Genomic DNA, 68,559 nt, shown 5'->3' with positions numbered 1-68,559 from the left:
TCAAAGGTCCTATTAATAAACGGTTAAGGAATGTGTATTTATGACGACGATTTGTGAGACTGGTAAACTTATGATACGTACGATGGTCTTTCGTTCTACACGGTGCAGTTCAAGGTCCTGTACCCATCCGTCGGTAAACTGTACCTGGGCTTGTTGCAGTGACCTGAAGTTACTAAACTTCATGAGTGTATGCACTCACTCCAAGAAGCGTATAATTATAAATATGCATATAAATATGCTAAGATGAGATAGCTGACTTCATCTAACTAGCAAATGTTGTCCAGGCTACGTTGGTGATACAGTTTTTTTTTAATGTGTATATTTTTGTCATGCGATTTTAAAGCTGGTCCTACAACCGCATCCAAGAATAACATGCAGCTTATCTCAGAACTGTCGGTGAAAATTATTCTTGGAGCTAGGTTTAATTGAGCTGCATTTTATAGAGGTGCAATTTCACAATTTGTGTATATTTTCTAAGTTCACTATTTTGTCATGTGTTGAGAAAAACACAGATTTTAAAATTACATGGTCTAATATTTACATTTAGCATATAACTGCAACATTATTTTTTCGTTGTTTTTTTTTTTAAAGACTCGAAAGGACTTGAAATTCAAAGTTTCAGACTTGTGACTTGACTCGGACTTTTACACCAGTGACTTGAGACTCGACTCTGACTTGCCTGACATTACTTGAGACTTGACTTGAGACTTGAGGATAAAGACTTGAGACTTACTTGAGACTTGCAAAACAATGACTTGGTCCCACCTCTGGTGATATGGTTTACAGCTCTTTAATACAGAAATGGAACAGAAATTATTCACTGTCTACTTTAGCAGAAGGTTTTTAGCTGAAGATAGTTTAACCAGCTGTTTTGCCAACACCTTCATTTTTATCATTTAGCATCATTTTAGAATATAATACATTACTGTAGATCAGGGGTCCCCAATCCCAGTCCGTGAGGGCCGGTGTCCCTGCAGGTTTCAGATCTCACCCTGGGTCAACACACCTGAATCACATGATTAGTTTGTTACCAGGCCTCTGGAGAACTTCAAGACGTGTTGAGAAGGTAATTTATCCATTTAAATCAGCTGTGGTGGATCAAGGACACATCTAAAACCTGCAGGAAACCAGCCCTCGCGGACTGGGATTGGGGACCCCTGCTGTAGCTCAAACAGCATATGAAGCATTTAAATTCAGACCAACCTTATAACCGTATAACACCGATGGGGAACAATGTGTTCTGCAGAATACTCTTGATACTTTAAGAGCAATTTGCCAATAATACAGATTCATGTGTAGTAAGGTGGTTTCATTGCTACTTTTATTAAAGGAGTGCTTCTAAAAATTGAGGTGGTCATCTCCGCTTGCATTTCTGTAAAAGCCACAGCATGCCACCTTGGATGAGAATATGCATTCTTAACATTTTGCTGTCACAGTTTAGCTGTTTTCATTTCCACTGACACATCAGCTCCTAAGACCACAATACTACTACCAAAGTACTACAAGGATCCGGAAAAAAGGACAGAGGGGGGATATAAAATATACCAAATGTTTCTTGAATTGTTAGCACAAGTGTATATGTTTATGTATCTAGTCGAGTTTATATGCAGTAGTGCTCACTTGTTTTCTTTCATTTTATTACTTAACTGTATTTCATGTAAGTCATTGATATTAAATATTGATTTTACAGAGGGGTGGTAAGAGTTTGGTTTGAGATTTTCCTGTTAATATTTGGATATTTTTCTTGCATTAACAATTTTTTGATTAGAAAAGCAGAATAAAATGTGCAAATTAGCTTCATTTATAGTTTGTTATACTCCTTCCCTCTAATACAAATATTTCATTTCTAACTCTGAGTGTAAGTGCATAATTTAATAATAAGTGTTTCTGCTCACAAATGTCCACGAGCACAGACATGCACGCAAAAACTGCGTGACTCCTCGCTGGCTGTAACTCACCGCGCGTGTTCACCTGGAACGTCCTCTAAGAAGACGTGTGACCATTCTGATAGCCGTCTGTGTCTGCAGGTGAATGAGTGAAGCTACATAAACAGTTAAATTAGCATAGCTTACCAGCCGTAAACCCGACAACAACACAGTGGGTGAGGGTCGGAGGGGGGGTCGCTTGACATTCTAACTTTAAAGGAAGGATTTTAACAGTATTTGCTGTGGGTTAAAGCAGTGGACCAGCAGGCTACATGTTTGAATCCAAACAAGTTTCACTCAATCCCAACAACTGAGGATCGCCATTGTATAGCGGTCGCTAGGGTAACGTCACGTCGCCGTCATATCGGATGTGGGCGGGGCTTAGCGCTAGAATCCCTTTGATCCTTTCATGTCTTGTGTGACATCACCTTGGTAAAAGTCTATAAATAGAACCATTTGCACAGGGTTAGTCACAAGGTAAGTTTAGTAAGAGGGAGTAAGAGGCATTAATGTCTGAGACACAAACTCAGCAACTTACACAAAATTCAGAATCAAGTCCAGATTGTAAAAAAGTTATATCATTTGAAAATATGAATTCTGCCATTGAAACAACCGATGCGATTCAAAGCTGCGCCACTGAAGACGACTCTGAATGTAGTGTCGTCCCTGGCGTAAACATTTTACGGAGCGACGAGGGGAAATCGAAGCACTGTGTGTGCTACCCTCAGTCATGCAACCAGCAACAGAATCCGGGGGATCCAGAGTCAGTTGATCTCCAGGAACCTCCGGTGTCAGAAGAACAGCTGCTCGTTAAAGAGCTAATAAATGCTGTTATTACACGTGCCTCCAAAGAGGCAAAGGTGTCGCCATCGGAAATGATTCAGCAGCGCCTCTTCACAGCTCTGTGGGCACAAGTTGAGCAAAAGCCTCTCAAAATCACACACAGGGGGATTAAAAAACTTGAAAAGGTGATTTTTAAAGACATCACAAAGCGGCTGGACATTAGCCCTGATCTCGTGATCATTGCGCTAGCCGTAGGTCAGCCGTACCTAGAGGTGATCATTTCCATATTTGAAGATCACCTCTTCCGTAAAAACCTGCTGGCAAGGTTCTTCTCGTGGTGCGTTAGAGCCGAGGATGACGAGGACGAACAAACTAAAGCCATGTCTGAAACACGTTTAGAAGAATTTAGAAGTAATATATTTCGGATACTGGAGAAAAAATCATCATCTGGCATTAGTGTCAGCGATTATGATGATGATGAAGAAGAACATGTGAGCGCACTCATTGATGCTGTGCTCACACGAGCTGCAAATAAATCGCACTACAGACCTTCTAAAAAACTCCACAGGTATCTGTTAAAACACGTGTTGTCTGACAACAGGATCAAAGATCTGCATATACATGAAAAAAAACTGAAAGATCTGGACAGGGCCATTTACCAAGAGCTACGTCAGAAAACATTCTGTAAAGAAAAACATTTACTGATGTTACTGAACGACGAGGACCCAGTGTTGAGAAAACTGACGGTCGATATCATTAAAAATCACCTGATCGACACTATGCAGAATCCAGCCCTGTGTGATGCTGAAGAGGCTGAAAATTACAGGTTATCTGTAGAAGCCTGTATCAAGAAGGTGGTGACACGTGTCAATAAAAATGCCAGTTCACCTTCCTCTACTGAAAAAGTTGATGCCATCACCCAACGGCTGTTCATAAAACTCTGGCCTAGACTTAAAAAAATCAAAGTTGATAATGTGATGTTCATCAGTGATATGGTTTACAGCTCTTTAATACACAAATGGAAAGAGCCAGATGTCATACTGACATTCATGGAATTAGACCATGAATATGCAGATGATATAATTGTAAAGGTTTTCAAGGAGCATGCCATCACTGTATTGGAAAGTGAACATTTCATGACAAGCTTCTTTCTCTGTGCGGGTCATGCTGTATGGATCGCAGGCAGAAAATACTTGGTTACTGTTATGTAAGACCCTAAAAGTAGATTCTGTTCATCTGGACGTAGCATTTTCAGTTTCAATTTATTTAACATCTAATCGAGTCATTTTAAAAACCCTTGACCGGTCGAGGCAGATGGCCGTTCCTCACTGAGCCTGGTTCTGCCGGAGTTTTCTCCCTGTTAAAAGGAAGTTTTTACTCCCCACCGTCGCCCAGTGCTTGCTCAGAGGGAATTGTCAAATTATTGGGGTTTTGTTTTGTGCCATCTAATACACAACTTATCGTACTGGGCACTCTAAATTTATTTTTAATCAATAAAAAGATCCAAAAAAGATTATATTGTGAATTCTGCGTGTTTTCATTGTCACACAAATGTATACATTTTCAGCTTAGACTGAACGTGTTTGTTTGTCATTCCTTTCAAATCAAAGATTTTAGTAGCAACTATTGTATTAAAACATTGCACAGGCGTTTTACTCTGATTACACAAACCTTATGTAGGAGTAGGTCACAGATAAGAGGTACTAATTTGTAAATTTGACCTCTGACCTCACAGAGATCAAATGTGACAGGATATTTGTGCTGTAATTTTCAGACTGTAAGGATTATTTGTATGTAAACTATAATTTCATATTAAGAATCCACATCAACACATTCTCACTCTCAAAGTGTAAAATGTTACACTATAGGTGACAAATCGTCAGTATGTTACGCTTTTGGCCACCCAACATGTCCCTGTGTTACTTGTTCGGAAAAATGAGGAAACATGAGAACCATTTCGAATCAATCTACACGTGTATGTTTATTTTACTGTAATTGCTTTGGAAAACACTATCTAACACGATTAGGTTATGATACGGGTTAGGATTAAGGTTAGGGTTATGGCTGGAATACACAGCTGGAACGTGTATTACACCGGGAGCGTCATTCTATTGGATGTCATCCACAATCCGGCGCGTATCAAATAGATGCGGAAGGTTACCTTTCACGTGTCTATGGGACACCTCGGAGCGCGACTAATGGTCGGTATGTTACACGTCGGGAATGAGAACGGGCTGTCCACATATATTGGTATGTCATCTACTAAATTTTGCCAATACAAACAATGGCAGTAATGAATTAATTCATCAATATAATAATTAATATATATAAATATAAAAACACATTTACAAAAAAAAATTATTCACTGTCTACTTTAGCAGAAGGTTTCTAGCTGAAGATAGTTTAACCAGCTGTTTTGCCAACACCTTCATTTTTATCATTTAGCATCATTTTAGAATATAATACATTACTGTAGATCAGGGGTCCCCAATCCCAGTCCGCGAGGGCCGGTGTCCCTGCAGGTTTCAGATCTCACCCTGGGTCAACACACCTGAATCACATGATTAGTTTGTTACCAGGCCTCTGGAGAACTTCAAGACGTGTTGAGAAGGTAATTTATCCATTTAAATCAGCTGTGGTGGATCAAGGACACATCTAAAACCTGCAGGAAACCAGCCCTCGCGGACTGGGATTGGGGACCCCTGCTGTAGCTCAAACAGCATATGAAGCATTTAAATTCAGACCAACCTTATAACCGTATAACACCGATGGGGAACAATGTGTTCTGCAGAATACTCTTGATACTTTAAGAGCAATTTGCCAATAATACAGATTCATGTGTAGTAAGGTGGTTTCATTGCTACTTTTATTAAAGGAGTGCTTCTAAAAATTGAGGTGGTCATCTCCGCTTGCATTTCTGTAAAAGCCACAGCATGCCACCTTGGATGAGAATATGCATTCTTAACATTTTGCTGTCACAGTTTAGCTGTTTTCATTTCCACTGACACATCAGCTCCTAAGACCACAATACTACTACCAAAGTACTACAAGGATCCGGAAAAAAGGACAGAGGGGGGATATAAAATATACCAAATGTTTCTTGAATTGTTAGCACAAGTGTATATGTGTATGTATCTAGTCGAGTTTATATGCAGTAGTGCTCACTTGTTTTCTTTCATTTTATTACTTAACTGTATTTCATGTAAGTCATTGATATTAAATATTGATTTTACAGAGGGGTGGTAAGAGTTTGGTTTGAGATTTTCCTGTTAATATTTGGATATTTTTCTTGCATTAACAATTTTTTGATTAGAAAAGCAGAATAAAATGTGCAAATTAGCTTCATTTATAGTTTGTTATACTCCTTCCCTCTAATACAAATATTTCATTTCTAACTCTGAGTGTAAGTGCATAATTTAATGATAAGTGTTTCTGCTCACAAATGTCCACGAGCACAGACATGCACGCAAAAACTGCGTGACTCCTCGCTGGCTGTAACTCACCGCGCGTGTTCACCTGGAACGTCCTCTAAGAAGACGTGTGACCATTCTGATAGCCGTCTGTGTCTGCAGGTGAATGAGTGAAGCTACATAAACAGTTAAATTAGCATAGCTTACCAGCCGTAAACCCGACAACAACACAGTGGGTGAGGGTCGGAGGGGGGGGGTCGCTTGACATTCTAACTTTAAAGGAAGGATTTTAACAGTATTAGTGTAACACACTTAGAGACAGTGTGCGCACCGCGGATGACGTCAGTGCGCACACTGTGTCTGAGGAGGATGTGCGGAAGTGCTTCAGGAAGGTGAACGCACGCAAAGCTACTGGTCCGGACGGGATTCCCGGCCGCGTCCTCAAGTCATGCGCGGCTCAGCTGGCTGGAGTGTTCACGCACATCTTCAACCTTTCCCTCTCTCTGTCTGTAGTCCCAGCCTGCTTCAAAATGGCCACCATCGTCCCTGTACCCAAATCCTCCACCATCTCCTCATTGAACGACTGGCGACCTGTAGCCCTGACCCCCATCGTAAGCAAATGCTTCGAGAAGCTGGTCAGGGACTTCATCTGCTCTGCACTACCCGACTCACTGGACCCTCTACAGTTTGCATACCGCCACAACAGGTCCACTGATGATGCCATAGCCCTGACACTACACACTGCCCTGTCACACCTGGAGAAGAGAGACACGTATGTGAGGATGCTGTTTGTAGATTACAGCTCAGCATTCAATACCATCGTTCCCTCGAAGCTGGACAGGAAACTGCAGGATCTAGGACTGAGCAGCTCCCTCTGCAGCTGGATCCTTAGCTTCCTGTCTGACAGACGCCAGGTGGTCAGACTGGGCAGCATCACCTCATCCCCCATCACACTGAACACTGGTGCTCCACAGGGGTGTGTACTGAGCCCTCTCCTGTACTCACTCTACACCTACGACTGCACAGCCACTAACAGCTCCAACATCATTGTGAAGTTTGTGGACGACACTACAGCGGTGGGTCTTATCACCAACGGTGATGAGACGGCTTACAGGGAGGAGGTCAGCGCCCTGACCCACTGGTGTCAAGACAACCATCTCACCCTCAACGTCGCAAAGACAAAGGAGTTGATAGTGGACTTCCGGAGGTGCAGAGAAGTACACACCCCCATCACCATCAACGGCGCTGCTGTGGAGAGAGTGAGCAGCTTCCGGTTCCTTGGAGTACATCTGGCTGAGGATCTTACGTGGTCAGTACACACAAACAAAACAGTGAAGAAGGCGCAGCAGCGCCTCTTCTTTCTCAGGAGACTGAAAAGATTCGGCATGAGCCCCCGCATCCTCAGGACCTTCTATCACTGTGCCATTGAGAGCATCCTCACTGGATGCATCACCACCTGGTATGGCAACAGCACCGCCTACAACTGCAAAGCTCTCCAGCGAGTAGTGCGGTGCTCTGAACGGATAATTGGAGGTGAGCTTCCCGGGGAGGATCATCAAGGACTCCAGTCACCCCAGCCATAAACTGTTCAGACTGCTTCCATCAGGAAGGAGGTTCTGCAGCATCCGGTCCCGTACCAGCAGACTGAGAGACAGCTTTTTCCATCAGGCCATCAGACTGCTGAACACGTCATAGACACCTCAGCTTCACTACTGGAACTTCAACATTATGCACTCCACACTGTATATAAATGCCACTTGTTTTGCACATATTCAACTCTGTATATTTTATATATTTTATTATTATTATTATTATTATTTTTTTTTTTATTTTTATTTTTTTATTTTTTTACTATTTAATTTGTAAAAATGTGTATACACACACACACACACACACACACACACACACACACACACACACACGCGTAGGAAAATATTTAGTATACACATCCAGAAATGCATACACTATTATATATTGTACATATATTTATTAGTTTCAGGTTGGCCATTCTTGTATTTTGCTCGTTTGTGTTGTTGTGTTTGCACATCTCTGTTGCTTGTGGGGCTCGCACACAAGAATTTCACTCGCATGTGCTGTGCCAGTGTGCCTGCACATGTGATGTGACAATAAAAGTGATTTGATTTGATGATCATTTCCATATTTGAAGATCACCTCTTCCCTAAAAAAAAGAAATCTACTGCCAAGGTTCTTCTCGTGGTGCGTTAGAGCCGAGGATGATGAAGACGCAGAAGCTAAAGCAATTTCTGAAACACGTTTAGAAGAATTTAAAAGTAATATATTTCCAATACTGGAGAAAAAAATCATCATCTGGCATTAGTGTCAGCGCACTCATTCACTGTAAAAAATCAAACTTGCTTACAGTCATTTCTTTCACAATTCAACAATAAAAGCTGAGTTGCCCCATAAACTCAAATACATTAAGGGTTTCAACTAATCCTTTAACGTTTTGGAGCAAAAGTTGGTCTCACATGAACTTTATTGCTGGCAAAATGAATGAATTCAAGTTTTACATGAGTTGAAGCTGTTGGCGCCTTTCTGTGCCTGAGCACGCATGCGCATGTCATATTTTTGGATACTACGGGGTCTACGATGCACTTTTGCAAGGACTGAAAGCCACCTGGCCGTCTGCCTTAATGCGAACACGAGGCTTTTTACGCCAGGAGCTGGATGCAGCTAAGGTGTTCATCTCAACTTTCTGAAGGCAAGTACTGTTTCTTTTAATGTGCATTTATATGTGTTTACTACCTCATTTAAGATCCCCCCTAGACTGTTTTACTCAATCGTGCTGCTTGAATGCCCTCGTGAGCAACTTTAATGTTTTCCATCATGAAATAGTGCTTTAAAGTTTTCGTATAAAAATCGCCATGTCACAAAATAATGTAAATCCGACAAGCATCCCTTCCAAACAGGCGCGTTCATGTCTGACAAGCCTCCACGACACCCCCTACGTGTATTTCATGTAGGGGGTGTTCGCCATACCACCGAACGAAAGAAACCCGACAAAATAAGCTAGCTCGCTCATGGCAAACCCCCCACCGCTTTTTAAAATAAATAAATAATTTCGGGGGCCCCCGCTGCCATGTTGTTTAATTTGTTCAAATCATATTTAGCCAAAAAAATGTGGTTTAGTTTCTGTGTGAACGGGGTGGTGGAGTCCTCCACCGAGAACACTCACGTTAACTTTATCGAGTGGGGGAAAAAAAGTTAGCTTGTTTATATTATGCTAACATAGCTGTGTCGCTAGCGGTCACGTAGCACATCATTATATACCAGCTAGCCCAACTTCAGTAACCCTACAAACGTCACTGCTGTTTAGTTTCCTGTCTTCATTTATGCTGGAAGTGATAACAGCTGTAGGGTTTAATTTGTTTCCAAAACCCCGCAGTCAGGACATGCTATATTGTATTTAGGCTACGTTCACACCGCAGGTCTTAATGCTCAATTCCGATGTTTTGATCAAATCCAATTTTTTTGTCTGCTTGTTCACACTACAAATAAAATGCGACAGCAAACGTGCTCTAGTGTGAACGCTCGATGCGGCCCGCATGCGCAAAAGAAGATGTCATACACAACGCGCTCTGTTTAGACCCAAAGCAAACAATATTGTTTGACTGATGGCCCTTAATAGAAAGACTTCGGACTTTACGTTTCCCAAATTTTGCTTTAAGTTATTTTGTTATTTACATAATAATGTAGATAACCTAATAATGATCCTTATTGCTGTTTTAGAGAGTAGCGGTGCTTCAAAGGATAGTTGCAGATTTCTGTCAGAATCTGCAGATTATATAGTACAAATAAAATGTTCACGTTGTCTTCCCAACAGTTTCACTAACATCTACACGGGATGGCCAGGAAGCGTTCGCGATGTCTTCTCGGGCGCTTCCCCGGCGCTGATAATTGGCGTCTGTCTTGTGTCAGTGACGTAAAAGACGGATTTAATGCGACATGACCGTTCAAACAGCAGTCGCTTTCTAAAACATCAGATATGTATCGGATTCAGTACCACATACGAAAGTGACCCAGATCGGATTTGAAAATATCGGATTTGTGCCGTTCACACTGTCATACCATGATCGGATATGGGTGGCATAGGGTCAAAAAAATCGGATTTGATGCGCTTTGCCTGCAGTGTGAACGTAGCCTTAGATAGAAGCTAGCGAGCTAACTCCCTGCTAACTTCTAACTCCGTTAAATGTCATAAATTTCGTTTTCATGGGTGCCTGGATGCTAAACTCAATTGTTACACCTGGTAGAACAGAACGCTGATCATTTTATTAAAGATGAAAGACTTTAGACAGTTTTTCAACTCTCAGTAATGCCATAGTGATCGTTTGACATGTGAACCTGCAGCGGAGTTTAGGTCCAGACACGACTAGTGACGTCAGACTGAACAACCGGATTGAACGAGGAGGACCCAGAATCCAGCCCTGTGTGAAGCTGAAGAGGCTGAAAATTACAGGTTATCTGTGGAAGCCTGCATCAAGAAGGTGGTGACACTTGTCATTAAAAATGCCAGTTCACCTTCCTCTACGGAAAAAGTTGATGCCATCACCCAACGGCTGTTCATAAAACTCTGGCCTAGACTTAAAAAGATCAAAGTTGATAATGTGATATGGTTTATAGCTCCTTAATACAGAAATGGAAAGAGCCAGATGTCATACATATTCATGGAATTAGACCATGAATATGCAGATGATGTAATTGTAAAGGTTTTCAAGGAGCATGCCATCACTGTATTGGAAAGTGAACATTTCATCACAAGCTTCTTTCTTCATGCTGTATGGATCGCAGGCAGAAAATACTTGGTTACTGTTGTGTAAGTCCCTAAAAGTAAATTTTGTTTATCTGGACGCAGGATTTTCAGTTTCAATTTATTTAAGTAATTATAATAAAGGTCAATCAAATGGACCAATATGGCAAGGCCATGATGATCCACTTGGTAAAATAAATCCGTTTGGCATCTTTCTTGGCCTTAAGACAACAATTCTGATGGCTAAAGATCCAAACGGGACACAAGAAAAAAACAAAAACAAAACACGTGTTGTCTGACAACAGTATCAAAGATTTGCATATACATAAAAAAAACCTGAAAGATCTGGACCGGGCCATTTACAAAGAGCTACGTCAGAAAACATTCTGTAAAGAAAAACATTTACTGATGTTACTGAACAACGAGGACCCAGTGTTGAGAAAACTGACGGTCGATATCATTAAAAATCACCTGATCGACACTATGCAGAATCCAGCCCTGTGTGATGCTGAAGAGGCTGAAAATTACAGGTTATCTGTGGAAGCCTGTATCAAGAAGGTGGTGACACGTGTCAATAAAAATGCCAGTTCACCTTCCTCTACTGAAAAAGTTGATGCCATCACCCAACGGCTGTTCATAAAACTCTGGCCTAGACTTAAAAAGATCAAAGTTGATAATGTGATATTCATCAGTGATTGTCAGGGTCCCTGAGCAGTTATGAATTATATTATTATTATTATTATTGTATGTATATTTGGTGTTGCTGTCCTTCTCCCTGTTTGCGTGTGTGTATATGTGTTTCAGTGGGCGCCTTCAGGCCTGGTGGGTGTGGCCCTGCTGATGGTCTGGCCACACCCGAAGCCACACACCTGCTGCTGGTCAGGCCTCGTCGGGGGTGCTACTTAGGAGAGTCTTGGAGCTCCCACCGACGCGGGATCATTGCGTGAGTCTCCACGTTAGTCATCCATTTGAACTGAGTTAGTGTATGTATGCCCGCGGTTATGTGTCCTGACGGCTGCGTCTATTGTGTCCCCAGGAGAAGTGTGGAGCGCCAGACAGCAGCCAGCACGAGGAGTGCTGAGACACGGGAGCGGAGAGCACTGAGACACGGACTGGTCACGGAGAGACACGACACGGGAGTCAGGGGAAACCACGGGGATTTATTGTTGTTATTTCCACACACTGTAAATAAACGTACTGCTTGTACATAGAGCACCGCGCCTGGGTCCTCCTTCCCCACACCCCCCACGGTTTGCCATGCCAAACCGTGACAGTGATATGGTTTACAGCTCTTTAATACAGAAATGGAACAGAAATTATTCACTGTCTACTTTAGCAGAAGGTTTCTAGCTGAAGATAGTTTAACCAGCTGTTTTGCCAACACCTTCATTTTTATCATTTAGCATCATTTTAGAATATAATACATTACTGTAGATCAGGGGTCCCCAATCCCAGTCCGTGAGGGCCGGTGTCCCTGCAGGTTTCAGATCTCACCCTGGGTCAACACACCTGAATCACATGATTAGTTTGTTACCAGGCCTCTGGAGAACTTCAAGACGTGTTGAGAAGGTAATTTATCCATTTAAATCAGCTGTGGTGGATCAAGGACACATCTAAAACCTGCAGGAAACCAGCCCTCGCGGACTGGGATTGGGGACCCCTGCTGTAGCTCAAACAGCATATGAAGCATTTAAATTCAGACCAACCTTATAACCGTATAACACCGATGGGGAACAATGTGTTCTGCAGAATACTCTTGATACTTTAAGAGCAATTTGCCAATAATACAGATTCATGTGTAGTAAGGTGGTTTCATTGCTACTTTTATTAAAGGAGTGCTTCTAAAAATTGAGGTGGTCATCTCCGCTTGCATTTCTGTAAAAGCCACAGCATGCCACCTTGGATGAGAATATGCATTCTTAACATTTTGCTGTCACAGTTTAGCTGTTTTCATTTCCACTGACACATCAGCTCCTAAGACCACAATACTACTACCAAAGTACTACAAGGATCCGGAAAAAAGGACAGAGGGGGGATATAAAATATACCAAATGTTTCTTGAATTGTTAGCACAAGTGTATATGTGTATGTATCTAGTCGAGTTTATATGCAGTAGTGCTCACTTGTTTTCTTTCATTTTATTACTTAACTGTATTTCATGTAAGTCATTGATATTAAATATTGATTTTACAGAGGGGTGGTAAGAGTTTGGTTTGAGATTTTCCTGTTAATATTTGGATATTTTTCTTGCATTAACAATTTTTTGATTAGAAAAGCAGAATAAAATGTGCAAATTAGCTTCATTTATAGTTTGTTATACTCCTTCCCTCTAATACAAATATTTCATTTCTAACTCTGAGTGTAAGTGCATAATTTAATGATAAGTGTTTCTGCTCACAAATGTCCACGAGCACAGACATGCACGCAAAAACTGCGTGACTCCTCGCTGGCTGTAACTCACCGCGCGTGTTCACCTGGAACGTCCTCTAAGAAGACGTGTGACCATTCTGATAGCCGTCTGTGTCTGCAGGTGAATGAGTGAAGCTACATAAACAGTTAAATTAGCATAGCTTACCAGCCGTAAACCCGACAACAACACAGTGGGTGAGGGTCGGAGGGGGGGTCGCTTGACATTCTAACTTTAAAGGAAGGATTTTAACAGTATTTGCTGTGGGTTAAAGCAGTGGACCAGCAGGCTACATGTTTGAATCCAAACAAGTTTCACTCAATCCCAACAACTGAGGATCGCCATTGTATAGCGGTCGCTAGGGTAACGTCACGTCGCCGTCATATCGGATGTGGGCGGGGCTTAGCGCTAGAATCCCTTTGATCCTTTCATGTCTTGTGTGACATCACCTTGGTAAAAGTCTATAAATAGAACCATTTGCACAGGGTTAGTCACAAGGTAAGTTTAGTAAGAGGGAGTAAGAGGCATTAATGTCTGAGACACAAACTCAGCAACTTACACAAAATTCAGAATCAAGTCCAGATTGTAAAAAAGTTATATCATTTGAAAATATGAATTCTGCCATTGAAACAACCGATGCGATTCAAAGCTGCGCCACTGAAGACGACTCTGAATGTAGTGTCGTCCCTGGCGTAAACATTTTACGGAGCGACGAGGGGAAATCGAAGCACTGTGTGTGCTGCCCTCAGTCATGCAACCAGCAACAGAATCCGGGGGATCCCGAGTCAGTTGATCTCCAGGAACCTCCGGTGTCAGAAGAACAGCTGCTCGTTAAAGAGCTAATAAATGCTGTTATTACACGTGCCTCCAAAGAGGCAAAGGTGTCGCCATCGGAAATGATTCAGCAGCGCCTCTTCACAGCTCTGTGGGCACAAGTTGAGCAAAAGCCTCTCAAAATCACACACAGGGGGATTAAAAAACTTGAAAAGGTGATTTTTAAAGACATAACAAAGCGGCTTGACATTAGCCCTGATCTCGTGATCATTGCGCTAGCCGTAGGTCAGCCGTACCTAGAGGTGATCATTTCCATATTTGAAGATCACCTCTTCCGTAAAAAAAGCCTACTGGCAAGGTTCTTCTCGTGGTGCGTTAGAGCCGAGGATGACGAGGACGAACAAACTAAAGCCATGTCTGAAACACGTTTAGAAGAATTTAAAAGTAATATATTTCGGATACTGGAGAAAAAATCATCATCTGGCATTAGTGTCAGCGATTATGATGATGATGAAGAAGAACATGTGAGCGCACTCATTGATGCTGTGCTCACACGAGCTGCAAATAAATCGCACTACAGACCTTCTAAAAAACTCCACAGGTATCTGTTAAAACACGTGTTGTCTGACAACAGGATCAAAGATCTGCATATACATGAAAAAAAACTGAAAGATCTGGACAGGGCCATTTACAAAGAGCTACGTCAGAAAACATTCTGTAAAGAAAAACATTTACTGATGTTACTGAACGACGAGGACCCAGTGTTGAGAAAACTGACGGTCGATATCATTAAAAATCACCTGATCGACACTATGCAGAATCCAGCCCTGTGTGATGCTGAAGAGGCTGAAAATTACAGGTTATCTGTGGAAGCCTGCATCAAGAAGGTGGTGACACGTGTCAATAAAAATGCCAGTTCACCTTCCTCTACTGAAAAAGTTGATGCCATCACCCAACGGCTGTTCATAAAACTCTGGCCTAGACTTAAAAAGATCAAAGTTGATAATGTGATGTTCATCAGTGATATGGTTTACAGCTCTTTAATACAGAAATGGAAAGAGCCAGATGTCATACTGACATTCATGGAATTAGACCATGAATATGCAGATGATATAATTATAAAGGTTTTCAAGGAGCATGCCATCACTGTATTGGAAAGTGAACATTTCATGACAAGCTTCTTTCTCTGTGCGGGTCATGCTGTATGGATCGCAGGCAGAAAATACTTGGTTACTGTTATGTAAGACCCTAAAAGTAGATTCTGTTCATCTGGACGTAGCATTTTCAGTTTCAATTTATTTAACATCTAATCGAGTCATTTTAAAAACCCTTGACCGGTCGAGGCAGATGGCCGTTCCTCACTGAGCCTGGTTCTGCCGGAGTTTTCTCCCTGTTAAAAGGAAGTTTTTACTCCCCACCGTCGCCTAGTGCTTGCTCAGAGGGAATTGTCAAATTATTGGGGTTTTGTTTTGTGCCATCTAATACACAACTTATCGTATTGGGCACTCTAAATGTATTTTTAATCAATAAAAAGATCCAAAAAAGATTATATTGTGAATTCTGCGTGTTTTCATTGTCACACAAATGTATACATTTTCAGCTTAGACTGAACGTGTTTGTTTGTCATTCCTTTCAAATCAAAGATTTTAGTAGCAACTATTGTATTAAAACATTGCACAGGCGTTTTACTCTGATTACACAAACCTTATGTAGGAGTAGGTCACAGATAAGAGGTACTAATTTGTAAATTTGACCTCTGACCTCACAGAGATCAAATGTGACAGGATATTTGTGCTGTAATTTTCAGACTGTAAGGATTATTTGTATGTAAACTATAATTTCATATTAAGAATCCACATCAACACATTCTCACTCTCAAAGTGTAAAATGTTACACTATAGGTGACAAATCGTCAGTATGTTACGCTTTTGGCCACCCAACATGTCCCTGTGTTACTTGTTCGGAAAAATGAGGAAACATGAGAACCATTTCGAATCAATCTACACGTGTATGTTTATTTTACTGTAATTGCTTTGGAAAACACTATCTAACACGATTAGGTTATGATACGGGTTAGGATTAAGGTTAGGGTTATGGCTGGAATACACAGCTGGAACGTGTATTACACCGGGAGCGTCATTCTATTGGATGTCATCCACAATCCGGCGCGTATCAAATAGATGCGGAAGGTTACCTTTCACGTGTCTATGGGACACCTCGGAGCGCGACTAATGGTCGGTATGTTACACGTCGGGAATGAGAACGGGCTGTCCACATATATTGGTATGTCATCTACTAAATTTTGCCAATACAAACAATGGCAGTAATGAATTAATTCATCAATATAATAATTAATATATATAAATATAAAAACACATTTACAAAAAAAAATTATTCACTGTCTACTTTAGCAGAAGGTTTCTAGCTGAAGATAGTTTAACCAGCTGTTTTGCCAACACCTTCATTTTTATCATTTAGCATCATTTTAGAATATAATACATTACTGTAGATCAGGGGTCCCCAATCCCAGTCCGCGAGGGCCGGTGTCCCTGCAGGTTTCAGATCTTACCCTGGGTCAACACACCTGAATCACATGATTAGTTTGTTACCAGGCCTCTGGAGAACTTCAAGACGTGTTGAGAAGGTAATTTATCCATTTAAATCAGCTGTGGTGGATCAAGGACACATCTAAAACCTGCAAGAAACCAGCCCTCGCGGACTGGGATTGGGGACCCCTGCTGTAGCTCAAACAGCATATGAAGCATTTAAATTCAGACCAACCTTATAACCGTATAACACCGATGGGGAACAATGTGTTCTGCAGAATACTCTTGATACTTTAAGAGCAATTTGCCAATAATACAGATTTATGTGTAGTAAGGTGGTTTCATTGCTACTTTTATTAAAGGAGTGCTTCTAAAAATTGAGGTTGGCTGGTCGCCTCTGTTTCTGTAAAAGTCACAGCATGCCACCTTGGGTAAGAATATGTATTCTTAACATAAACATATACAAGCATGAATCTAAATGAAGCTTATGCGTAAGTTCAATAAGGAAGAGCTGTAATCAGTCATCCGCCTGCTTTCCTGGGTGTTCGAGCTGCTTGTCTTCATCACTTCCACTTTCCCACGCTTGCAAACTCAATCATTACTCTACTCCAGTCTTTTTCTTGCCCACCGTCTGTGAGCCAATCAGCCGCTATTCTGTCTACTGTAAATCTCACTGCTTTTCTATCATTCCCCCCTTCATCTTCATTACCACCATCTAGACTCTGAGGTTCCTAATTCCTATCATTGTTGGTCTCCAGCCTGCTATGATGGGTCAACTGAGTTTAATCATCAAACAGCATAATAATAGTCAAATTGTTTATCTCAATACATCGTGTTCATTACTTCCATAAGGAAAATCGTGAAAAGCTGTTTTCTTATCTGCTGTTTCTGAGTTCAGATACTAAGTTTAACTCTCGTGGATACCTTGTGATAAATGTTTTCACCGAGCAGGCTTAGTTTGTTTCTGAATTTGCTGTCACAGTTTAGTTGTTTTCATTTCCACTGACACATCGGCTCCTAAGATCATAATACTACTACCAAAGTACTACAAGGATCCGGAAAAAAGGACAAAGGGAACAGAGTGATATAAAATATAGGAAATGTTTCTTGAATTGTTAGCACAAGTGTATATGTGTACTTATCTAGTCAGGTTTATATGCAATAGTGCTCACTTATTTTCTCATCATTTTATTAACTGTATTTTTCATGTAAGTCATTGATATTAAATATTGATTTTTACAGAGGGGTGGTAAGAGTAAGAGTTTGGTTTCAGTTTTTTCTGTTAATATTTGGATATTTTTCTTGCATTAACAATTTTTTTGATGAGAAAAGCAGAATAAAATGTGCAAATTAGCTTCATTTATAGTTTGGTATACTCCTTTCCTCTAATACAAAGATTTAATTTCTAACTCTGAGTGTAAGTGCATAATTTCACCTGCTGGTGAAAGCGAATGCCGTCCCAGCAGGAGGCCAGCTACAATGCATGATAATTAGCCTTCTGTTGTGATCTGGTTTCTGTCTTGGACTCCCTGGACTGTGACCTCTGACCTCAGACTACAATCGCTCTCAGCTGGAGGCCAAACAGCCTGTCAGTCTGCCTCCTTCCAGTACTGCCCGTCCCCCCGACGGGAGCAGCAGCCGAAGAGCACACCGAAGAGCACTGCAGGGGAGACGGACTGAAACAAATGATGGAATGATTAACAGAAACAAGAAGAAAGAAAACTGATTCTGATATAAAGTAAGACGTGATGCGAGTGCCTGCTGACAGAGCTGTGGTGCTGCAGTAACTGATGGGTGACACAGCTGCTGCTTAAATTACAGAAAGTCAGTGAGAAATATAACTGAGGGTCCTTTTTATGGAAATAGTGGTGAAATTTCATAGTTAGCACAGAGGCTCAGACTCCTCTGTTCACAATACCCACAGCACTGTAGCAGAGGAGCATCACTACTGAGGTGACTGTGGGGTTTTCTCTCAAAGCTGCAAACATGTTTGAGAAAAAAAACTTTGTTATGTTCATATTGCCATTGTTTCCTTTAAATTTTAATATTTTACTGTCTAAAAAATAATTTTTAATATTATTCAGTGTTTACTTTAGTCAAAGCCAGTCTAGATGTTGTTTCCGGTCTTTATCTTAACTAAGCAAAGCCAACAGGCTGTTGTCCACCTAAAGGCAAATCTCACTGTGCTAACCCACCGACCAACATCTGGGAAGCAGATGATAAACAAAAGAAAAAAACCATCTGAATTGCTGTAAATTACACAGTTCAGGGAAACACAAAATTACAAAGCCTGTAAACTAAAGACATTTTTTTTTATTCCAGTTCCTTCCACAGTGGGACTTTCCCTGAGTGCCAGTTTCCAAAATGATCAGCCCAGCCTTAAATGCATGTTTATGTTTGTATGTAAACAATCTTCAGGGAAACATTTAATTATAAAGTCATTCAGGTTTCACCTTCATCCCGTCCAGTTCTGCTGGGAACTCAGCAAACCAGGAGGGTTTTCTGGAAAATCAAAGCTGCAGTTCTGACTTCAGACAGCAGGGGGAGCCAAAGTTTTACTAAAGAAACCAGGAGTGAAACACTGGGAGAGGCAGTTTTTAATGGTTGGAAAGTGGTAGCTACACAAACAGGTGAGAGAAAACAGCTCTTTAGGCTATATGTTTCTTTTAGTGACTGTATACTTAAACATAATGATGCTTTATTTGAGTCAAAATGTGAGTCATGGTGGAAAACCTTTGGGTTAAAGCCCAGAAAAGTGGAAACTAAACATTTCACGTCACTTTAATATACCTGGTTTTTAGATCTACTTCATATTTATATTTTGTCTTACAATCAATTTAAAAAAAAAGCAATAAAACTACATTTTTTTCTTACTGGATGCTTTTTCATACACCGTTCTTCTTTATCAAATTGGAAACTGTCAAACTAGGGTTGATCATCTTTTAGTAATTTAAGTCTCTTTTTTCAAAAGTCAGGAAGTACTAGTCTTTGACTCTTTAGTGTCAGGTCTGAGTTTTTTAGCCTCAATTACGGTAAATCCAATATTTATGGTTTTATAGGTAAAAAGTTTTTTTAAGGGACTCGAATAATATTATTTTCTAACTTTGCACTGGACAAAGAAATGTTCAGCCTTAGCTTTGGCATTGTATTCAAAAACTGCGCTGTTATCAACATCTTTCTGTTTGAATCTCAAGAACTAAAGCCTGAAAGTGATCTGAAAGTAAGAAAGTGAATTCTGACCTTTTACTTGAACCCACACTGCTGCCGCAGAGCAAAGTGCACCCAAAATTTGTGAGGTGGCACAAACGTTACTGATTCAAATCATGAGAAGGCACAGCAGAAAGATAAGCCCACACCGGGCTATGAGAGAGATTTGCCAGTCGGGTGAGTAATTAGAACTTCCATGTCGGCAGGAGTGAAAACATGAGGTGGGCGGATCACCGAGGTGTCATTTGGGACACGATTAGCATCATAATTATTAAAACTCAGGGCAGTCATGACTAATGCTGGCCATGTGCACTGCTGCTGCACTCATACTGAAATTTAATGGAAAAAAACATAAATGAAAAGCAATAAACAGGATGTTTGACTCATTCCTGTCATTTCACCAGAATCCTAATTTAACATCTTGTCTTTGTTTTAAAGACCTTTCTGCACCTGAACTCACAAAAACACTGGTTTTAATCAGTGTTGCAGGCCTACAGCGAACAGAAGCGGGAATGTTTATCCATGGATGGCTTTCTTTCATAAAATGTGCAGAGACTTAGACGAGTACAAAGCACTTAACTTGCTGTTGACATCGGTTGAGTCACGAAGCGTTCAGAGGCTGCAGGTTGCTGAAAACAAAACGATCTGACTCAGTAATAGTTTGGCACACGTCAGCAAGTGAGTAAAAGCTGGCAAGCGGCTTCAAATTCTCCTCTTTTAACAGCCAATCAGGATGTCGCTAATGATTATATTCGTTATCTGTTCATTAATTATCTAGAAAATGTTAAAAGACCTGACTGTGAAGACGAATCAGACATTTTCTGTTATTCCAGCCGCTACATGTTCAAGTTTAACATCTGTTCAGAACAGCAGAGAAACATTTACAGACCAGCTTTGAGCCCAGCAGAAACCTCCAGGGATGAAAAACAAAGCCCACGTGAAGCGCCTGACTGCAGTTCCTTTAATGGCCACCTGAGGCTCGTTACAAAAGTGAGTCAATCCAGGTAAACAGCAGAAGTAAACATGCTTACAGCTGACACAAGGGGAGGACTTGTTCTCTTTGAATAGTTTCTACCTCTGTAACATTTGCGCAGTTAGATTTTTTTAACTAGACCATTAGCAGCGAAATAACTAAGTGAAGCCTCTACTAAATTGGGATGCTGAAGCCTTTCGGACCATTTTAAATGGATTATTAGGGCCGGTGTCCTGCAGGTTTTAGACGTGTTCTTGATCCAACAGAGCTGATTTAAAAGGCTAAATTACTTCCTCAGCATGTCTTAAAATTCCTGGTAATGAACTAATCATTTGATTCAGGTGTGCTGACCCAGGGTGAGATCTAAAATCTGCAGGACTCCAGCCCTTGAGGCCTGGAGTTCCCCACCCCGGGCCTAAATGATTCCAATAAAGCTTGGGAGAAAGAGCTGAGTATGACCCAAAGAACACCACCCCCACAGTCAAGCACAGAGGTGGAAGCATTATGGTTTGGCTTTATGTTTTTGTTAAGAGCACAAAACGACTTCACTGCATTTAGGGGCCATGTACTGTAAAATCTTCAACGAGAACCTCCTTCCCTCAGTACTGAAGATGGGCTGTGTTTGGATCTTCCAGCATGACTGTGACCCAAAGCATACCACCAAGGCAACAAAGGAGTGGCTGAAGAAGCACATTAAGGTCATGGAGTGTCCTAGCCAGTCTCCAGATCTCAATAGCATAGATGATCTTTATAAGGAACTGAATCATAGACATGTGCCCCTGAGATGTGTTATAAGTTCTGTATCTGCACAATGTAAACTTTATCATCAGATAGTGAGCACGAGGCTTACCATCTAATGATGAAATTGTGGATGACTAGGTGCTAGCCATCTTCGTAGCGACTGTACGCTACAAAGCACAACACCAGACGAATTTATGTGCCACTGCAGCATGTCGGTTTTCTCAACCCTCCCTGAGCCTGGCTGTGCTGAAGGTTCCTTCCTGTTAAAAGGGCGTTCTTCCTTCCCACTGTTGCAAAGTGCTTGCGCAGTTTTTTGTTTTTTTTAACAATATAGTATAAAATGCCTTAGAATCACTGCTTTATCCCAACCTTAAAAAAAGGGGGCGGCAATCATAAAAATTTACACTCTACTACAGTAGCTTTGCATGATTCACAGTTTAAAATGATGCTTATTTGGACAACAGTGCAGCACCTCTGACAAAAGGAAGCACCGTCGGGCCACCTACTTCCTAAGCCTACTCCATGGATTGCCTGCCCCTTACCAAAATAGGGTTTTGGATATACTTTACATGAGCATCTACCACTCTAAATGTGTATTTTTACTGAAAATATTAGATAATGGTACAACAAACCAGGTATCTGGGTATATTTTACTCATCTACAGTCAAAATATCTACAAAAAATGTCAGTAAATTTAAAATTTTCCTGAATTCTAACTCCAGCTAACATCAAAGTCCGTAAACAAACTCCCCATTGTGTTTTCAAGTGGCAGAAACATGAAATAAAGACAGAAACTGACCTTTTTTTAATGAACCCTGATTATTATTTAATTACAAATGAAGATGAACAGATAGCAGTGAAACAGAAGTACATGTGGATCCTCCATGACATAAAAAAAAAAAAAACAAGTCTCCGTCTGTCCTCTGGAGTGAGCGCTCACCGCTGAGGTGGACATGAGAGGAGAGACAGAGACCCGAGTGAAAACACAGGGGGAAACGTTGCAAATAATAAAATGGTTAAACAGTACAATGCTCTTTTTCTTACAGAGTCCTCCAAAAAAAAAAGGGAAAATATATATACATATCATCATAAAATGAAAATGACTGTGTCTGACCCCCTCGCTGTAGAGCACGTGGGGGGTTAATGTGACCCCGCTCCTGTCCACGGTAACACGGTTATAAAATCAGCGTAATTAAAAGAAAAATAATAAAAAATAAAGACTGCACTGAAGCCGACTAGTTACGGAAAGAGCGCAAACTCACAGAAAACCAGGAATTAATGGAGAAGAGGCCGGGTCGTGGCGAGAGGATACAATGCAATTTAAAAAAAATTATTAATGTTAATAAGATAATAATTACAAGAGTAACAGTAATACGTCTGAAATAATACAGAAGAAAAATGGTAAGAACAGCACTGATGAGGCTGAGGAGTGAAAATGTGAAGCTGGTGGGAAACTGTTATTCTGTTGTCAGGTAAGGCAGCACAGGTGTAACAGTTCGGGTGTTTTTATTTTCCTCTACCAGACTCGTGTTAACTGCTACATCTGTCCTTGAAGTTCCCTCAGAGTTTACGGTGTAGGTTTTTCCCCATCACTGTGACCTCTCTCTCTGACCAATCAAATTTAAGGAGGAGTGGGATTTAAGAGAGCAACACTGCTCGAGAGAAGAGCCCTGAAAATGAGGCCACAGGTGTTTCTGGTGCCAAAGGTGGTGTCATTTCCAAATGACACCAGGATGAGGCTGCTTTAAACAAATCAGGGGTGTCCTGGTGCACTGTGACACCTGTGAGAGCAAATCAAGCTCCAGGCAATCCCGCTAGGCTGTACGCAATGAATGGAGAAAGCCGGAGGTGCTCTGTCTTTAGGTAAATGTATGCATGTGAGCAGATATGCAGACTCTACGCTGTCAGGGTCCTTCATCAGAGCTGGTGGGATTTTTGCTCATCAACTTCAAAAGTGTGTCCAAAACACCCCTGTGGACACGTACCACGTGCCTGATGGAGACAGCTGATGATTGGTTTAGGACATGGATTTGAGACTGGAGCTGGTTGGACAAACAGGACTAAAACCTGCACCAAGACTCTGCAGACTGGGCTAAAAAGCTCTGTGTGTGTGTGTGTGTGTGTGTGTGTGTGTGTGTGTGTGTGTGTGTGTCTGTGTGTGTGTGTGTATAAACGGCTTAACCATAGAAACCACACACACACACACACAGACAAGAATGAGCGAGTCAGATTATGGGAAGTCCCTCTCTCTCTCTCCACTCTGCCCTGAGGTTTACTGATGCAGTTTCCTCGCTGCGTGTGATTGGCTGCAGTTTCTATGGCAGTGCCAAAAGACTGCGGAGGCGTCTGATGTCAGGTGTGATGTCATGTTTCCCTTTATTGTAGCCACAGTAAAGCCTCGCTAACCATCGTACTGTGTGTGTGTGTAGGCTTCAGATCAGCACAGACACACAAAGCTTCGAATCCTCAGTCAAAGTCCAGTCCTATCACAGCTGTGGCCCTGCTGACCTCATGTGGCGACATGAAGCTGAATACCTGTGCCGTCCAATCAGAAAGCGCCCTGAACACACGAGTCCGTTCCCCGCTCCCTGTTTTGCGACCTTCACCTCTTTTAAGCTGATTTTTAAGTTTGAGGCGGGTGGAGAGCGAGCAAACGGGAGGACAACCCCTCCTAAATTTGCCTTTCTTGCGACAGACTCCGTGTTGTGGTGGTTAAACTCCACCCAGCTGCCACTCCACGGGCATTAAAACAAACACACCAGATAACAGAGTCATAATGAGTTAACCCGGGTCAGGTTAAATCAGCAGGTCTCAAACTGTGGAACATGAAGTGGAACTAAAACGAACAAATTTGATGCCTGAAAGTTTGATAAGGGAAAAAACAACAACAAAAAAACGTGTGAGGTGTGAACTTTTAAGTTCGAGAACCACCGGGTTAAAAGTTCACTCCTTTCTCCAAGTCACACCCTCCGTCCCCTGAATACACAATAACTGCTTCCCCCCCGTTTTTTTGAACAATATAAATATAAAACTCTGATACCAGTGGCCTTTTGTCGCTGCAGCTCAACGGTCAAAGAGAAGGCAAGGGTGAGAAGGCAAAGGCTGAATTATACTGGTAATAATATGCCCATTAGAGTATATACACACACATCTTTACCATTAAAAATAGTAGGATTCTCCTGATTTGTATCAAATGACCATATTGAAATATAATATTTGAATTCAATATATATTTGAATAAAATATATATGTGTAGATTTACTTATTCTGTATCTTTTACAAAAGCAGAAGGCATGGTGGTACTCTGTGAGTGTGTGAGATAAAACATTAAGCCGGGGGTAGGTCAATAAAACTCGAGAAAAAAAAAAAAAAGGCACAATCTACCTGTTGTTCTTTAAAACGGGCACATTTCTGTTTAAAACTCTGAATAAAACGACATAAAAATGAGCTGTTATAGCAACATCTCAGTGAAGGTTTGCCTGAGTTAACCTTGATGCTCGACATTCATTTCATGGTTCCCGTTCTTGTTCGCCCACCCACCCCGCCGTTAGACGAATCGCTGCTTCTCAAATACAAAAACAAAACATCACGTGAACAGATTATATCCAAAACACAGAACGCCCTCAGATCACTGCAAAAATGCCCTAAAATACTGTCCACGTCCTCAAGAGGCACAAACGTCCTTTGACAGAAGTCCTAAAAACAAATCAGGGGAATGCAGACGAGAGTTTTTAAATCAGACGCCATCAAACCTCCAAAAACCCCTCGGTGATTGTGCGAAGTCACGCAGGGACATAAAAAGCAGAGAAACCCTCTGTATCCTCGAGGTTAGTGCACCAGCTTTGGGTCCACAAACACACACACACACTTGTTTCTGTGGGAGTGTGTGTAATTACAGCCTTGCTAGTGGATGCTTCCTCATTTCCGCAACAACCGAAGAGAAAATTGGAGAGAAATATCCGCCGCTCTCTTCCCAGACCCGGATGCTTTTTGCTGTACAACGTCGAATTCATTTGCAAACAATCTTGTGCGACGGGTCAGGAAAACAGTCCTCTCCTTTTCAGCTTCGTTCATCTCTTGTCTGTACAGCGAACGAGCCGAGGACGAGGAGGCCCCTCAGTCCCGTGGTGTCCCCGCTGATTGCTGAGCTCTTTCTAATCACCTCAAGTCCGTAAGATCCTTCGGAGCGAGGTCGGCTCTTTTTTAGCTCGCAGCTCTCCGTCCTGTAAGGAACTGCAAGGTGACGGGTGCAGACAGAGAGGCACTTCTATAATCTCCATCAGGGCGGTTAAAAGTCTCTTTTTTCTTCCTTTTTTAAAATCAGGAACTGTCTGTTATGGTGAGTACAAAGGAGAGAGGGGAATTCTACTTTCTTACAACCTGGATCTTTGCACCCTTGTATTTTGTCTCAGAGTTCCAGAAGAAGGACCCATTAATCCCATCAAAGACGTAATCTGGGCACAGATGCGATGTGGGGGGAACCATGGCACTGTGAGGGTGTGGAGGGATGGATGAGGCAGTGTGCAAATGGATATTAAAGAGCAGACGCCCTCTCTGCAGAACTCTAATGTTAAAAGAAATAGAAGTGGGCAAAAATCCATGTACAATCTAAGTTTGGTTATCTCTTAGTGTTCGAGTCACAGGAGAGACGGCGTCCACCGCATCTGGTGAGATGCGAGGCGTCTCGCCTTACTGTACATTAGAGGCAACCCAAGCTTTTACATACATCATAATGCCGAGCAGCTACCTGCTGACAGTACTGACCGCCAAAAGACGTGACGATGCGAAAACGGAAACAAAGCCGCCAAATTTTTCTCTCTATTTGAACATGTTGGTGTTTCATATGAAGGAAAATATTTTGTTCTGCAATTTAAGAAGTGTACGAGGAAAAAGAGACCAACGACTCCTCGAATTATTGCACAAAAACACACATTCCTGCATATGATACACACGCATGTTCACATAGAAGCTGAAGAGCTAAATCAAAGCGCATTAAACCTTTAAGCGTTTGTCTCCATTTTAGCATCAAACGAACTCTTGCGTCAAATCAAATCCTGCTACGTTTACTACTGCTGGCGAGGACCGACGAGACTATCCGAGGTCTTGTCTCCAAGTCAGATCCTGTGCACGCGTGGAGCTCAGCAGCCGGAGTTCTCCAGAGACAGCTGCGCTGTGGCCCTCTGCAGCTCCGAGCTCGCTCTGCGCTGGGTGGGAGGCGGCGGCAGCATTAGCCCCAAAATAACCCCCTCTCCTCGTCCTCCTCCGTTCTCCACCTCGCTTCCTCTTCTCTCCGCCTCCTCCTCGCCTTCAGCCCGCACTTTCTTGTCCTCTGCCTCGTCCCTCTCTCCGTCCGCCTCCATCTTCTGGTCTTTGCTCCAGCGGCGCTTGAAGCGAAGTTTCAGCGGGATGCAGCGCGTGCCTCCGGGGCTGATGGGAGCTGCTTGGCTCCCCGGCTCGCTCTTCAGACTGATCAGAGGGAAGGCCAGGCCACCACCCCCACCGATAGGAGGCGTGGCGGGGGTCTTGAAGACCTCATCGTCGGGGTCATCGTCGGGGTTATTGTTCTGAGGAAGAGGAGCAGAGGGGCTGCTGCTGTTTCCGTTAGCCTGGTGATGGTTGTTTAGCTGATGGTGATTGTTGTGGCCAGCTGTCGGTGTGAAGATATCGCCTTCATTGTCCTCATCGTTATGATTCTTTTCATCTTCCTCACTGATGTCGGTCACCTCCACATCTTCTTCTGACTCTATGTCTGAAATGGGCTCCACCTGGAGAGAAAGAATTTCTTAAATATATTTCTGGTGACACATTAAACAGTTTGTTTGAACTAAATGACATAAAGCTGTAATGTGACCCAGCTGAAGAGGATATTTCAGAGATATTTGTAACTTTTGTGGATTTGCCGGGCTGAAATTTCTGGACACAAAGTTGCACCTTCAGTCTTACGAGATGTGATGCAAACTCAGTTTTGGCTCATGCACGTGTGCTTGGAGACTCACCTTGATATTAGGCGGCCCTCTGCTCAGCAGAGAATTGGTCATCTGACTGGACCCTGTAAACGAGGAGGACTGGCTGGAAGAGGAGGAGGAAGAAGCGGCCATTGAGCTTCCCGCTTCCCTCTGCTTGCGTCCGAGCGGAGGTGGCTGCAGCTTGAACTTGAATGGCGATGGATGCTGGTGTCCTTCCTCTCCGCCTCCGGGCTGCTGACTGAGGGAATGAGAGAGCGGCATGGGTGGGCCGTGGAGGTGATGTGCAGTGGCCGGTTTCTCGGGGGTGGGGCGGTGGGGCTGTGGGATGACGATATTGGGGTAGTGGAGGAATGCTCGGGGGCTGAGGTGGTAGTTGTAGACGGACTGGGTATGAGCCTGTAGGTAGTGCTTCATGTCCTCCGGGTTGAAGGAGAAGTGGGAGCCCAACATGGGGGACGACATGGAGGGGGACGGGGTGTAAGAGAGGTGAGGGGTGGGGGTCATAGACAGGGCTGGGGAGAGAGTTGGGGCCAGCAGACCTCCAGAGCCGGGTAGGGGTGAGATGGGGAATGGGGACAGAGGCTCTGGGTGGACTCTGGGAGCAGGTCTGGGGAGCCCAGGATTTGGGGCTCCACCGTAGACCCTGAACAGAGACTCATGAGGCATGCGGGGGGGAAGGAGACTCCTGAAAGCTCTCTCAGGACCCCCAACCCTGTCCTCTGCACCCACAGCCTCCTCCAGCTCAGAGTTGGTGGAGGTGCCGTCGCTGCAGTCGCTCACGGAGCCGCGGGCCATGCGGCGGCCCACGCTGCTGAACATTCCCGGGCTGCGCAGCTCCTCTGTGGATGAGAGGACCTCGGATGGTGTGGAGGGGGGAAAACGGAAGTGGGTGCCTCCGGACGGCACGGGCGGAGCACTCTGGGGGACTCCTCGGCCTGTGAGGAAGCAAAAATCAAACAGATGTCACCAAGTTTTACATATACATCCTTTCGTCTGTGAACTGGATTAAAAATAAGAGCGAATGCCAGAATAAGATCTTAGCAGGTGTGCTACAGAAACAGGCCATGTTCGAGCTTTCATGTAAATAATGTGCTTTAAAAAACCTCTGAATTTCACTGGAAGCTGGTGAATGGATGCACAGGAGTAATATGAAAGCACTGTGGACTATCTGAAGACAGTTTTCCCAATCCTCCCTGGGCCTAAGTTACCTCAGTCTAGCTCGTAAAACACTGGCTGAAACATCGAGCTGACTTATTTTAGATTTTTACATTTCTAAAATTTCCACAAACTACCCTCTGAACCTGAAGAGAATGGGAAAAGTCACTAATGACAGGAGGTTTTATTTTAACCAGAGGGTCACAGGCGCACACACACAAAAAAACAGCGGGTTACACACTAAGCCACAAGTTCCCTTCTCCTTCGCTCCCCCTCCTCCTCTCCCTCTCCTCGCCAGGGAGACTGTGGCACGGCAATAAATTCTTGGCATCCGAGCACGTGCCAGAATTAAATATTGGAAAAGTTGCTCTTACTGCCATCACAAACATGGGTTGGGCTCTTCTGTTTTTTTTTCCCCTCCAGAGCTGCTGAGTGAGGTTTCTGAGCACATCTGCCATGTGTGTCAGCGATGACGAGCGCAGAGAGAAAAACTGCATGCGTGCATGTATGTTCGCCGCGTCTGTGCTCACCAATCGATCCAGATTGACGTGGGCGTGCGTGCAACCGTCGCATGAAACCATCATATCACAACATGTCAGTGTGTGGGCCACATCACACGGAGGCTATAATTAAAGTTTCGTGCTGCACTTATGTCACCCAGGATCTAACGCTCCATATGGGCTGTGTTTACACTGGGTGGCCGGGACCAGAACGAGAGTCGGCTTCGAGACCGGGGCGAAGCTGGGACGTGGCACACTCAGGCGTGCGCGCACAAATTTTACACGCTGTACGTTTCTCTAGGATGGCATCCAGCTCAGACTAAAAGAAAAAAAAATTAAATTAAATTCAGTGAACGTCATCTGTAACCAAGGCAGGGTGGATTAGTACGTTCGAGTCTTTACCTACAATATTTGTCTTTGGCGAGTAAATTAGTGAGGCCCCCCACCGCACAGACTGGAAACTTTCTCAGACAATAATATTTGAATGTCTGTTATATACACTCTTTTGGGCTTTGTTGGCTTTAAAAGCATTCTTTCTCCGATTTCAAACCAAAGTCAGGGCAATGAAAAGAAAAAGATTTAGATTTGCAGTAGAATATAATCTTCTGTTCATGGCAAACGCGTTGCTGGTATCTTTACTGAGAAATAAGAGAAAAATCGACACCTAAAAACTGTTTTGTATAAAAAAACAACAAAAAACTATGCGAGTCATATTTCGCAGTAGCTGTCAGAAGGTGAGCCAACAAGCCACGTTTATTTAAATCACAGACACTTGAAAACTATTTTTAATAACACTCTTAAACATGCCCCATGTTCAGCTTGAGCCCTTTATCTTTATATGTCACTAAATAAATGGAAATTATCTCTGTTTTCAGTATTCTGAGCACCCAAAATCCTGCTTAAGGGCCCGGAGTATAAATTGAGATAAAATCCAGATAACTACGTGAGCTAACCAAGCTCAGACGAGATGAGCTGAGCATCCATGAGTCTACGAGAAGAGCAGATATTCACCGACATGATACCTGCTGAACCCTCAAGGTTGTCGCCAAATTAACCAACAGGTAAGGATAACATCCTACTACATAAACAAGGTGCAGAGACTGCAACACGAGGTGGTGTCAGTGAAGTGTTAGAAGGGGTGCTGGGGCAGCCTGTGAGCTCGAAAATGTGCCGGATGCAGGAATTGTAGCAGGTCTCAGCACCACATTCGCAAGCTCTACAACACAGTGATGAACTCAGCTAGTCGCTGATTGCTGTAAACCTGTCAGAGCGGAGGCTCGGTGGGAGCAAACACCGCCTCCCCGGGAGCTGCAGTTTCTTTTGCCACGTCAAAAACACGTTAATGCCCAACTGCTCCTGCAAAACTTAAGAATTTCGCCTCCTGCCATCAAGTAAAGTTCATTTATTGGAAATTCCTGCTGCAGCAGCTGAGAAAGCATGTGTACAAGAAAAGAGCACATGTAGGGATGCACAGCTAGGATAATAACATAGTAATAATTAATCTGATCGATTATGGTAATTTAATTATTTAACAGGATTATCAGCTTAAATTATCAAAACATGATGAGAATTTTTAACTTTAAGTAGAAATCCAAAAAAAAAAAAAAAAAAAAAAAAAAAAAGGAAAAGAAAAAGAAAAAGAAAAAGAAAAAAAGAAAACAAGGGGAAAAAAGGAGGTGGAGCTGGTGGGGAAAGAGGCCATCAGGTAGGGATTTATTCCCAGACTAGCGTGTGTTTTAAGACTAAAGTTCACCTCGTAAAGTGTCTCCAACCTCCCACAGCCCCCACCTTGACTGAAAATCACTTTTTTGTGGTGCTAATGAAAGACGTTTTGGCTTTCCACCAAAATAAAAAAGTTTTTCAAAGCTCGCTTTACTCAAAACGTAAAATGCTTTTTTTCTTATCAGATGGGAAAAATATAACATCACTTCAGTTAAGCCCGGTAACAGACTCCTTACATGTGGACCTGCTGAGCCAGGAGCAACCCTGTGGTTGAATTAAAAGTGATGTGATGTGTACGTACCAGAGCCCATGTCGATGAAGGGGTAATTGACCAGCACTAGCTTGTTGAAGTTGAACTTGTAGGTGAATCTCTTCCCTTTGGTCTTGTGTAGGATCCTCTTGTTGTAGTAGTATCTGAAGAGAGAATGACAAAAAACAATGTTATGTCCCAGCACGCTAACATATCTTAAGTAACATGTAGTAAAACTTTGATTGTGGCCGCTTTTGTTGTAGTCTCGCATTTAAAGGAGTGTGAAAGCACGGATAAGCACAGCGCTGAGCTGCCACAGAACGATAAGACACCAGTGATAACTCACTCGTTAGCCAACATGTTTGCCTGTATATCAGAAACACTAAGTCTGCAGCCCCTTTGTGAATATTAAAACCAAATCAAAGCTCAGCTGTCTTCTAGAAGTTGTGCATAGTGGTGTAAAATGAGCAGAAAGATGTTTAGAGTCATTACAAGATTTTCAGCTCTTAAAATAAGGAGAGAAAAAAACTACAGGAACATAAAACACGAACAGCCGCTGCATTCAACCTCAGGGTCACAAACAGGCTTTCAACTTACCAAGACTTTCATGTTCAATGTTGATTTTCATGCTTAATGTTACAGAATTGGTGTTTTTGGCCATGTTAAATCAAACCGACAAACAATAAGCCCAATGTGTGGCTGTTCAGAGCCCTCCCTGCGTCGTAGCTTTACACTGCTCAGTGTACAGCAGACAATTAAACAAGCTGTTCGCAGTTAAATTCCAGCTCTCTCTGGGATTACTTAAGGAAGTGAGACAGCCGTTCAGACTCCGTCTTACCCAGGCGGCTCCATTAGTAAGGCTGTATTAGTCATCGTCAATACACACAGCGATGCAGAGGAGTGAATAGCGAGCTCTGAAAGACGATAAAATGGCTCCCTGTGACTCACCGATAGCCTCGGGAACAAACTACATTCATATTTCTTTACAAAAAACTTGGGCATCAGTGTCTCTCATTCAGCTGTGACCGGTCACTTCAATGTGAGAAATCTAAGAAGCTGTTCATCATTATCGGAGGCATCATGTGCAGATGAGCTCAGTGGTTACATATTAAGAGAGAAATATGGATTTCTGTGAATACAGAGCTAAAAATAAGCCTCTTAGTGTTAATAAATTGTATTGAGCTGCTCTCCAGCGTCGGAGGTGGCTGAATATAAAACGCTACGAGTATTTTGCTTGTGTGCCTGCCTCTAATGCGGCCATTGATCCATATACAACCGTTCACGTAGAAAGATCAATAGTTTATTTGTGGACAAATAACATGCATACATAACCCAAGAGCCAAACACGTGCAGTTGAAACAGCCGCAATACGTTTATATTAACTGTGCAGTGATGTAACTGCAAAGTGAAATATTCTTCCAATCAATGAGTCACGCTGCAAGTGACAGAAAGCCAATAATCATGGATGTAATATTAGTGGTAATAATGAAGCTGCTCCTGTGTGAGCATTAGTCAGAGGAGTCTGGAACAAGTGAGAACAACCGTGAGTGAAACAGGAGCTCACCCAGCCCCTCAGCGACTCAATGAGTGGAGGGCCTCTTCTGACAGCCGACTGCTACGCACGCCCACGCAGATGTAACCCAGACACACACACACAGCACTACAGGCAGATATACAACAGGCACAAAGGCTCAAACATACGATGCAGGCAGAAAACAGGCAAGCCAACAACAAAAACTACCGACATGCACAGCAAACTAGAGGGAAAACAGAAAAAGGTGAAAAACAAGGGACACCACCTTTCAACGCTCAGGTTTTATGTATCAGGACATCTTTAAAAAAATCTAAGATAAATGTGTGACACATCATTTTAGGTTTTCTAAATCCCGTTGGGTTTGTGTAAGGATAAAAATCTATAGAGAAATCATGTGAATTAGGGAGCAGCTGAAAGAAGCTTTTTCTGTCAGTTTACTTTGACGGAGCTGCCAAACGACGGCTCATTTCCACACAGCTTTACTGTCCTTTATGCATCACAGTAACTTAACAATAAAAGGTGTTAAGAAGAAATACTTTAGTTAGTGCTTTGGGTGCACACGCCTCTCAGGGTGCGACTAGGCAATGAATCAGTATTACCTTTCTTCTACTCGTTGGCCATTTAATAAATCAAATTACGTATTAAACCTCTGTAAATTAAACCTTGCGTTAAGAAAAACAAAGATTTTGGTGGACGCCTCAATCTTTTGTGCAAGCCTTCAGCCTCACAACAATAAAGTTTTTTTATTTCCTTCCTCCTTCTGTAAAGTAGCTGATTTGAAATATGAAGTCAAATCACAATCAAATGGCATCTACTGCTATTTGTTTCCACACTTGAGAACTATGTAGAGGTGAAAAATTAACAGGAGCGTGCAGGCAAAACCCAGTGCAAACAAAAAAGGTGGAAAAACTCATAACAAATCAGTACACACACACACACACACACACAGCATTGAATGGCAGGATCTGTGTGTGGGTCTTAATAATATCAGGGCTGTGCGTGCTGTGAAAGCTGGTGGACATAATGTTCGCTGACATGATAAATGGAAGGCACTTTGAACAAATCGGGGAAAAGGGCAGGCACATATGTGTGAAAGAAACACGCATACACAATCTCAAACAGCACCGAGTCAACATGGGGCAGCCAGTCTCACATCGTGGGGCCCCGGTTCTCTCGAGGCCTCGTGGTCTTTGAACTTCCTTCAAACAAACTAGAAAGGACTTTGGACCGTACAGACGCGACTTCTGTGCAGCGAACGCACATGCAGATATGAAGGAGCCCAAAAACACATACGCTCGATAACACGCACCGAATGAAGAAACGTTCATGTGTGTACCGGCGCGTGTTTGCTTCAAAAGGCGGCGAGAAGCATCAATCAAAGATGAAGAGGACTTTCTTCTGACGACGTCAGAATTAATTAACAGCTCGTTGTTAAAAAGGTTTAGAAAACCACAGAAAAGGCATTCACAGCAGAGCCTGGCTCCAGCTGCTCCTTGATGTGAAACACTGAGAGCAGGGAGAAAGTAACTGCTGAGATATCAAACTGACTGTTAATATACTGTTAATTCTCTGTGGCTTAGTTCCTTCGTGGGGATAAGAGCCCTGTAATGCCCACACTCACATTTGGTCTGTTTTTGTGTATTAGCAACAAGTTTAATAAGTTTCAGTTCACAGAGGACATCAAAGGGGCTCCCAGTTTATCACCCAGTGGTTTCAGACTGAACTTAAAGGACAATGCTGCCAAATATTTCCTGATGTGTTGTCACTTCAGATGGTTTTTCCTCTATGCTCAAAATAGGTCTTTGCAGGGGGTAACAGCACACATGGGCACCATTGGCCTGCACAGAGTTAAGGCAATGAGTCTGCTGCTTTACTTAGCAGTTGTTAGTGTGTTCTGTTATTTTGGGCCATTTGGTAAACAGAATGGCTTCATTTACTCATAAAACCTAACTTTAAAAAAAGAATATACAGTTTGGTGACTTGACTTTGGTGCAACCACACTTTCACCAAAAACTGTTAGTACTGATTGTCTTTTAAACATGTTAAGCTTGAAATGCTCCTACAGTGGGGATTAAAATCCGAGCCTTTATGATGTACAATGACTTCTTAGTGATGGATTTGTTGTGTATTTGGCTGCAAGTGGTTGAATCTCTCTTAATTTCCAAGCTCAGTGGTAGCCAACTAGTTAGTCCCAGCCTCTCTCATTATGTCTTCCCTAATGCCTGGCTCAATGGCCTCATCATTGAATCTTTAGAGAGGATCTTGTCTTCGAGTTGGGGTTACAAACTCTTCAGGACAGTGCAATAACAAGAACTATCAGAAGGTGGAAATGTGGACATTTCAGAAGCGTAACATTTTGTCTGTTCCAAGTCTTTTATTTTGAAAACTGACCGGACTCTCTGCCGTTCCTGGGTGTGACTTCCTGTACTGATACGCTCTGCGCAGCTTTATGAAGCTTTTGTTTCGGACACTATTGAGCAACATGCAGACGATTGCTTCTTCTGAAATGCAAGCATTATCCGGCGTAGGTGCAATTAGCTGCGCTGGAGCTCGAAAGAATCGATGCGGTGCTTGTTGTTTGTCTCGCTTAATGCATTCGACAAAAAAGTAGTCAGCAAAAATAAAAATAAAAAAAGATTAGGGGATTGTGGCGGATGTGTGTACGCGCTAGCCACCCTACCCATACAACCTCAAACGGAAGTTAAAATGAGTCAGAAACACCAACTTGTGTTGCACTGGTTATCTTTATTGTTGGGTATACTAACAGCCAACCAATGCTGCAAAATAAATACTTGATTCTAATTTGAAAATCATCATCGTCCCTTTCTGATCAACAAACTGGTGTTGATATCTGAATTCAAGCTTGGAAAGCATCGCTTTAAATATGCAGGCATATGAAGTTATGTTGGAAAAAATAAAGTTGAAGCAACAAACAACACAGATGGGCTGGAGGAGGGCTGACATATAACAAGGTGTTAAGTGTTTGTGTGTGTTTGTAGGAGCGCGCGAGTGTGTATGTGTGGTGACGAGGCAGCATAACTAGTCATCACCATAGCAAACTATATCCCACACCAACCTACAACACAGGAGGCGACACCAGTGACTGGATGTGTGCGTGTTCACAAGAACAGACTGGAAGCTAAATAAAAATTTGCAGCATCCCACATGTGCTCTGCAGAGGGTGAAGGTGTATGTTTCTAAATCGGCTGACACCCTGGAGTTTCAGCATGCCGCGCAGATGCACAAATCACGACTACACACCAGTTGTTTTTTTTTTCCCTTTCTTCCACCTCGCAAACTGTTGAAAATCAAACAAAATCTACATCAAAGTTACGAAAAAGGCAGAAAAAAAAAAAAAAGAGCTCAAACTAAGTAAGAAATGTAGCTAAATGTCTTTATGATGAATTATTACTGAACAATAAACAGAAATCTGAAAAGAATTATGAAGAAAAAAAGCTTCCCCCCATAGTTTAGAGTCTGTCTGCTGTCTCTCACTGTAAAATAGAGCACAGTTCATGGTAAACTATGATGAAAGCTATTCTTCAGCTCCAATTTTTCAAATATCATTCGAGTTTGTTTTCAACACCTGCAAGTTCAAATGAACAGAAAACAAAAAAGAGACTCGGTATAATTTAAAAATAAATCATAGTCCAATTCTGTTGTGTGTGAATGGACCGTTATCCTAACCCTGTGGTTTGATGTACTTTACTACCCTCAAAGAGGATCCATTTGAAAAATCAATCCAGCACACTTTACTGAGTTTGTTCACCCGAGGTTCAAAACAACACGATTCAAGCTGCTGTAACTTAACATTTATGAAACTGTCTACCCTCCTGCGTTGTGAATAGATTTCATAAAAACAAAATTTTCCAAAGTCGAAGCACCCATTTTGAGTGAACGATAAGTTATAGGCTAATAAAACAAAGCACAAGTTGTCACATGATTCGGAAGGCATTGTGGGCATTGTAGGGATTCTGGGCTCAGCCAATCAGAGCCAGCGGATTTCGTTACACGGGCATTTTGCCGTAACACGGGCAGAAATATTGCCGTCAAGTGCCTTCGTAACTTGAATTTTTTGTTAAATGGGGCATTCATAAGTCGGGGTTCCACTGTATATGGCTTAGCATTAGTATCAGCTAGCTGGGAAAAGCTGGCTGTTTTTCATTGGTGTTAATAGATCAACAAATACGAGCCATCCTAGCTCTCCAGTCCTGATGTGGAATGGATAAAACTCAGGTGTAACGAGGCTCGGCTTTGGTGATGAAGGCTTCTACAGCAGTACGGAAAAGTGAGTAGACCTAAGCTTACTTTAAGCTTAGCTACAGGTTGGTTACTTGGGATGTTAGTGGTGACCAACTGAATAATTTAGTGGGGAAAAAAAATAAATAAATTTAAAGTAAATAGAAACCATCATTAACCTAATGTGTTGCAGCTTACTCCGACACAGTCTAAAGCTCATTAAAGTAGTGCAGATCTGAACTGGACTGATAACATCTTAGAAACAACAGGTAACTGTGCTTATGATTTACTAAAATAATAAACCAACCTGGCGCCAACTAGCAAGCACAGCAAAGGTTAACTTTTTAATTTCACACTTTCAGACCTTTTAAGCAACACTTTTAATTAAATGAAGGACAAAACTAAACACTTTCCAAATGGGGGAAAAGGTCACTTCAGATAAAATAAAGTATGTTGTTCATCATTTCCAGGAACACTTTTAATCATCAGGAGTTACAATTATCCTCAAGCCATTTGCTGTTAAAATTGCATCTTTCATTTCCGTAAACTAATGAGCAGACTGGCTGCCGAACGTCTTCTTCATCATCAGGTTCAGGTGTCTCTGTTTGAGTGTTTGCCAGCCAAAGACTTCTGCACTTCTTTTAAAAAACAAACAAACAAACCATTTTAGGTCTATTGCCAACTATCCCTGTATATATTTACACAGGCAGCCATCACCAAAAAGGTTAAACTACAAAGACAAAAGCTGTTTTAATAACAAGTGTTTAAATATACTTTTATCTTTTCTGCTTATAAACAACTATGTTAAGTATTCACTGACTATATGTGAACAAGGTTAACCATGATTGGGTGCAGCCTGTTGGTGAGTGGGACTGTTTCTGATCCAAGTGTGAGAGTGTGAAATAAGTGGCATTGTGTGGCAAAAATTCTCCATGTGCAATGAAAATAACACATTTCAAACTGAATTTAGAGCAAAGACACAAATTTTAAGGGATTTTTTTTAAACCAACTATGTATCACATTTATTTTAAAAGACTTCAGGGACCTGCGATCATCCGGAGTCAAGTATTGGGTGACCAGATAATGAGTGAAAATTAGAAGCATCGAGGACAAAAGTTCCTGTCTGGAGTTGAACCTTAAACCCTTGAGGCACAAAAGGGGAGCCACTACAAACACGCAGTAATTCATGTTGGTAGTATCAGCAAGTTTCATCCCTGAGAATGACTGCAGGGTGTAATGCATAATGTATTTTCCTCTAAGAGAGTAAAGGAGTAAAAAAATAAAAATAAAATAAACTGAGGGAACCATTAAAGCACAATCCAGACTCATCTCATGTGTGGAAAATATTGTTCATAAATGCGAGTTGCAGTCTTGTTTGAATGGTTAAAGTCTTGCTGAAGGTGTGTTTCAAAATATAAAGTGAACCGTGTTTGAGAAGCTGACGCCTGTTAGACCCGTGTTAAAACCATCCCTCCACTCTTTAGTCCCACCTGAGTGCTCTGCTGAGCTTGTCGTAGTTCATCTGCGGTTTACACTTCCTCGCCCCCCACAGGCGGGCCACCTCGTCTGGGTCCTTGATGACAAACTCTCCGTAGTCTCCCTGCCAGGCGATGACATCATGGTACTCCTCTTTCCGGAGCAGCTCCAGAATGAAGTGCCACAGCTGGATCTGCCTGGAGCCCGGGCTCGACTCTGGCTTGTAGGCCCACTCTGGGAAGGCAAACCCTGGGGTGAAAGAGAGAGGCGTTCAGATGGATGATCGTGACAAGGAAAAGTCTTGTGTTTGAGTCATGTTATTGGTGATCTGCATGTGATTAACTATGATCCCTCTGAAGCCTTTAATTGTCGACTGGACTGGACTGCGGCCATTTTGTTGCCAGGGTCGACATCACAACAGCTGTAAACTGCTTTTGTTTAAAGCTAATACCCCTCAGGATTTTAAACTATGAGCATAACAGGTGACAAAGGAACTGTGCTAAGCTAGGGGAGGGGAATATTTGAGAAAGGATATAAGACACAAGATTGATGGGAGCAAAAAAAAAAAAACTTGAAGAAATCCCCAAACATCTCCTTGCAAGGCTTTGGTGCCTCAGCGAAAGCTGGTGATGAGCACTTTCGGTTAAATCTGTTCCCACAGATTGCAGTCATATCAAATCTTCCCCTGCTATCAGCATCAAAGCTGGAAAATCAGCAGTGTTACAACAGATTAACAGGCCTTGAAATATGCACAGACAAAATATAAGCTGTGGTTTTTTATAACTGCTATCAGAGCACAATCTCACCAGAGCACACGCACTATTACCCGAAAGTTTAAAGTATAGGCTTTGTGTTGTAAAGCAGTGGGTGGCAGTAAAAGACTCAACACCACTTCTACAGAAGGCCAGGCTGAAAGGCTGCATAGCAAAGGGGCACGCGCACACACGCACACAAACACACCTTATTAGGACCAGATGTGCCTTGGCAATCAGGCTGAGAAAGCTGAGGGTGGGAAACATATGGGCACAATATAACAATGTTAAATTTTGTGAGTGTGTGTGTGTGTGTTTATGTAACTGTAAAGAAACACACTATCCTAAATACCAAGGTTACAATCAGTTTCCCACACTCTACAAAGTCTGTCATATCTATACAGCAATGACGGCGAACTGTTAACAACGATATGCTCAAGGCTGCTGGACTGTAACGCTGTGTGACGTGGCCCGTTGAACCAAGTTTGATTAAACTGCAAGACACTCATGCTGAAAGGTAGGTGCCATTGCATAACCATGCTATGCAGAAAGCCATGCGATGTATAAGAGTATGCAACCAACAAATTGGCGCAGTAAACTGGGAAATACTTATTTCTTTTTATCCTTTATGGCCCTGTCAACATGTGAGAGGAAAGCGCTCTGGGGCAGCACCATAAAAGCAGCCAATAACACAAAAAACAACCACACAAAATAGGCGAAATACCAGATGAAAACCAGATAAGATGACATTAAAACAGAAAAGAGGGGCATAAGCTGTGAGAATCAATAAAAAGGTGCACACCTGGTAACTAAACTCCAGTATGTGGACCTGGGGTCCAGATGTTGATTCAAATCAATTAGGACTTTTTCATTGCGCTTCGCTTGTTGTCTTCACTGACTGTTTACTGGGATGGGGATCAGTTATGAATAGGTTTTCTTTAAGACTGTTGTTACACTATTAGAGGTTTAGTTATTGTTGCAAACTGTAGTATCATAGGGATTTTTGTAAGTTGTGGATGACGCCTTGCCATTGAATGAGCTCACTGGCCCTTCGGCTGCATGGGCCAAAATGAAGCCATGTTGAGAATAAATCAAAGAAACTCAGTGTCACAGCACTGTCTGAGGAAAATGGCTGTAAATCTGATGATGGCTCAGACCTGTGGCTCTTTATTAACGGTGCTTCATTCATAGCTGCAGGAAACTGCATTCATGAGTTACAACACAAGAGCTCACACTCCTAAAAGTCCAAACATTATGTCCTTCATGCTGTAGCTACATAATAACTGCAAACTCATCTGAAGCCCTACGCTGTAACCTTATGTGCACCTCACCTATCAGTGAGAAAATAACAATCATTGTCTTTATGTAATGAATGAGAACCATAGAATCAAAATCAAGACTAACAAATGTCAGCAAATTCCTGGAAGGCGATTGCGTAATGAACATGAGGGAATCTACAAAGAAGTAGATTGAAAAGAGTAGAGACCCATGAGGGAAAGAAGTCAGAGCATTTTATTAGTTTCTGTCAGCTGGCATTGCACATAAAACACCAGGACCACAAGGTAATTAATACATAATGCACCAGCACAAATGCCAGCAATGACATCGGCCACTTGCGTAGGTTACGTCGTAGGCCCTACAAAGTCTGCCTGCAGAAGTCTAAAACAGGCCCAAGGCTGTAGGTTTGGCCTTCTCTAGAAGAGAGAGATCAGAATGTTGCCTTTGTATGAATGTTTTACGAACCGAGCCAAACAGCATGCAGACATATTATGTTTTGGGTCTGGCACCCAAAATAATTAGCCTGGATCTGTGCACACTTGCTCTTTTCTTTGAAATAAACAAAACAGCAGACGCCAGTTTATCAAAAAATGTACTTTTTTTTAATCGGAGCAGAAAGGGGCTTTTTACAGTGTTTCTGTCAAAAGGTCATTTTTGCTACAGAGGTGTTTGTATCTATTTGAGTCCTTCACTGTGAACCAGTTAAAAGTGCAACAAATGACAGAAACAAATCATGTGTGAAGGTGTTTTGTGAAGCTTGAGTGGATGACAAACTCTACAGTGGGTCACATCATCCCTAACCACACACACACAAACAGGTAGCACATCCTCAACACATCGTGTGATTTGCTTTCACATACAACTGCCTGTGCTGATACTGTTCGCAGTGCTGCGATACATTCAAATTCAGACCACAGCGGTGCTTGTGTTTACAATCCACTTTGAAATTAACATGTGTTTTCTCTAACAGATCACATTTTATTAGCAGGTGTAAATGGAGTCAAAGTGAGTCATGGAAAAACTAACCCAGTTGGAAACCAAAGTCCACTATCAGGTGTGCAAAGTGGAGCTGGGCCTCACCATGAATACATAAGTCAGGGAAATGGCGGTGTAAGTATCAGCTGCAGAAGCAGACCGTATCAGTAATGCATAACCGACCAAAACTGGCAACATCTAACCACAACAAAAGACAGTGCGTAAACTAAGACCTATGGAGACATCAGTCATACAGAGAGAAAGAAAGCCACAAAAAGGCACTTGGCTGATGTTTACAATACACAGCGCAGCCACATAACAAGAAGTCATATACACATACCACTCAACCATGGAAGCAGATCCTTTAGAGCATGAAAAACTATTCATAATATCATCACAGGACTTCAAATTCTGCAAACACCGGCATGCTGCCACACTGGTGCAAGCTCCTTGTGCATCAACATCTGGCTAAGTAACGGAGACACACCAGTTGAGTAATGTTCAAATTTAAGAACATTTTGTTGTTCAGCACACTCCAAATCTTGCAAGAAAACTTCACAGCACTGCTTCGTCTACTAAACCAAAAGTAATACATGCTATCACTCATCACGCCCCCCCATCTCTCTCCCATCAAATGAATGTGATATTTCATAAATGTTCCTGCATCAAGGGGTTCAATCCATAAGCCTGAATCATCACATCACAGTGATGGAGACATTTTATGAATTCAAACTGACTGACCTAACCAGGCGCATTAGTCATCTAAATTTGTATTGCAACATTTTTTTTTTTTATTCATGGACGGTCAGAGTAGCTCTGCATGATTCACGGTTCAAAATAATCTTTAACTTGCAGTCAGGCCTCGCTGCAGCCTCTCAGTTCATTGACTGTGAGCCATACTAGCTATACCACCTTCGTTTTAGCAACCTTTCTTTTGATTGGCTGCCCCTCTTAACATAATGTTCCAGCAATAGGTAGGTGGTACAACAGTTATATAATTCAGCTATTTGCCTTCACTTATCTCACACAGATTTTGGAGTTACAAAAAGAAAAAAGGGGGCTTGAGAAAGTTTGGTCCTGTTGAATACGAGTAACCAACACTGCAACTTTGTTTATACATGTGACAGAAACTAAAGGAGTGCAAGTTTTCTGACGTGACTTTCACTCTCCAAATCTGCAAATATACTGGCTACAACTATAAGTATTTTCTTTTTTTTAAAGTTGGCAGCTAAAAAACTCAAGCAATCGTAAGGAAGAGTAAAAAATATCCTGAAAAACAGGCGCGCTCCCGGTGACTAATAAACAACATGCTGCTATCTGATCTCCAATGGTGCTCGGAGAGAGAGCCAAAAGACAGATGAGCTGGCTGTGATAGTCGCTAACAGCCATTTGAAGGCAGATTACTAATGGGGTACAAGCATATGATTCATACAGCGGACAATAAGGCTCTTGTCACTGGGGACAGGTTAGGCGTTGTGACACAATCGCCGATGAAAAACACACATGTGCACATGTAGTACATGCACAGATGCCCGGTGACACATACAACGCACAGCGGGGAGGAGGGGATTGAATCAAAGTGGGCGAGCTAATATCTCGCAAAGTACACAGATACACAACACAGGTTAGTGGCGAGAGGTAAGTGGGTTCATGCGTGGGTGCACAGAGCACACAGACAAAGAACACAGAAATAGCAACCATGCCCACTGCATGTGTTGCAGATGTCCCTGCTGACTCATAGCTCGTTCGTTTTGTCGTTCGCCTTTCACAGATTCCGCCTTTCTCCCCCTCAACGCCGCAGCCATCGCTTCCTTTCTTCATTTCTTTTCTCTTTCATACTGTCCCTCCCTCCCTCCCTCACTCAGCCTCTAAGACACACAGTCTCCTAGCAACAAAAGCTTTTAGCTCTAAAAATAAATGGCCGAGTCACGACAAACAAGACAAAATATGATTCGATTACTGAAACTTGCCAAAAGAGTTTTGGGTTTGCAGCGCAGAGTCAGAGAGCTGCAGCGTGAGGGTGTGATCTGTCTAAAGCCGCTTGGCCAGAAGAGCCCTGCTTCACTGTCACGCCGTGTTTACAAAACACACGTTGGCCTGTCCTGAAAGCACTGTAGAGGCACGCTTTTACCATCACAACGATAAATCTGCATTAAAAGTACTGTACACAGTTTACATCTCAGTTCAAAAGAGACACAAGACCTGTTCATTCACGCCTCCTAAACTGATTCAGAAGCAACACAGACGGACCCAGAAAGCCAGACAGCAAGCACCGCTGATGGTGCAGCATTTCAACAGATGCACCAATGAGGGTCCAGTTGGAGGTGCATCTGTTACAGCTGGTGGTTACCGCAGTGCGAGTAAAAACACACACTGAGGCTAAAAGCCAGAGAGGTGGAGATCAAAAAGACTAGAGAAGCAATAAAACTTTGACTCATACAAACTATGACCACCCCTAGGAATCTAGCGCACCCTAAACTTTATGACACGCTTCTAATTAATCTTGTTTAAGAATATTAGGGTTTCAAAATAATAATGAAGGAGACCCCCTCACGTAACTAGTAATAAAAGCACAATTGCTTCTGATAGCGGTACAAAGAAAGTTTTTTGGCTCAAAAATTGCCATTTGAGGGCCGACTTCACATCCATAGCTGCTCAGCATTTTGTTATTTTTTCTCCTTTCAATTTAAGCCAATTAAAACTGTTTAAAATGACTTATTACAGTCCTGGTAAAGCCAAAACCAAAATGTCATTGTGCATGCAGGAAGAACCCTGTCAAACTGCAAGTATTAGAGAGCCGCCTACTGCAGACTCTTAGGCTGACTGTAGTTCTTCTAGTGGCCACTTGAAGCTGGCTCCAAAAGCAAGTAAATCTAATGCTAGGCCCAGTTTAACACCATTAAAATGTATATTAACAAAAACGAACTAACAAAAACTAAACCTTTGTTTAGTTTCCCCCTTCATAAAAAACTGTGCAATGAATTAGTTTTTACAACTCATCCAATTGTTTCGTAGAATTTGGGGCGTGGCCACTGGGAATGACAAGTAATCAGTGTCTGCTCAGAGTGGTACAGTCCTTCCAAGAAGTTTGTGCTTCCGCTGCACCCATAGACTTTATTATCCGGCTAGCCACGCCTGATAGTATAACTTCAGAGACGTAATACCAAAATTTAAAAAACCTGAAGTCAACCGACCAGTCATGACCAAAGAGCAAAGCCTTGTACTTCAAGTAAAAGATCCTCCACTACTGATCTCTATTGTTAAGTGTGCATGTAAAAACATATGCAGAAAATGTGTCTTGTGTGTGCTTTTGCTGGCAGTTTTGCTGTTTTTATTCACACTAGAGCTGTGTACAAAGTGTTAGAGAAGTGTTATGGGACTGTAAACACGCCATATTCCAGAGAAACTCTTAAAAAGAAAAAAATTTGGAATCTTTTTTTAAACATAATGCCAACACGTGAAACTCGTCGAGCTTAGAGAGATACTCCTCAGCAGCAAGTAAAGTGTTAACATGTCTGAGCTATTATGCAGCTTGTTTTATGGCTGCTCTGGTTTAGTCCACGGCTGATGGCGCAGGAGGCCACAAGTCAGTGAAAACTTAAGTAGACAAAGGGAAAAAAAAACCCTTGTACTATCTGGAAAACTTTGCCCGACAATCAGAAATTCTTCCTGTCTGGAGCAGAGGGGGGAAGCACACGATTTCAGGCCTTGCTGGAGTCTATATATAGCCAAGTACAGGGCATTAAAACTCATTTACTATTAGCCTGCAGTCCCAAGCCACCTGCGTGCTCCCATCCAAGAGAAACACACAATCTGTGCAGCAATAATCACAGGGTGAGCGGGTTTAACACGCAGGTCTGCTTTTCTTACGGACTCTGACGTCACTCCAGTTGGAACGGTACTCATAATGACCGATAACCATCACTGGGGTATTGTCCAAAAAGGCCTGCAGCCGCTGAGCCCAAACACAGGCTGCCTCTTTCTCTCCAACAAGTTTCTTTAACATGCTGTTAATTCTATCCATCTATCCCCCCGTTTATTTTTCCCTCCCTTCCTCCTATTCTTTGGCGGACCTATATTTAGCTACTGGAAAGGTCGGTGTGTGTCTGTCTGCAGGGTAATGATCCAGGGCCATGGAGAGAGACCCACAGAGGTAGCTGACCAGGCTCAAATCTCTGAGGAGGCTGGCTCACTGCTGAAATCTGGATTTTTATTTATTTATTTTTAAATCAGTGCAGGGATCAGGATAACACATAAAGGCAGGAAACAAATGGGTACAGAGCAGGAAACGGGGAATCTCTGCTGGGCGTTAACGGCACTGGCATCTGCAGAAAGTCATATTTTGGAGGAAAACGCAAATAAACACATGCGAAAAGAATTAAGATAAAGTTTAAACTTCACTTAACACTTAACTGCCACTCTATAGGATCTCCAAATTAAAGGATTTAAATGATGCAGAGAATCTATATTAAAAAGGATAGTGAATTTAAATCACTTGAGTTTAAGGTGATTAACTATTAACGATACACACCAAGTTAACTATCCCTCTTCAACACAACAGACAGTCTAACTCTGCTCTAATGAGGAGTCCTGAGCCTTAAACTACTGTTTAAAAACTCCGCTCCTCACTGAGCTGATCTCATAATTACCCATAAAGGATGGAGTTCAGAATCGAGGAGCCAGCGGCTTAAAGGCAGGGAGGAGTCGTGGAAAACGGATGGGACGAGGAAGGAAGAAATCAGGTGGAAACGCAGACAAGAGAGTGAGGAAGAGGAAGAAAGGTGAAAGAAAAGAAAGAAATCCAGCAGAGATCAAAGGGAAAAGGAGGACGAGTATTCGCAGGTGCACAGTGTGAACCTTCACCCTACGCTCTCACATGATCCTCCATTACATAACGTTAATAAAGAGACAGACGACTGAACACACTGATAAGGAAGGAGGAGATTGTAAGAGAAGAGGTCAGTGTTGGGGAGATGCAGACAGGATGAGCATTTACCAAAGAAGTAGAAGGAAAAAAACCCTTAATCTAATCTTATAATGGGGTACGGATATGAGCCTGAAATGTGTCCTTACATGTTCATTTCCCCACCAAGGAACAAAGAGACTAAAAAGAGTAGTATGACGCCAAAGGAAACCAAAAAGCTTTCCAGAGAGAGAGAGAATCAGAGAGAATAAAGGAAATGAGATATAAAAGGTCGGGTGAATACGTTTTGTATGGAGGAACTGAGAAAAAAAAAAAAAAAAAAAAAAAAAAAAAAAAAAAAAAGCAAAGAGGAAGCAAAGCTGCTTACACAAACAAACAAAAAAAATCTAAACAAATCTGCTTTATGACATGTCATTCCTAAACTTAGGAATATCACAACTTGATTTAAAAGCGAAAACTTTGCAGCCTTCCCACAAAAAAATAGCATTTATCTCATTTTGATCTCCTGTTAATAAACTAGTTGACATTTCCTCTGCGATTTCTGTTTCATTCTTCTAACCAGCAGCCACTCTTCCCTTTTCCCATCGAAGAGAAGATGTAAAATAAATGCCAGATCAGACAAAGGTCAAATAAATGAAGCATGTAACTGAAATCCCAAGGCTTTATTTTTATTTAGTTCAGGTTTCTATTTAAAATGTAAATATTTAATCACAAATATTTGATGGTCATTTTGCATGTTTTTATTTAATGACCTCTCCTGGTTTGTGTTTTTTGTTTATTATTCCCAAACATCATAAATGGGTGCTGACCCAAAGACTCAAAAAGTTTGAAATCATGTTCTACAAGCTGAGCTGGAAGGAGATAATAGGCTAAGTTGTGTTTGTTGACTGATGTTGGCTGTACAAACGGCCTTCACCTGACAGTATACTATTAAAAGAAGACGAAAAGGTTGACTAGTAATGCTCATCTCAATAGAAAGTATGGAGTTTGAAGGTTTGTCACATTAGTAAAGCTAATAAAACCCTTTTGAATGTTTAGACCATCTTCACTAGAGCAGAGACAGCTAAAGCACATTAATTTGGGAATCAGCCAGACAGAAAACTGTCCCGTCTTGAAGGTCCAAACTATCTCGAAGTCAGCCAAAACTGTGATTAAGCTGGCCCTGGGTCGGTTTAAACGTGTGCAGTCAAGAGACAGTTATTACACTCTAATGTGAGGGGGAGCTCCTTTAAAGCTGCAGCCGATTTAAATATGTCACTACTGTCTTCCTGAGGTACCTCAGTTGCATCTTTGGCACCTTTCAATCTCATTAAGACAAATAATTAACTACTAGGATTGCCAGTGGGAAATAAAAAAAGGCTGAACAGATTAAAAGCAGCAAAGTAGGCAATCTTCACAGGAAATGATTATTACTGCAGTGATAATGAGAAACAAAATCCTGAACAGGCACATCAGTGATGATCTCAGAGCTCAAACTTCTATCTCCTAATCTGCAGCCCCTGAGCCAAGGTTGCAGACTTATCACTCTTAGGCCTATTTTCCCAGAGAGGAAAAACACATAAATGCATGCACGCATGCTCCCAAACTCGTCTGAGCATGCCTTCCTTCCAGAAAATGACAACACTGTAAAACATTTGGCTGTGATGAGCACCTGGCTACCTGACTGCTTCACTGAAGATCTCTTCCTGTAGTTATTGTGGAATTTGGAAGGAAATCTTGAATATCTGCGAATAGCAGTGAGTTACAAATGGAGAATGAAACATTGTGCTGTCAGAAGGAAAGTCAGCTGATCTTAAGCCCAACAAACTGGCAAGCATCACATTCAGGAAGTTGCTTTGCTGATTAATAACATCAAACTGAGCGGTCAGCTGGCAAAATGCACAAATAACCTGCCCTTTAGCATGAATGCTTTGCTGGTAAACCACAGAAAAGAAGAAGTAACGTGCCTCAACGAGTGTCATCAAGCCAGATCACAAGGGTCTGCTTTCATTTCAGGGAGAGGGGAAAGAGGGATCGATCAAAAGAAGCGGAAATTGAACATGCAACAAAAATGAATCCCTATTAAGTAATCAAAACAGATTAAATTAATCTCATTGAAATGTCCGCTACAAGTAAATGTACGTATTTACATTCGGACAAATCCATGTAAATTAGGTGAGTTATTTAAATAAATAAATAAATAAATAAATAGCCCATTTTGCTAATTTTAGATAATTATATTATTTTACTAAAGCTAAAATTCACAATTAAACCAGTCTTATTTCCCAGCTGTTCCACATATACTTACAACACTGAGTCATCTTACTTACTTAACAGAAGTCTGAATTTTCCTGTTATTTTAGGTCATCTGATTAACAAAAATGTGACTGATGATAAGCTGATGCTTAAAACAATTAAAAAAAATAATAACAGTTTTATTACAATTACGGTAGTTTTTCTTTGGGGGAAGGCCAACATTTATTGAATGCAGGAAAAACCCTTGACCTTTACTTCATTTGAAATCCAGTGTGATGGTGGTGTACTGAAAGTACAAAGTTACATTACTTTTGAAATGCTTATGAACCTGACTGCTCAACCACTTATAAAACGTATATGTGAAGCGATCGATGGAGGCCACAGTGGAGCTGGAGTCACTTGCAGACTGGTGGTGGTGTTACTGAAGGGAATTTAGTGCAGTGGAGGGAGAGAGAAGATAAATATCTGTTTAAAATTTGGCTTCTGTGTTGTGGTTTGGTCACCAGACTACTTTCATTTTCCTCCAACACACAAACGCGCACGCACAAGGCTAGCAAGGCTAACAGCACAAATCTGGTGACTTTAGCTATTGGACTCGACCATGTGTGTACATTAGTGTGCATGCATCTATGCACACAACCGCACACATACACGTGTCACCGCAGCCCAGAATAGGTCTGCAGCTCCAAATTCAGGGAGCCGGATGAGTGACTCATTCTCGTAGTCCCTGCCAGTCAAACTCCATCTCCTCCTTCCACAGCCCCAACCACCCCCTTTCCCTTTCAGCATCTTTCCATACAGACAAGGAGGCTCCACTGCTGATTACAACAATGCTAAAGGTTTATTTTATGGATGCGACAAAAAGAAAATAAAGCAATGAAGAATCAACAAACTGCTCCTCTCTGATTTTCCATCTGAAATAAACATATTAATATCCCTAAAGCCATAAAACTTTGCGGAGTAGATAATGATGCCAAGAGCTAATCAGATATGTGTGTGCATGTCTGGAAAATTATTAACACCTGTAGTTCAAAGCTACACATGTGTCGGCTTCTATAGCGACTCCTTGGGATACATTTTTACTACACTCTTACCGATAAGAGATTTAACATGATCTAAGCCACACTTGGTTAAGCTCCTTATGTGGATAAGGAAAAACTTCCATGCCCAAATGAAAAGCTTGTCCTGGACTTACTATACAACAGGTGTCATGCACACCGAGAGAGAGCCGGGATCAGAAGAAACAGTACTGGACAAATAAATTAAAAACTGAGATTTAAACCAAACTGCACATCAAACCAACCTTCTATTACTCTATTACGGTCATTCGCATGCTTCTCAGTTATTTGTGACCGCATGGACTTGTTCGTGGAGAATTTACATTACATCACCAACTAAGCATATGCTCCATGCAGCAGACTTCAAAGCAGTATAACACAAATGACTGCTTGGCTGTCCAGCTGCCCATGTCTGCAACAGTTTTACACCTCAAGTCCGGATATCTACAGGCATCTCCCACATAAAGGGTACTTACGTGGGCTACCCAGGTATATTAATCACTGTTCAAGACTGGAGTTGGCATGTTGGTTAGAATCCAATTCAATAGGAAACACTGTCTGATATCAACCCAGCACGGACACCAATTCAGTGTCACTACTTTTTTGTCCGCACGTGTAAAATGTGCCTAGAGAGCTACCGCAAGATCTCTGTAACATTTATCCAAGCACAAAGAGATATCTGTGCTCAAATATCATTAAAATTGTGATAAAGTAAAACAACAACAGGACTCAGAAGTGCGTGCCACAGCACCTCCATGTAGTTACAGAAATAGAGAGGTAGATGATCGTCCTGCTTGTTGGACTGTCTGATTGCAGCAGCTTTATCTCAACGCCATGATACGATTGTTGCTGTGATCTGGTGCTATATAAATCAAATTCAGCTGGACTTGCGTTATGATCCACTACAGTCAGTGAAGATTAAAAAGTTTTAAACGCAAATAAGACTTTGAGCTACTCTGATAATATTATCACAGGCACTGACAGTCTGGAGAAAATCTACCCAATTCACCTCAAACTGCTCCTGAACCTCAGCCACACAAATACAGAAGTTTGCTGAACAGAAAAAGTTCTTCTCCATTTTCTTCTTAACCCGAATATGAACATTTGACATCGATGCCAGACCCAGACTTCAGCATTGGCTCACATCCTTTATCTACCACTTGTGGCTCATAGTACAGTCAGAGTGACTGTAATTCACTCTGGACGAGTGTGTCCGTGAAATTCTTAAAAAACTCAAAAAACAGCCAGCATGGGACTTTCTACATGTGTGACGTCTGGGAGGGTTAGTCAGCCTTTCCTCATTGGCAGAGTCACCGCAGTCTTAATTCCTCTTTTGCATTAAAGTTGGATCTTCCAGTCTCTAGACAGAGTGGCTCGCTCCCTGTGTAAAAACATTAAAAGACAGAGGCACGACGGCGTCACCGCAGGGAGATGGCAGCCCAAATGAGCACGCCATGCTCACGAGCTTTAGTGAGAAAATTAGAAGAGTGTGTCTGTGTGTGCGTATGTTAATGCAAGCCAGATATCACCCATTTTCATGGCATGTGGGGGGTCCAGGCCCCCTAATAAAGTGTGCATGCTGTGAGTGGGCGGGATGACTGAGTGTCTGTCTGAGGGACTAACTGACTTTTACGTCTCAATAAAACAGAAACCGTCTCATTCATCACTGCCTGTGGCCCCGGGGGTTTCGAGCAACCTTCAGGGACACTGAATGGGTCACATGAGTTACCAGAAGAACAAGGACAGCACTTTCAACCTAATAAATTTTACATGCAAAAATGATACTGTTATTTGATAGTTAATGAGTCAGCATTCTTTCTCACTTAGATCATTCTTTTCATTATGGCTCATTGGTTATATTGTCTGAGGAAACATACACAAACCTTTTAGACTGCCAAGATCTTTAAATAACTGCGCTTTAGGTTACCGAGTTTGTGTGCTGCTGGTGATAAAGCTCAAAAAGAACAAACTTTATAAAAGTTTATGACCTTAACGATGGCACTGGCCCGATCAAATGGAGCCTTTCTTATCACCAATAAAATTTAACGTCTACCTTTGAAACAGAGAACGGGACAAGTCCAACCCTGTGTTCACCTTTAAAGTTTTGGCAGCTCAAAATGCACAAACCTGTTAACTGAACAGAGGCCAAGACGATGTCTGAAATCACTCATGCTTTTATATACTTAACATTAATAACCACAATGGCTCTGAAGATAATCTACTGATAGGAAAAAGTTAAATAAAATCTGTTATCAGGGTGTCTACAGATAAGTTAAATTTAAGACTTCTTAAATACCTCTTGCAAGAAATTTCAGTTTCTACTGGCTTACAATGGGCCTTTGAGGGTGATCACACATGTAAGCTCGACTGGGCTGGTCTGTGTCATCTTACATAACAGAAGTTTGTTCATTTTCCTGTTATTTATGGCCATTTGATAAATGATAGTGTATATGATGTTCAAGTAAATTAAACCACCTTTGGTGGATTTTTGTGGAGTCCTGGTGATTTTCCTCTGATGGGAGGCCAAAACCTCTGTGGTGGAAGCCAACAATTATATATGCAGGTAAAACCCTAAATTTAAAACCAAACTTGAAATGAAAATATAAATCAAAAGGGACAAAAGAAAATAAACCAAACAAAAACAAGTTTTCCAAGTAAACAAATGTTTCAGTTCAAAATGAACCGTGTGGTAAAAAAGTCAAAATATTTGGTTAAGTTTAGGAAAATTATTCCAAAAAATATGAATTTTGTCCCAAATCATAGCACTTTGTCCTAAATTTGAAACACTTCCCCCACACAGGGCACTCTGCTACATTATCATTGCCAGATAATGGGTTAGACTGCCAAGAGTAACAGTCATTCTCAAGCCAATAATCACATCCAATAAGAAGGCCCTATTTCCATAAGGCCTTCTTCTTGTGGGTTTCCACCAGTCTATTGGTAGCTCACTAGTGTACAGAATAAACAGAACCCAATCTAAACCAAAACCTTGGTGGCGGAGGATATTTAAGATTTTTTGATGTGTAGTGGCTGGGATGAGAATTAGGACCAATTCCAGGGCCATTTTTCCCATCTGGAAAATGTTAACATTGCCCTTTTCAGGTTGGAAAGAAATTGCTGCCCAAAGTGAACGTCTTCAAATATCTCAGGGTCTTGTTGATTGGGGGGTGCAGAATGGACAGACATGAATAAAATTTTAAATATCCATTAATGTGCATAAATGCAGATGTTGCACTGATCCGTTGTGGTGAAGCTGAAGAACTTGATTTTCTTGATTTGCAGTTCTGCCCTCATTTATGACCAAGAACAGTGGAAAGTGACAAAGAATGAGATGGTGGATACAAGGGGCGGAAATGAGTCCAGACACCCTTATCTTCAGAGACAGGGTGAGGAACTCAGACATTCGGGAGGGGCTCAGAGTAGAGCCGCTACTCCTTAACATCAAACTGAGCCGGTCGAGGTGGTTCATGCAGCTCGCTATGATGCCTTCTGGGTGCCTCCTCAGTGAGGTGTTTCAGGCATGTACAACTCAGGAGATCCAGATGCACGAGGACACGATGAAGAGATTACGTGTCTTGCGTGACTTTTGAACACCTCAGTGTCCCCTGAGGAGAAGCTGAAGAAGATGGCTGGAGATTGGGAGATAAGGGCAGATAACTGGTGTCCCCATGACCTCTTTCTCTAAAGGCCGTTTAATCAGCTCACTGATACCACAATACACGCCCCTTCTCCCTAAAAATTAAAAAGGCTGAACAGGCTTATTCAAACTTTAATGCTTGGCTTTGTGTGATCTACATGTATGAAGGGAAAACAGCAACACTGTGTGCTGGAAATTCTCAGAGACATGACTAAACCTTTTAAAATGTATTCAACCTCAACGTGAGGCTGTTTTCACACCTCTGTTTAGTCTGTTTAAATCAAACTCATTTCCCCCCTGCTCCATTTCGCTTGTGCAGATGTGAACATGGTAATCGCACAGGTGCAGACTAATACAACTGCACCGAGCCCGTTTGAGGAGTTGGTCTCGGTCCAGTTCCAAGCAAAGTCCAGAGCGATCCAGCCTCAGTCTGACACTCAGCATGTTCTTCCTTTATTTAGTTTTGTTGCTCCTGTCCCACACAAATCTGACCAATAAGGAGGCTGAATGTGCCACTTGGTTTGTAGTGACGTATTTTGGTTTACTTGGGAGTTTGCTTGGAATTGGTTCTGTGTAAAAAGAAGCAAAATCACAGAAAAAGCTACAAGTTCACAAACTCAGTGACTGCTTTGGACCAGAATAAATGAACTTAATTAACAAACTAGGTGTGAAAACAACCAAAGACAAGTTAATGCTTGAAAGCCTTTTAACAGTAATAAGGTTTTAGAGGCATAGAGAAACTATTGGGAGTTTAGCCAGAGGAAAAGGAAAAAACATTTGCGCACATGCACGTTGTTCTGATCCTGCTGTTGTGCACAGTCAGCCCCAAAGACTCATTGTTAGCAAGGAAAACCGTGATTAAATGCGGCTTTAAAGGGTGATTAAAAGAAGGTGCCCTCTGTTGTGCTTGATCCCAGCAGATTCCGGATAAAAATACAAACAAGCTTCAAGCATGAATGCTAGTGTTACATCAGGCTGCTCAGCCAAACTTTCTGTTACATGTATAATGCAGCCAGTAAACTCGCCCCTCCTTCTTCAGATCATTCATCCTACATCTTCTCCTCTTCATCGACCTCTCCGTGGTTTGATCTGGCCAGGGGTGAGATGAGTGCACAATGCCTTTTAGCCCGACATTGTGCACATTTGAGGCAGGGATGGAGAAAACTGTAGGTATGTTTGTTATAGAGGTTCGGTGAACTTTTGTTATCGTCTTAATGTAGGTGAGGGGGAGAGACAGAGCGTGCGTGTATATCTCCACTGTGTGGGCGTGTGTGATGTGCAGTACGAACAAAGTTTTCAGGCTATTAGCCTTTAGGCAACACAAACATCATATGTTTTAGCTCACACAGTGTCACATCAAACATCAATGCTCCACATACAGACTCCCAGGACAAGTAGCGACAGCCAGGCGAGAGAGAGAAAGCCACAGGATTCCCAACAGACCGATAACTAAAGCAAACACATCGGAAAAGTAAGACTGTGCTCTGCTCGCGCTCCCTTTTGTTTTCGGGCTCACTTTTTTCTCCACTCACCAAAAGATTTCTAGAGTCTGAAGGAGTCAGACACAACCTTAACTTTATGCTGCCAAAATGTTACACCACTCTCCTTTCCGTTGTTTCATCACACAGCGACACTGCAACGACTGCAATAAACTGGTAAAATCAAAAGCCACTGTCTTTAAACCATAACTTACCATGCTGCTTTTATACTAGTTTATACTATTGGTTTTATACTAGACTGTCACCACAAAAGACAAATACTATAAATAGAAATTGCACATAAAGGGGTAAACAACATCTTAGAAATAAAGCAACTAAAAGCCACTGAAATCTAAAATAACTGCTTGTTTCTGAATAAATCCAAGGTTCGTGACAGCAGATAATTGCTGCATAAACCTGTGTTTACTTTAAATGTGGATAAGCCCGGACTAACTGTTGGGCACCTCATTGCACATTTAATGATAATAATTAAAAAGAAAAACCTGCAAAATGCACAGTAGGGGATAAGGATAAGGATGGCTGCCTGTCTTTGCATGTATTTATCACAAACACACTGAATGTGATGAGAAGTATTCGTATACCTACTAAGCCAACATACAGCTAACGCGCTGCTGCCTTTGTCGTGAGTAAAGACGATCCTTTTCATTACGTGCTGCTAAGAAATCATTAAAGACCAGCTGGAGGAAACAGTTCCATTCATGCATAAGAAATATGTCCTTCAGACACAGCCAAGAGCCAGCTCAGATGCTTCTTAGCTTGGGATTTAATTAATCTGAACACAGTGACTCTTTTACAAGTAATGATTTCTGTGTTTACTATAAAGACTACAGCCACACTGTCTTTTTGCCATGCACATGCACTCTTGTAGAAGGTGCACATGCATCTCAAATCAACAATTTTGTGATGCTGACTCTGTTACTTTTATGTATTTTTCTTTACACTTGTTGTAAAAAGCTGGAAAAGACAACATATTTTTAAGATCATCAGACAAAGCATCCCTAATAATCCTTCAGCATGATCAGGGTACTTCTTGGCTTAAAATGGGGCTTCGGGGGTGTCTACACACAAAAGTTTAATGGTCTGAACACAGCTATGACAAAGAGTCTCAGCTCTTAACACAAGACTGTGCAATGTGCTGCTAATACTATAAAATGCACTTTAAAACAGAGAAACAGAGCTGCATGTAGAAGGCTGTCTTTCTTGCAAATTCTACCATTTTTGCTCAGTTTTCTAAATTTCTTCAAATGTCTGCAAAAAAACCTGTGAATGCAAACATACTAGTGATGCATTCAGGGGTGGTCAGAAACTTAAAGAGACCACATTTGCTGAGCGGTGTGAGTAAGAAGTGTCCCTTTCTTGAGGTCTTGAATAGTTGATTTGTGGGTGTGCCAAACCTCTGAGGTTAGAGCCATGCACAGCTGTTTGAATCAATGTCTGGCTCCTCTGTAATGACCTCAGCAAAGCACCACACAAGAACTCGGGAGTTTTGGAGGTGTTTTTAATAAACATATCCAACAAGCCCGGTTTGTAGGATTAGCACTGGGAAAAGTACCAGGGTTTATATTTGTGAGAATATGAATAAGATTAGTACTGAAGCTGTATAGGTCACACTGTAAATCAGGCAGTGTGGGATAAGGAGAAAAAAAAAATCAGGTGCTATACCAGCAGGGGCAGGGGGCAGGAAAAGTCTGGCCTGCATCAACCCAAAGTCCAAACACCACAAAACCAGATGGAGCTCTTTCCTCACTGCAACCTGTTGCAGAGTTTTTCCCTCGGTGGCTCTTAAGGTGGTCTGAAAAAGTGTCTCATTTGCTTTACATCATTTGACAACTGCTTTATAAATTAGCACTGATTCTTTTCTCTTTTTTTCCTTACTCTAGACTTTCCGCTGGCACCACAGCTCCTTTCCAGTGAATGCCACTGCTGGATTTAATACATGTCAATGCTCCCACTTTATTGTAAAATAATAGATGTTGCCACCCACTGTAGGTCACTCTAATTGCTTGAACATAACCTGCCAAGCTACCTCTAACCATGCTTCTTTGTTAAAACAGACTCCCTAAAAAACAGATGGCATCTGGTGGACATTTTTGCTCCAACACCAACTTGGTTGTAACTATTTTACTGGCACCGGTAATGCTGGCAGTATTATACAGAGCTATACAGGACCACACCTAGTCTGTCCCCTTTGTGCAGTGTGCAGAAAGCAGACCTACCTCTATCCCTCTGGCCATAAATGACATCAAACCAGCCAGGGAAGCCTCCCATTCCTCTCATTCTCCACGAACCACAGATGATAGCCATAACACACGGCATGACTCTCCACACCTCTTTAAGTCGAAATGACTCCAGCCAAAACAGCCACTGACAAAACACATCCCTACCTCCTCACCTTCTGTCTTTCTCAGTCTCCAAAAAAGCTTCAAGGGAAAATGATTTGTCTGCACTTATATAGATAAATAGTCATATCACTGCTATAAATATATAAAAGATATCAGCTTTTCATTTGGTAACTAGTTGCAAATACTGATTAGCTTCTAAAATGACCTATTTTAGCAATGGCACAGCTGATTCACATTGGTTTAAAATAGTTGGCGTAGAAACATTAAAAAAAATTAAATTACTGAACTGTGGAAATTTAAACGTTAAATATGAGAAGCCTAATTATGGAATAATGACCCACACACCGAAACAAAATCAAACTATATAAAATGCCAAAAGAATTATATGCATGTTTTCAAGTTTATGCAAAAGAGATTCACGGGCGTGTGTGAGAACATGAGTGAAGCCGGAAAGCTTGTATCCTGTCAGGTGCTCCAGCGATAGCTGTCCTGCTACAAAACTCTTTCTTATCTGCTCGGTGAAGTGAATCGTTGGTTCCACTTGACCTGCTTCGTCTTTTCATCTGCCCCACTGGGGGTCAGCTGTCAAGGAGGCAACACAAACTCACTCGATCATAAATGCTTACGGTTACTGAGGCTGACTGAGAGATGAGCGCATTCTTTTGAGCAACATGTGATACTATCTGTACAAATGTGCACTGATAAATCAGGAGACTCATGCACCATGTCTAAATCAGGTTAGTGATGAAAGCTCCATAACTCACTGAATGAGACTGTTTTTGGTGGAAGCAGGAGACACATGAAAGCAAAAGGTGTAGCCATGCTTTTTTTTTTCTCCTCAGTCAGTTCCTCACTTTGTGGATGGTCTCAACTCCACTATATTGAACAGCAGGCATCTGCTCTGAAGCCTTGATGAGCTTTGTGTAGTAACAGATGAGCCAGGTTCTGGTTAGATAGACTTTCTAGGTTGCAGCGGATCTCCAGAGAAGACCTAGCACTGCCGCCACATGATGGTCTGTTAGGTGGAGTTAGAGTCCCTCTGACCGACGGCAGGACTACAATATCTTGAGAATAGTTAAACGATATCAAAGATTTCCACAACAGTGACATCATCTCTTTCCCAGTGAAGGGGGGGAAAAAAAAAAAAAAAAAAAAAAAAAGTCAAAAAACATCAGTTCATCCAGTGGCTACTGGAGGTCGACTCCCAACGTGAATCAATCCCCACAGATCCACATTTTGAAATGTTGAACTTTTCACTATTCAAGCATGTTTACAACCTTCTACAAAAGAGTTTTGGTCTGGATGGATAGTTGATAGCTCATAACTCAACCCTTTCTTCAACATATTATTCTTTCTGACTTAAAAATATATATCTGGAGCCAAAATTCGAACACTGAGGATTTATAATGTAGAGTTCAAAACCAGCGGGTGATGTGGTGGGTGTTAAGTTAATAAACCAATTAAAGCTAGTCTGTGGCAATCACTGACTGAAATTCTGATATTAATATTAATTGGACAACACTTCAGTGTTTTTCTAAGGTTACAATTTCACATGAAGCTTAAAACTGTCAAGAAAAATAATTGGTGGAGCGCTCCATTTTACAATTCCCTGCAACCACTGAACATGCTGTGGCGTCACCTCAAGATATTTTTAATATAACAACAGCATCTGACAAGCTAAAAACAAGTCAGCCAAATAAAATTTCAACATATATGTCAGATAGTAGCATCAGCCTCTCCATCACAGAACAGAAGGGTCTTTCAAATCACACCAGTTTAAAAAGGTTAAAAAACAAAACAAAAAAACAAACAAACAAAAAACCGCACACATTGAGGAAGAAATGTATCACTGAAGAGAAGAGAACAATTTCTTCTCCGTCAGTAGCCTCAATAAAACATAATACAGAACAGCCCCGGAGGTGCAACAATAATTTATTCATCTCCACAGGAAATGTGTTTGGTTGATTGTTATAGCTTTCCTGCCAGCATGTACAGCCCACAGCTGCACTTTACAAGTTCAAGCACTGAACTACAGGTGCTGTTAGAAATCGCATGGGAACTGTGGGAGATCATTACCTGCAGGAGGAGGAATCAAAGGAGGTCCACATGAAGTTTAAAAAAAGAATGAAAATTATCAGTGTTTATTTTAAAAAAAGTCACCTTTATAGCGCAACATTACAAATTGTTGATTCCTAAATGGCTTCACAGTACAAGAGAATAGATAAGGCTTTTAGACGATAAAGCTGTTACACAACAACCATCACCGAGCCCTTAGGCAAAGCAATTAAAAACCTCCTAAAACTTTAAGCCTGGTTGCTGAGATACAAAAAAAAAAAAAATCTATAAGAATATGCAGACCAATATATTGATTGATGTTGTTTTGTCTGTTTTCTCTCATGTATACATCCGTAATCAAAAAAATGATCGATACAGCCACAATTTATTCACCACTCAGGGCTGGAATTTCGTTTTGGGATTGCAGCTACTGCACAAAATTTAATCGAACCCTGCATTTACGATGAAGTAAATTCTCACAATTACAGAGATCTCATAACGTTCTGACCAAAGTTTGCACCAGCAGTGCTGCAGGGGTGGACTGACACCTGACCTGGATGACACCTGGCATGCTTTTTCTGTGAGGCTCTCTGCTGTATCAGAAATTCTCGCTCTCATACAGAGACAAGCTTCAAAGATGTGCACTTGGAGGGATACTAGCTAAAAATGTAACTCTACTTTAACTATCAAGGAAAAAGAGCAGGTCCACAGATAAGTGACAGGTAACATTACCATCATTAAGGCAAGATAAGTCCAAAGACAAGTTTAAGGCTCGAATGCATTTGCAGTTTAAACTTAAAATGCTTAAATGAGCTGCTTGATTTGTAAAATATAGGACAGGAAAACAAACAGTGCAACCATGGAGACAAGAGGAAAAAAATCCACTAAAGCAAAGACAGAAACAGCAGAAAGTACAGCAATGGCATAGTTAAACACAACCTGAGGTAATAGGACAATAAAAATTTATTTCAGGCATGGATGTCTGTCAACGCTCATCTCTCAGACTGTCAGGTTTTCCTGTGTTTGAGCGTTCTGTGTTTGTTTGGCCAGCATGTCCCAGCTCGAGCAACCTGTTGTCTATTATCTACGCTTTGTATGGGTCACTAAAGCCACTGTACATACACACCTCCAGGAAAAAAGGCCCGCCGTAACATCGAGAGATGATCACAGCAAAGCTGACCTGAGCTGCCTCTTGACAGCACACCAGAGAAATGTTGACGTCACTCTGCTGTGGTTTTTCCAGGGTCTGCTTGCCCAGGCTTGGCTCAGCAGTAATCAGGAATGTGATCAGGTCGACTCAAGGGGCGACCCGATCACTCACAGCAACCACATAATGGGAGGAAAATGAGAGAAAGGTACATCCTGTCACACCAGTATTTATGTTTTGGGGGTTTTTTTTGTAATGCCATTTCTCTCCAAAACATATTCTGCTTTTATTTAGTATCCACAGGAGAGACTGGCATCCAGTTTATTGCCCGATATCAGTCACACAAGAGCAAGTCAGGCAGAAATCACTTGCAATTATTTAACAGTGAAATTAATTGAACTCTAATATTAAAATGATTGTAAAGCCCATGTCACTGTGTGTTTATTCTGAGAGGGGCAAAAAAACAAAAAGGCCCCAGTTTGCTGTGGCCTTGTGATCCTTGGGAAGCTTGCACAGGAAACATAGGGGAGATGGACAGAGAGCTGAAGCAAAGAGCCAGCTGACACTTCCTTCACACGCTGCCATAAGTGAGAGACGCTTGGTGATCCAAGGACTAATGCAACTGTAGGCAACTGTTAAAAATCCTTCCACAGGTTCACCCACGTAAAACCATGTGCCTTACTTCTTTCAGCTGAAGCACACTGCAGTGGACGAGGAGTAAGTGACAGAAATCTCATTCACTGAGATTTTTTTTCCTTTCTTAAAAACGGTGACAAAGACGTCTGAAAGTTGGCTGTAATTTAGTTAATTAAAGCACCAATGGTGCCTCTACCACAACATTAAATCATTCAAATGCTAAGAACACATCATAGATGGTCTGATTTCTTACAGTTAAGCAGTAACATGAGTCTTTGACAGGTCAACAGAGTGAATCTCAGAGCTACAGACTCAGTTGTTTTTTAAAAGGTAAAAAAGTATTTGGATTTTTTACTATATGCTCTTGCAAACGTTTCACCATAGAAGCATTCAAGTTTATGACCCTGTCTGTCAAAATGACATACAATGTCTAGCGCGGCCTCTGACAAATCCCGCAGAGACAGGGCGTCTTAAGACTCAAAGTGCACCACGGCGTCGCTATACATCAGCAGCCAGCTCCTCTTTTCAAACTTTCCCCGAGACAAACAACTGAGCCTCAACTTGTAGTGCAATTGTGCTGCCAGTAATTGTGCTGGTGCCAACAGTATAATTCAGTATAATGGTGAGACAGTAACACGACAGAGTCCTTCCCAAAGGAAACTAATGGCATCATTTTTTTAAAAGCAAAATGAGCCTGTGGTTCATTAGCTCCGGTCTAACCAGTGTTATTGGAGCTATTTCAATCTGCATAAAAAATGTCTAAGTCGTTCTTCCTGTAATTACAACGAGCTGAGTCAACTGCCCACAACCAAATGGTCTTCCTCAAGGGCAATTTGGACACGCTGGTAAAAGTCAAACACTCACTTTGTTGTGACCACATTAATGTCAGGTACGGCCGCAGAGTGACAGACATGTGGGCACATATACACACACATTAACACACACACACAAACACAAATACACTCAGTCATAAACAGAAGCCCTGCCCTTACCAGACTTAACACCAGCTAATTGCTCATGTATGGCTCCTTTCACTACACATATACACATAAGAGTGTGCAACAAAGCGTGCTGGCCTGCTGGTCCTCGCTGTCTACAGCTGTGACGTCTCAAATGTGGCGTGTTGTTGATATAACGAGTAACACAAGCGGAAAATTGGAGCTGGTGCTGGTGGGGCCAGACTTCAGACTTCCTGATAGGAAGAGAGTGGAGGTTGGCCCATGTATACATTTATATATAGATCATGGCTCCCATCTGGGGCCTTTAATATTGGCATGGGGCTCCTTCATTGGTACAGAAGTGTGCTAGAATGATGCTGTACCGCTTACTCCCCACTCAAGATGAAGAAATAATAGTGATCTGGTTAAAATTCAATCATCAGTGAATCATATTTCATGCAAGAAAACCAATAAAGCAAAATTCAAAAGGCAAAGCTGTCATACTGACATTTAAAGCGCTTTGACTTATTAAGCACACCAGCTAACTAACACATCAAGAAAACGTTCTACCCTGAAAGTTACCAGCACCTTTAAATGACTCAGTGAATTTGAGACAATTTCTCAAGAACTTGGAGATTTATTAGATAATATTAAAACATCCTTTTCCACTAGTACTTACTCGCATCTGAGGTGATCCGAAAACGTGACGTCAACAGACTAGTCATGAGAGAATCTCCACCACAAAATTCAAAACCGCCATTTCTGAAACCCAGCAATGAGCGAAAAGGATTACAAACAAGCAACACTGTCGTCGCCGAGTCTGACAAAATGCCTTAGACCAAGCAAAAGGTATACCATTGCCTCAATGTCCTCCATTGTTGTTTTGTTCATGTCACATACAAATGGCGCTATGGGACTTCTGGACGCATGCTATAATGACCCCACGTATGTTGGGTGGTACTCGATCGTACTGGAAAATTAGTAGAGTTGGACCAAGCCGATCAAAGTAGGCACTAATGGAAAAGGGCTGTACGCGTAAATACAAGGGAGGAAGAATGTAGGTAGAGCACTGAGAAGTGAACGATTAAAAAAATCAAAATCACTTTTCCATGACTTCAATGGAAAACATCATGACAGACATGAAACAAGAGTTTCTAGACTTGAGGGAAAAAAGGATGGGCTAAAAAATGCTCTGCTGTTTTTAAAGTCCTGTAAAGTCCTGAAGATTGGTTTTTATATATAACAAGTGCTTTGTAGACAAAGTGTTCTTATTGTTTTGTTTCATGCAGGTAAAAACTATTTCCAATACCAAGAATGTAATTTTTAAGTAAAAAAAAAAAATAGACAACAAAGTTCAGGCTTTCTGTGATAAAAGTCATGATAACCCTAAAGGCTGACACACAGCAACGGGGAGAACGCATACAAACTGAAGCTCATAGACTTTATTTACAGGTATGTCTAGGTTCTTCAGACAGGAAACAACTGTATAGGTGTGCTCTGGTACTTAAACCCATTGTACTACACCCTCTTCCCTCACAAAAAAGAGGCCTTTAGACTAAAATGACCTACATCATATAACAATGCAAACGCTACAGACAGTGTCATTTAAACCCATGATTCCCCAGCTTTACTCCAATCCCTAGAAACTAAAGGAAGTCAGCATGAATCAGACCATAAATGCCGAAGAGCAGGAACAACTTAAAAACAAGTCCAACAACCAGTGTGAACTCCTTTAAGCTGTTTGCAATCTTATCAGCAGAGCCAAATTAATAAATCATTCAGAAAACAGACAAAGGTAGCTATCTTTTTGCTGAATGGTTCAAACAGTCGTTGGTCCACTTCTTTTGAAATAAAAGGAAATGCAATGTAGCTTCGGCAATCTGATCCTCTGGATAATTAAAGTCTTTAGAGAGGGCTACAATGTTCAGACATCTGAAATAGGCCACATGTGCTGCTCTAAAAATAAAGTGGTCACTGTTTAAGACTTTTAATTTCAGCACCAAAAAATACATTTCTTGCACCTGTTGAGCATTTTGTGCAGTGGACTGGCTGCTCATTGTGATTACATAAACTTATTTCAGCACGATGTTCAGATCCATATAGCTAAAGAGCACCCACTGGGAAAAAATGTTCACGTTATTCATAACTCTGTGATCCAAGAGTTATCTGGGGGAACAAAGAGATCTGAAAGTCGTATTTCTAATTATGATGTTGTGTTGTGGTGAGGCATTCCCCACTCAAACATCTATTATGGGAGCTGGATCCACGCCTGCCCTCGATTACCACAAAGCACTTTTGACTAAACTGAGTTTAAGAGCACCTAAATGCACAATGGAAGAAAATCATAACCTGTGAATGGAAAATCATAATAATCTCGCTGAAACTAAACATGTCGAAGAAAAATGAAAGGAATTTCAAATAGCAGGGCCTGAGATTTCTGGGTTAAACTCCATTTAAAGTCCCAGCAAAGGTGTTAACCGCACCGGATCAAATTCTCACGTGTCAGAGGGTCAGACAGGTTTACTTTCAAAGTGCCCTGCAGGAAACACAGAGCACATTAAACTAAACAATGACACAAAAATATGCAGCACTAACCAGGACAGTTAAAATATCTCAGCTAACAATCACCTCATTCCTATGTAGGGTGACCAGGTGTCCCACTTTAAAAATAAGTAAAAAAATAATGTCCTCTCAATCCCACACATTAAAACAATGTCCCACACAGCATTGATATTTTAGTTTACGTAATATCATGTGCACCTGGGGAATTCGCTGGTATAAGCGATCTTATCTCTTATGAGATTGACGTTTTGTGAAGGATCCCTAACAAATAAAGACTAAAACTAGACTGAAATGTGTGGCTGAAAGAGTTGCGTGGTCTAGATATGCAACAATCCAATATATCGGCCCAATCCTAACTGACGACGCTAGATTGGTCACTGGAAGCAACTTCCTGATCTGCAGGCTGACCTATTCATTTCAGTTTTGTTTTGTGATGAGAAATTTGAAGAGACATTTCTTAATGCCAAACCTGTTACCAGCAATGTTTTTTGTGTTGTTTCTTTACTTAGACTTATCAGATCACCCTCACACACATTCTCTCTGCCCCACATTTACGGTGTCTGGATCTGGTCACCCTTATCAGTTGCACCCTTAGTTAAGTTCCCAATCCAATTATGTAGTCACTCCACATTCCTCTTCAAGCTTTGATGTAGTGATAAGTAGAAATGTGGGCTGGCTTCGGCTTAAAACAATCAAAACACCTGGTTAGTAGTTTGCATTTCATCACTTCCTTGACGTTAAAGTTTGGTCAAAGCTCGGTAAGCTTTGGATTTTAAATGGCTCTACACAGAAATTCCCCATCTCAATTTCAGTGGCGTCAAACACATTTCAATTCAAAGTTGCTTTATTTTCTCAGCACTGCTCTGTCGGAGCAAGATGGGTCATAACATGTGGCCCAGCAAAAGGGCTCAATTTGGCCCACTGTAGAGTGTGAAAATTCACTGTTATTCTTTGTGTGGTCATGCCCACACTAACCACACAGGAGTGAAAGTGTGTAGAAAGTATTTCTAAATGTAGACCAACTGTTTGAATCATATATATATCTCGACATTGTTACTTAATTCGAACTACGTGCGATTTGTTTTCTGTTTCCATTGTGATGTGATGTTTTTCCTTTGTTATAGATAACCCAGAAAATTGATCAGAAATATGTTCTGTTAATTTTAGTTGTGTAGCAAGGGGTCTCTCTTTTTTCCCTCTGAAACCTCGACTGTGGTGAAGGTCAAGATGTCCATTTCTTACACATAAAAAGAGAAAAATCTGAAGGGGTGTTTCTTTAAAATATAGGTTACTATGCGGTATTACTGGTCTGGACCCGGAGATCAAACTGGGCTGCATGTGGCCCACCAACCACAACGAGGTGGTGTCTTTCCTCCACAACAATGCAGATAAACAAACTTATAATTACCGTTGGGAACCTCTTCCAGACTAGGTGCTGCATGAAAACTGTGGCTGCATCGCTATCAGTGCCAATGCATGCAGTGTTAATGACCCGTGTAGTCAAACTAACTCATTAAATTTGAAACTGGGTGCATTAACAAATTTCCCACGTGTGGGACTAATAAAGGTTATCTTATTGTGGCATCAACAATAAACCAAATGCAGAGCTCTTGTTACGGTGAACCTCGGCGCTGACCCCGACTCCTCACCACTGATCCGGAAAATTAGGCTAACTCTTACTGTAAATCTCTCATCTTCATTTTACCTTAAATGTTTTAAGTTTTCAAATAGCTCATTTGGGGATGGTTCGATCCTCTTAGACGTGTAAACATAACGGTCATGAGTGAGAGTCTTTCTGGGGTTATTAAAAACAATAACAAGAGGCTCGGATGGATTCTCTCTAGCGCCATAATTTTGTCACACTTTCCCTGGAGCGGAGAGTTTGTTAGCGTGCTAACCAGCCTTAGCCGCCGAGGCTAAGCCCTGTTGTTTTCATTTGAAGAACAGTAGCGGGTGATAAAAGTTTTTTATTACTATTATTAAGTGTGTTTGGGTGCTCACTCACCCGTGTCCGCCGGGGTTTTCATCTTTGTGGTCGTCTTCGGTGAGCCGCAGCCGCTTCGCTCACTTTCCCCGTCAACTTTTGAGTGTTTGTTGGCTAGCCCTTAGCAAAGTTAGCTAGCGAAGTTAGCAGCGACACCCCCACTCCTTCCTCCGGTGTTGTTCTCACAGGCGGCTTGTTAGAAGGAGCCTGCGCCGATTACGGGCTCCGCTTTCAACTTGAAAACCAGCCGCAAACTTCGCATGGAGTTTAGCGGTATAACGCGACACATCTACGCCTGCCCAGAAACTTTTGCGCCGGAGTATTTTCGTTCACTTGCGGGGGTTTTGGTGCGGAAAAGTTGCCCCGAGTCTCAGGAGGGGGGGAAATCCAGCCGCCAGGGTCTGAATGGCGCAGGTCAAAGTTTGGAGGAGCCGTGCTGCTCAGAGCTGGAGCAACGGAATGTGACGAGTCTAAATGTTCATCCCGTTTGTTGCAGCCATGTCGCATGGTCGATTCCTCCTCCTCACCATCATCATCACCCTCCTCATCCTCAGCAACTGTCCAACAGCGGTGCTTCAGAGGCGAACAAAAGTACCGACTCCTGTTCTTTCTCCTTCCCTCAGACTTTTTCCACTCACTCAGACACTTCGTGCTCTCTCTCTGCCCCCCTTCCTTTGGCGGGGTGTCGTGTTTCGCTCTGCTCCTGCCACACGGGGCCGCCCACGCTGACCCACGGAGGGAGGGAGAAACTGAACGCCTACTTTGTGCCGAAGATCGTCTATGTCTATGGAAGATTACCTTTTCCAGGAAAAGCTGCAAGGTGGGACGAGGCAAAAAAAAAAAAAAGTCTGCCTGCCAGGGGCGTTTCCATCGTTTTTTTTGTTTAAATGTGGTGGCACAAACTGGATCACGTTACTCACGTGCCATATAGCAACTGATGGACCATCAAAGTAGCACGGAAATAAACTTACGAGAATGATTTTTTCTTAAAAATTATATCCTGACACGAACATGACCCTCTGCAGTTGGTAGAATACAGCAATTTGTTTAATGAAAGGAGAAAAGAAGGAGGTCGACGGCAGAGAGCGAGGGCAGAAGGAGACAGCAATAGATGGGTGTGTGAGGACACTTAGATAAAACATAAAACTGTTCTTATATAAACCATCATGCTATCACTTTGGCTGCTTCGTGTTCAAACTAACATCAGGTATTTTAACACCTACTGCTTTAACAACCGCTCATTGTAGTGAATTAGAACAGAAATATTCTGCTCTGAAGCACTTTTTACTATAAGCCTCATTCTAACCACAGCTTTTTCATTCAATGTTCACCTCGTCTAACTGTCTCACACACACCGATACACAGTTCAGGTTCAGAGGAACCAAGGGTCAACCCACTAACCTTCTCTACATCCTGAGGCACAGCCACTCTATATACAGGGGGGAATAAAATCATTTGATAGTATTTGATAGAAGTCTATTTGCATGTCATTGAGTGACTACCCAGCCAGAGGAGCTTGTTAAAGATCTGATGGCAGCTGGGAGCACAGTTGCAAAGAACACTATTGGTAATGAATGGGACCATGTACCAAAAAATCTTGGATGAGGATCTTCTCCCCTCATGGAGAACACTGAAGATGAGCTGTGGATGAGTCTTTCATCATGACAATGAGATATGTGTAAAGCTGGTAACAAACTACAAGAAACATCTTACTGCTGTGCTTGCCTACAAGGGTTTCCCCACTCATTCAAATCAAATCAAATATTCAAATCAGCATAAGTTTTTCAAAAAAATCCAATGTAGTGAGCTTTAATGTAATGTGAATAAAGCATTCCATAATATCTGTGATGTATGTATATACGTCAAGAGTTTAATCATCAGTCACATTTCAGAAGTGGTTGGTGCCACCCCACGACCCCCCTCTGTATACACCCCTGTGAATTATATGTAGCAAACACTTTAAAAGCATCTTAAAGGTGTGTACTGAATATTAGCATCACCAAAGTTGATAAAAAGTAAAACATGCTCTCAATTTAACCTTTGGCTCCTGAATAATGGTGACTTTCGACCTTTTGGTGAACAGTCTGTGTTGAGGGTGTGTGGGATCTTTGAGGATGGAGGCAGCTCTCCTCTGGACTCTGCGATGGTAGATGCTCTG

General features: G+C 41.8%; 1 protein-coding gene across 1 annotated transcript; it reads right to left on the bottom strand.

Annotated features, from left to right (window-relative positions):
* Positions 1–22,333: 22,333 nt before the first annotated feature.
* On the bottom strand, positions 22,334–67,182 carry erf (Ets2 repressor factor). Its single transcript, XM_004572653.6, has 5 exons — positions 66,423–67,182; positions 38,394–38,628; positions 31,182–31,294; positions 27,534–28,438; positions 22,334–27,302 (listed from the first exon to the last, which is right to left on the bottom strand). The coding sequence occupies exons 1-5, from the start codon at positions 66,442–66,444 to the stop codon at positions 26,676–26,678; spliced, it is 1,902 nt and encodes a 633-aa protein (XP_004572710.1). The 5' UTR covers positions 66,445–67,182; the 3' UTR covers positions 22,334–26,675.
* Positions 67,183–68,559: the final 1,377 nt, after the last annotated feature.

The sequence above is a fragment of the Maylandia zebra genome, linkage group LG22 (assembly GCF_041146795.1).
Source record: "Maylandia zebra isolate NMK-2024a linkage group LG22, Mzebra_GT3a, whole genome shotgun sequence".
Classification (NCBI taxonomy): Eukaryota; Metazoa; Chordata; class Actinopteri; order Cichliformes; family Cichlidae; genus Maylandia; species Maylandia zebra.
This window is presented reverse-complemented; position numbering and strand designations above follow the sequence as displayed.

What these genes read in the sequence shown, in the direction of transcription:
- erf (XM_004572653.6), bottom strand. Translation starts at nt 66,444, where the DNA reads ATGAAAACCCCGGCGGACACGG. An exon ending in GAAAACCCCGGCGGACACGG is followed by an intron (nt 38,629 to 66,422) that starts GTGAGTGAGCAC and finishes CTTTCACCCCAG; the next exon opens with GGTTTGCCTTCCCAGAGTGG. An exon ending in AAGCTCAGCAGAGCACTCAG is followed by an intron (nt 31,295 to 38,393) that starts GTGGGACTAAAG and finishes TTCTCTCTTCAG; the next exon opens with ATACTACTACAACAAGAGGA.